The following is a 72,089-nucleotide window of genomic DNA, read 5'->3' on the forward strand; positions in this document are numbered from 1 at the left end:
AGCACATTCTATTAAATTATAAAACACATTAATTAAGCTAGTACTTCAATTCATTGACAACTAGGAAATTTCTGGCCCTGCAACATTGTCGTGTTGAAACGATTGTGTTATTTAGTATATTTGCGTTGAATTAACAAACATTCTGTCATGGATAGGTTTGTTTTAAAGTTTATCACATCAAATACATTTTAATATATATTTTTAAACACAAAACCACAATACTTTCCGTTGCGCGGTTTAATTAGTACAATTACTTTTTGTTATTGATAATTTATGTTTTTAAAAACTTTGACATATAAAAATGTATATTTATTCAAATAATACCACAAAAAATTAATAAAAGTTTTTACTATATTGTTTGAAAACTTGAAAACGATTACGTAAAAATGTGTCACTACGTATGTTTGTTAAAATATTTAACATGTTAAATGATATTTATTCAAAAGTAATACCACAAAAAAGTAGTTTTGATATATTATTTGAAAACTCAAAAGAAAAAAAATATGTAATAAATCAAGAAATAAGCCGTAATTTTAAACCTGAAAGGAATATAATGTGATAAAATTTGAATAGTGTTATATAAAAAAAAATGTTTGCAATATAATTACTTAAAAACCCGAAAGGAAAAATATATGGAAAAAACCAAATAGTAATTCGTATTAGAAAACGCCGGAGAATACTCGACCACATTATCGTAATATGCTGGAAATTCGGCGTATTTGAAGGAAAACGTTGGGATTAAGAGCCGCGATAAAGTTGGTCTAAGTATGTTATTGTTGCTTTTGAACCGATCGATCTTCATCATGTATTTCAAATCAATCAAAACAGGATTATGCATTGAAGAGATTTTTTATTCTGGATATTATTTTGAAAAGTGCATAAAGCCGGCAACACACGTGGGTTACAACCGAAACTTCTACTACTGGTTTTAAGTAAAAAGTCGTAATTTGGAAGTCACAATTCTGGAAATATTTATATGAATAGTTTGGTAAGACTGCTCTCTCTAGATATGAGATCGATCCTGTTAAGTTTAATTCTGAATCGAGACCCGGTTTTTTCCCTTTCCTTTTTGGCCCTGCCTTGCCATCGAGACTACTTTTTCAAGGTAAACCCCTAAGTTGTAGGTCCTTTTTGAAATGGAAGTGATCGATATTTCTACCACTATGTATTTTTGATTGGTGTACCATTTTGCATGTATACATTTTATCGCTGACAGAGATTAGTATAATATTGCATAATTGTGGTAAATCTATCAAAATATGTAGTACTACTATACTTCCCTTTTGTAAAGCCTCTCTACCTTGCTGAATGTGATTTTCTAATAGTGACAGCCTCCTATTTGCAAATAATTCAACCTACGCCTAGTCATCCTATATATCCCGACAATCGGACATCATAAGAGTAGTATATATTTAGATGTACATCACATAAACATGCTCAATCTATACCAAATAAAATCATACTTATCTTGCTAACTATAATACCACTGCTCCAAAAAATGTTTCTCTCATTAGAGATCATTCATATCCCATTTATCCTGTTGTTCGTTTTCTTATCGTTCTTGATTCCTTTCAAATTGCTTTCATCTGCTTCTAAAACCCCAAAAAACAGGCCACCAACTCTTCAAAAGCTTCCGATTATTGGAAACCTTCACCAAATAGACTCAAGCGCTCATCTCTCTTTACGAGTCTTAAGTCAAAAACACGGACCACTTTTCTTGATGCAACTAGGCAGTGTACCCGTGTTGGTAGTCTCCTCGGCCGAAGCAGCTAGAGAAATCATGAAAACACATGATTTGATATTCTCAAATAGGCCAAAACTATACTTTCATGACAAACTTAGTTATGGTTCTAAAGACATTGCTTTTGCTCCCTATTGAGAGCATTGGAGGCAGGTCAAGAGCCTTACGGTGCTCAATTTTCTAAGCCATAAACATGTCCAATCATTCCAAAAGATACGAGAAAAATTACTTCTTCGTATGATTGAAATGGTCGGGAAAAGTTGTGGTTCTGTAATTGATATGAGTGAATTGCTTTTTTTGCTTACTACAAACATACTATGTGAGGTGGCCTTTGGACAGAAAAATGATGATATAAAGTTTAAGAATGTATTCGTAAAATCTCAAATCCTACTTGGCGGTTTCGATATAGGGAACTATATTCCATGGCTATCATGGGTGAATTGGTTGCGTGCCGGAGAAGCAAATGAAATTGTTAAAGATTATGATGAGTTTCTTGATGGTGTTATCGACGAGCATGAAAATAAAAGCACAAAGGCGGATCTTACTAATGGTGAACAGAATGAAGTACGTGATTTAGTTGATATCTTACTTCATGTTCAAAAGGAAAACAAACTCAAATTTAAATTTGGGAGAGATACCATTAAAGCCATCATCTTTGTAAGATTTCTCGTTTCTTTCTTTAGAAAGTCGATCATAGTAAACAATAACTAACCAATTCAATGTGGTAACTATATATACATCATAATGGTTTCAACAAAAACCCATCTTTAGAAATTTAACCCGGAAAGGTTTTTAAATAGTTCTATCGACTATAAAGGATTCGACTTTGAATTGTTACCTTTTGGTGCTGGTCGAAGAGGATGTCCTGGTATTGATTTTGCTACGGTAATCAATGATCTTGCTATAGCAAATATAGTTCTCAAGTATGATTTAGCATTGCCAAATGAAGGTAAACCCGAAGAATTAGACATGAGTGGAACTTCTGGATTGACTGTTCATAAGAAGTCCCATCTACTTGTTGTGCCTTCTTCTCGTTTAGAGTAAAATAACTGCTCGAATTTACATGTCTGATGGTAGTCTTGAATATATGATTTTCATGATATACATTAGAATATTCAATAAACTCTTCTTGTATCTCGACAATGTTGCGGTAGAAGTGTGTTTTCCTTTTATTCCAAGATTGTAGTATGTAATGTAATGTAATACAGTATTTGTTTAGTGCGACATATCACATATTATATAGTTATATGTGATGTTATTTTTTGGGTAATAATCCGTAATGTAAGTAATTATTAGAAGAAAAAAAATTGCATTTGCCCCTTCAAATTTAATTTAATTAATAAATGTATAATAATGGGTTCCCGGTCTATCAAGTGCCGGTACCCCTTGATGGATACATGATGAAAGCTATGGCATAATTTTTTATGATAAAAAAAATTAGAAATTTAAGTCTAAGATTATATCAGGAAGAGATCAAAATTCTCATTAATTTTTCATTTCGTTAATCAAAATAAATAACTCGTATTCAGTGTATAACGTTTTATAATGACTCAAACGGGAATTAGAAGATTATATTAGTACAAAATAATATTGAGTTTTTAGTAATAGATATCAAGTTTTGGGGACTTTAATTTTAACCTATTTGAGCCTTACAAATTAACCATTTGACCAATTTCAAGCTAATGTATCTTACCAATTACAGATTAATTAAACATAACAAGAATATTGACCCATTCATAAAAGGAACGAGGTAGTTGCCACATTTACTAATCGATTGCTTAACGTACGTACACACAAAAGTCACCAAGTTATAACCACATTTATATATCTAGCTACCTGCTGCTCTAATGTCAACCTCTGATCCAATAATACACCTTCTAAATTGCATGTGTATTAGTAGCATATTTCAGAATCATCCCTAAATTATAAAATCACACAGGATATAATAAAACAAGTCAGATCTATTTCCTTGAACAGGAATGTTGGAATACATTAGGCCTCTGCCAATGGACGAAGGTTTCTTCTCTCTTCCTCACTGTCACCTCAGTTTTTCATTCTCTTAAATCACCTCTTTCCCACTCACTACCAACCCCACATCTTCCTCAACTTTTATTTTATATTTATGTTATTATAAAATAAACTAACTTTTATTAAATAAAAACAATACATTAATAAATTAAAACAGATTACATCTAGAAAATAAAAAAACAACACGATACACAAATAAATAAAAAAAGACAACTTATTATTAAAAAAAAAAAAACCTTCAACGTTGACGCTGTTGTGCAGGCAAATTCCAAATGTGTTTGACTAGACAGGTTACGGGGCATAGTAATGATTAAATAGGCGGGTTGCCGCATCAGCGTGGTTTCTGGCTATATGATCTTGGTGCTCTTGATATCCGTCTGGAACTCTCGGCTTATGTTCCTCTTTATCTTCAACAAAATTAACAAATGTGTTCAACATTTGTGGATCTATAAAATATCTTTGAATGTAGGTTGTTGAATCTTCGTCGGAACTTGACATTTTTGTTGTATGATATGGTCTATTGATTTATATTTATATGTGTTTGTGTGTTTTGTTTTTGAATGAAATGGAGTTTTTTATATAAAGAAGTAAAATAGAAAAAAAAAAAAAAAAAAAAAAAAAAGATAGCCATTGCATGCTAAAGTCTAAATTTTGTTTTTTTTTTGTTTTCGGACCCACACCCCTGCTCCCCTTCTCGTCCTCCCCCTTCCACCCATCGAATTGGCTCCATCGACGAACACAAGGAAGCGCCGCTGCCATTGGAGTCCTGGTTGACGACTTCCACGAACCGTCCGTCGACGAGCAGTTGACAAAGGCCTTAGTGAAGTACTATATCTAGACAAGCTGTCAAAAAATGCTTCCTTCAAATTCAAGTATAGTAGGGCAAATCTTATTTAAGGAAATTTCCAACATAATAGCATTATTACATAAATTTGTTACTCATTAGTTAGGGAAAGTTAAAAAGGAAGTTTGAAGAAAAAAAATTATAAGTGCAATTTTACTGGAATGACCAAAAGATCGAGTTATCAGAATTAATTAACTTAGAGAAATAATTTTTTCATTTTGCAAGCGTTGTAGAAAATAATAACTAATAACAAAACTTTTTTAATAGTAAACCGAACATCATGTAGAAAATGAGAACACTTCCAAAAAGAAAATGATAAATCCTCCTAACCAATCATCCTAAAAATCCTTCTAATATATCCACTTGTAAATACATTTAATCCACTAATTCACTTTCCAAATTTCACCTCATGATTTTTCACATGTCACAATCATATTAATTAGGAGAATTTGTAGGCTAATAACTTAGGAGAATCGATTATTAACCCTTCCAAAATCCATATAATTTTAAGTTTCCTTTTGTTATTGAAAATTTTTTTATATTAAAAATGTTTGACTATAATCAAAATTTAGTTATTAGCTAGCTAATAAAAGTATGAAGTATGGAAACATGTATAGTTTCCAGCGTCATTTGCTCGTCATTAAAGTCGTCGTGTACGTCATGATAGGCACAAGGTCTTCTAAAGCTCGTCCTTGTCTTTTGCTGTCCAATAAATATAGAAAATTAGAAATGGAAAGATGGGGGTAGGGCAATGTTTTAAAAACCGGTATTTTAGTTATACCGGCGTGAAAAAATTTTCCGGTATTACCGGTATTATCGGTAATACCGGAAATACCGGCCGGTACGATTATTTTTAATTTGTTATATTTTTTTGTGTAAAAATCTTACAAAACTTGTTACACTTTAACAAAAATAGTCAAAATGCAATTATAATTTACTCAAAAATAATACCAAATATGTATTTCATAACAAAATATAGGTTTTAAAGTTCACAAATAACAAAAAATAACATTAAAGTATCATAAAAATATTTTTTTTAAAAAATCAAAATTTATTTTTTGAAAATACCGGAAATACCGGTATGGTAAAACGAAAAATACTGGGATACCGGAAATACTGGCCGGTATTGAATAGTAAAAATATCAGAAAAATACCAGACTTAAAATACTGGCGTGGTCTCCGATACCGGTAATACCGGCCGGTATTTAAAACATTGGGGCAGGGTGGTCAAGGTCAGTATGGGGTCACCAGCTAGCTAGTTTTTTTTGCATGGTTGCAATTATGTGTGTATGGTTTAATATATTTTTATTTGGGGATAAGGAGAGAAAGTATATATGTGTGTATGAGTTGGATTCGGGATCTTAAGTTGTTTGCAGTAAAGTTAAAAATATCTTGACATTTGGATAAAAATCAATGATTAATATTTAAAAATAATCGTTAAATCTTAATTTTTGATTTTAATCCAAAGTTTAAGATTATCAACTTTACTAGTAAAATTAATAACAAATTTAGAGGATCTCAATCCTTTTTCAATTATGGATAAGGTGAAGATGAGGTTATGATAGAGAAATGAGTTTTATCGCGTACATTTTGGAGAGAGAAAACTTACGTAACAGTTAAGATGAGTTGATCACAGCGTCGTCCTGACAAAATAATTAACCAAATATTTTGTACGAAACTGAGAACATATATTTAATTAAAGTTTGCAACAGTGTCGTCTTCTACATCTACAATACACCCACACCACAAACATATATACAAACAATAGTACATTACAATACCAAAAACACCTTTGTAATTTGTGATTGTAATTCCTTAGAAACTTGCCATTCAGCTCACCATATTACGATTTACGTCGTTTTTTGTGATATCATTACAACAAAAATGTCATTTGTTCACACTTATTTCTTTACACTTTTAATGAAGTGTGAATTAATTTGTTCGTTTGTTTGTAGAAAAAGTTCTTATTTAAAAATGTGAATAATTTTCAAAAATCATAATTTTTCCACACTTATAAATGTTTTAACAAAATTTTTACATTTAAAAGTATGAACAAATGTCATACATTTTCACACTTAAAAGTATGGAATTTATATTGTAACATCTAATCTCTTCACGTTCCTCCTCGAGTTAAGAAATTTAGTGTTACAATTTTATATCTACATTTCTCACGTGCAAGTCACGTGTGAGGTTTTTAACGGCCATCAAACGGCGGTAAAAAAATGTAATGTCGCATTTCTTAATTACTTAGATGTTACCTAACGTTTGCACTATATTGTTGTTTCATACCTAATGTTTAGTTATTAATATTTTTTATATTTTTTTTTATTTTGAAAGGTGAATTTCGAAACATTAAAAAAAAAATGTTGTCGCGAATTTTGAATCTCATACACCCCATTTAATGTTACTGGAACTTGGAATTCAATTTACAATTTGCCAAAAATTCAATAAGTTAGTCCACTGAGTTCGATTCGTGACTTTTTCATGCTTTCTGAATTCAAGTTCAAACCTCTCCGACTTTTTGTCTAAAAATTCGTAAATTAGTACTTATCTTCGTAAATAATGGTACCAATTTGAATTTCGCAAGTACAGCCACAAAATTTGTAAAGTAGTAGTGTACCAAATTTGAATTTTGCAAGTACAACCGTAACTACATATACAAAACCAAGCACATGAGACAAAAAAAACTATTAAGAGTGGCATGCACAAAACTCGAAGCGATAAAAAATGGTATTCTAGGAAAATAATTAATCATAGTAAATATTAGACTGAAAATAATCTTAAAACCATATAATGTGATTTCACTTAATTTTTTTTAATCTTAGTTTATAAATTTTCATATGTCACGATCGTATTAATTAAAAAAAAATAGGGTAATATATTTAAAGGATTTCCCTTCACTGTTCATCATTAAAATGTTATTACCGGCATATGGTTCACTCACTGACCTTTTCTAACATCTGACAACATTGGGTAGCTAATTAAAAAAGTTACACAAGACTCTACATAAAAGTAAACAAAGACAACAAAGGGGTTGTTCTTATGTTGCTATAAAATAGAAGCTAGATTTAAACCTGAAATTGTAAATTCTGGATTATATTGAAAATTGCTTAAACCGAAAATTCTACAGCTAGTTTTAGACTTTTAGGTAAAAACTATTCATCCTATATCCTGACAATAGGACATCACAAGAGTAGTATATATTTGTTTGTAAACATGCACAATCTATACCATATAAGACACCTCCACTCTTGCTAACAATAGTACCATTACCACACAAAATGTTTATCTTGTTCATTTTCTTAGTGTTCTTGATTCCTTTCAAATTGCTTTCATCTGATTCTAAAAGCCAAAGAAACCTGCCACCAACCCTACGAAAGCTTCCGATTATTGGAAACCTTCACCAAATAGGCTCAAGCCCCCATCTTACTTTACGAGCCTTGAGCCAAAAACATGGACCACTTTTGTTGATGCACCTAGGTAGTGTACCTCTGTTGGTAGTCTCTTCGGCCGAAGCTGCTAGAGAAATCTTGAAAACCCATGATTCGATATTCTCAAATAGACCAAAACTATACTTCCACGACAAACTTAGTTACGGCTCTAAAGACATTGCATTTGCTCCCTACGGAGAGTATTGGAGGCAGGTGAAGAGCCTTACGGTGCTCAATTTTCTAAGCCATAAAAATGTCCAATCATTCCAAAAGATACGAGAAAATTTACTTCTTCGTATGATTGAAATGATCGGGAAAAGTTGTGGTTCTGTAATTGATATGAGTGAAATGCTTTTTTTGCTTACTACAAACATACTATGTGAGGTGGCCTTTGGACAGAAAAATGATGATATAAAGTTTAAGGATGTATTCGTAAAATCTCAGGTCATACTTGGAGGTTTTGATATAGGGAACTATATTCCATGGCTATCATGGGTGAATTGGTTGCGTGCCGGAGAAGCAAATGAAATTGTTAAAGAATATAATGAGTTTCTTGATGGTGTTATCGACGAGCATGAAAATAAAAGCACAAAGGCGGATGTTACTAACGGTGAACAGAATGAAGTACGTGATTTAGTTGATATCTTACTTCAAGTTCAAAAGGAAAACAAACTCAAATTTAAATTTGGGAGAGATACCATTAAAGCCATCATCTTTGTAAGATTTCTCGTTTCTTTCTTTAGAAAGTCGATCATAGTAAACAATAACTAACCAATTCAATGTGGTAACTATATATACATCATAATGGTTTCAACAAAAACCATCTTTAGAAAAACTTGTAAAGGGAAAAAAACACGAGCTTACTTGAAAATATTACGGTTAATTTCATGCATTTTTTTTCAAGATTTAGAATGTTTTTAATTTATAGGATGTGTTTACTGCTGGAACTGATACAACAAACACGACTATAGAATGGGCACTAAGCGAGCTAGTAAGAAATCCACATGTAATGAAGAAGCTGCAAATCGAAGTAACAAAAATAGCTCGAGGAAGATCAATGATCAGTGAGGATGATTTACAAGAAATGCATTACTTGAAAGCTGTCATGAAAGAGAGCTTGCGATTACACATTCCAGTCCCACTACTAGTGCCTCACGAAGCGAGGGAGGATGTTAAAGTAATGGGTTATGATATTGCAAAAGGCACCCAAGTGATGATTAATGCTTGGGCAATTGCAAGAGATCCTTCCATTTGGGAAGAACCAGAGAAATTTAACCCGGAAAGGTTTTTGAACAGTTCCATCGACTATAAAGGATTTGATTTTGAATTGATACCTTTTGGTGCTGGTCGAAGAGGGTGTCCTGGTACTGAATTTGCTATGGTAATTAATGAGCTTGCTATAGCAAATATAGTTCTTAACTATGATTTAGCAGTTCCAAATGAAGGTAGACCCGAAGAATTAGACATGAGTGGAACTTCTGGATTAACTGTTCATAAGAAGTCCCATCTACTTGTTGTGCCTTCTTCTCGTTTAGAGTAAAGTAACTGCTCAAAGTTGCACCACGGATGGTGTTAAATATATGATTTCATGATATACAAATAATATTGTTAGTATATCCAATAAATTCTTCTTGCATCTTTGCAATGCGGATGTAGAAATGTGTTTTCCTTTTATCTAAGATTGCAATGTAATGTCATGTAATATATCTTTAGTGTGACATGTGTTGGTTTATATCTGATGTTATCTTTTGATGATAAGAAATTAGAACTTTAATTAAGTTCAAGATTACATCAAGAAACAGATCATAATTCTCATTTTCTTTAATTAAACTATATTATTAGTACAATAATATTGAGTTTTTAGCTATAGAATTACACTTTGGGGGTTTTTTGACCCATACAAACCATTTAATCCATTTCAAGCTACAAAAAAAGTATGTTACCAGTTACAGATTAAACATAACAAGAATGACCCATTCATAAAAGTTACAGACTAAAAATAACTACAACTACAATCTGATGTATTACCACATGTATGCGTGTGTATATGTATACAGAATGCTCAATTGATACATACTTGAAATTTAGTAAGGACTAATTACCACATCCTGGCGAATTTGAAGTTCCTAATAAAATCTGTATTTAGGAAAGACGTTGAAGTTCCTAATAAAACGATTCGCATCTCGCTGTTTCACCTGAACCGGATTGGAATACATCAGGTAAATGAGGCAGGGAAACCAGAGCAAAACAGCAAGAGCGAGTTAAAATATCATAATTAAGAATATAAACAGCAACCAAAAATGTGTCGGGTACCAAGAATGCTAGAGCTAACCTTTCATAATGTAAGTAAGATATGTTTTGGAAAAATGGAAATGATAAGAAACATATATATGATGATCGATAACATTTTACTTGTATCTAACACACAAATTGTTAATAACATAGTCACAACTAAGAATTTTGGTCGTGCCATCACCCATAACCAAGACTTTGGTTCCATTCACATTGTCTACTATTTATAAATTCTAGAACAGTCAATTTTCTGTTAGTGCAATGCACGGCCTAGTTTAGATCAATACCGAGTTAAATTATCAGAATATATATATATATATATATATATCTACATCTACATCTATATCTATATCTATATCTATAACTATATATCTAATAAAACATTAGTTATCTTAGTTTTTTAAGACCATCCACCTCAACTCAAAGTTATCTCTAAATATTGCCACATAGGATTTATCCTATGTGTCCATATTTTTTTTCTTGATCAATAAACTATTTATTATTTTTATGTCATATAAAACAATCTTATACATATCTTAATAAATTTGATTTTATTCAGAGCTATATTATATAGATACTACTATGTTTATGTCATATAAAACTATCTTAGATATATATATATATATATTTTACTAATGTTCACCGACTTTTGTTTGTTCATAATATTGTGAACTTTACAATTCGTTATCAGTAAATCACAGAAATGCTATCAAGCTTTAAAAGAGACGAATGTTTTATTATAGCATCTACAAATCTACAAAACACAACGTATGGATTCTTTTCTAAACACCATTAATGACTAATTATTTGAAATGTTCTTTTGTTTGTATTGATTTTAAGCTCGTTAATTTTATTTTTAAATTTTGGATCAGATTTAATTTATCTTGATAGCCTTTCAGAAGGCATAACCAAAAACCCCTTCATAGTTATAACTATGAACAACACATTAACATTATTACGTATTTACGTTAAATCACTACAAATAATGTTGTATTTGTCTCACTTTTAGTTAGTGTGAATAAATTAAAAATTTTGTCACGTTTTTATGTGTGTAAAAATATGTAAAATTAAAAGTGTGTAGAAATTTATCCACAATAAAAAATTGTGTAGAACTAAAAGTTCACACTTTTTAGTGTGGACTGACATAATTATTTTGTAAAACCACATTTGTCTACACTAAATTATTAATGTTAATATTAAAGCATTTTTGAAAAATATAAGCGCACATCGTGCGGGTAAAAAAACTTTATATATATATATATATATATATATATATATATATATATATATATATATATATATATATAGGGTAAAGTTATTTTGAGAACCTTTTTTTTGCGAGAATCTTTGAGAACTTTTCAAATCAAGTTCAACCAATGATTATTTTTTACATGAACAGACTCCAACCTAACACAACCTGACCCAACCTGAACAGACCCCAACCTGACACAACCTAACCCAGACCCAAGCTGACCAAACTGATTATGCTGACCAACCAAACTGACCCAGACCTAAGCTGATCAGAACTCAAGCTGACCAAGCTGATCAGAACCCAAGTTGACCCAGACCCAAGCTGATCGAAACCCAGGCTCATCACTTCAGAAAAGTTTGATTTATTTACTAAAATGCCACCGCGCATTTTTTTCATTTTGACACATGTCGCGTTCTGATTTGTTCATAAGACCTTCTCTCCTTAAGACACCTTCTTTCAGGATCTCTACCCTATATATATATATATATATATATATATATATATATATATATATATATATATATCGAGTTCAATATATATTGAGTTCAAATTAGTAATTTCATGTATAACATTACATTGTCACTCAAAGTCTCAAATGTTGGTTACTTGTGATATTTTGGTTCCATACCAACTTTTGTTATAATTTTGTTATATTAATAGTAATTAATAAATTAGTCGTTCAAAATTTAGCACTTCCGTTAATTTATTGCTTTGAAGCTAATTAACTTTGGTCATCTAAACATTTAGTTATATTTACTTTTTTTTTTTGTCATCACAAGAGTAGTATATGTGAAAATAACTGAACATGCAAACAAGACCAATCCTACTGCAGCAAATAAACGTGTCGTGTGGATAACTAGTCAACTAAAGAGGCGGGCTTCTTTATGTTTCGAACGGGCCTGCCTTCCTTAGTTGGGCTGTTGACAGGGCTACTATCCTGACATGGGCTATTGTCCATATCACGACTCTGGACTTGAATTGTCTCTGGAACCCGCAAAATGCGGCGGTTAGCCAATCAGCTTGTAGACTCATTTCGGTGGTCAGTCAGTTTTTAAAATTGTTACTAGCATGATACCCACGCTATGTGCATGGCGGTGATCGTGGAAGCGACGGTGCGGTGGTGTGAATATTCGTTTGATTTTATTATTATTGGTTTAATTTTATTAATTTCAGATTTATACATGTTTTCAAATATATATATATATATATATATATATATATATATGTTTGTATATATATGGTGAGATTTAATTGATCGTATTTGGAGGCTTTGTATGTAGTTCAGTAATAGTTAGTTCTGTTGAAGAATATAGCTGATTACTTGTGTTTCATGGGGAATTCGTATGTAATTTAGTAATATTAATGGTTAGTTCTGTTTAAGATATAGGATTGATTGAAAAAGACAATAATATCTAGTTCAAATGCTAAACAAATGAAATATAGTAGAATACTTTTTATGGTTGATGGTTTCGTTCATTTTTGTGGCCTGATGCAAGAGTACGAAGACCTATGGACTACAATCCGTCATTAGCTGCAGTTCTTGGTCCCAGCCAACCAAATCTAAACCATAATTTTCATGCTGCTGGACTTACTCCAGGGTAAGATGCTAGACAAGAAGCTATGATGCGATTTATAACTGTTATTAAAGAACATTTACCTAATGCAAATCTGTCTAACATCTTTGTGATGAACACACAGGTAACTATCGTGATCATTCTTTTAATTAATTATTGTATATAATTGCATATTGATAATCTGTTGAACTCTAAAATCATTTTAGGCTGCTAATGATTCATCAAGCGTGTATGATCACCCAACATCATCTCATGCGAGTCACAACAGGTAGTATTATTCATGTCCTATATATGTTGTGTACTCCATTTATAAAGTGTAAAAGTCCCATTATGTTTGACAAGTTAGGTAACTGATTCTTTTTTAATACAACAGTTCATGAAGACCTCACTTGTATCACTACAACAAAAATGTCATTTATTCACACTTACTTTAAACAAGTATGAAGAAATTTTTTAATTTGTTCACACTTAAAAATGTTTAAAAAGTATTCATATTTAAAAGTGTGAAAAAATTTAAAAAATCATAAATTTTTCACACTTATATATGTGAGAAAAAAAGTTCACTCTTCCAAGTGTGTAAAACTATATAAATTGTTCACACTTTGAAGTGTAAGGAATAATTTATAACACCAATTTTTTTCACACAATGAAGGTGTCGAGAAATTAGGTGTTACAATTTGACTTTCACACTTTTAAGTGTGAATATATTTGACATTTGTTCATACTTTTAGGTGTGAATTTTTTTCTTTCCGCATATATAAGTGTGAAAAAATTATAATGTTTCAAAAATTTTCACACTTTTATGTGTGTGTATTTTTTTAAACATTTTTAAGCGTGAATAAATTAAGAAATTTCTTCACACTTCTTTAGAGGAAGTGTGAATAAATGAAATTTTTTTTGTAGTGTATGTTAATTAGGCACGTCATGTCTTACTCTAAATGTAAGATCTTACTGCAATAGTTGGTTCAGACTCTGGCTGATAGTGTGGACTGGTAGTTTGTGGGCAGGGTAGATAGAGGAATTAGGTTACTTTGCTGAGATATAGGAATTAGTCATAAAATATAGGTTTTATTAAGCCAGTTGTTGTGAGTTTATCAGTTTGACATCTTAATTGGCATGGAGAATGCCAAGGCCTTCGAGTAAATCAAGTTAATGCTAGAGCTATCTTATTATGCAAGTAGTAGTAGTATATAATGCCATGTCTTTTGTGCATTTCTTAGCAGCAAGTTTCCAACTTCCTTAATGTGGTCTTTATTTGGTTTCCACTGTGTTTATTTTATTGTCTTAAACTTATCTTTTGTCAATTGTTTGGTGGTTCAGAATCTTGTCCAGAATCTTATTATGCAAGTAGTACAGTAGTAGTAGTACCAGTATATAATGCTAGGTTAGTTCGGACATTAATTGTGTTGATTTGGCCTGGTTTCGGTCTTGGCAAAGCCTCGATGAGTCTTTATAAGTCTGCTGGTCAAAAGTGTTTTAAGGCAACGAGAGTGAATTGAGTTATGTTTTTAAGCAAATTAATTTGTTGATTGTAAGTGTTTTTGTTTTATGTAGATTCTTGCAAGGATCAACACAGAAGTTGATGTAACCGAGAGCGAGATTTGTGGCTGCTGCTCCTTAATGACAAATATATTTTTACAGATTTTTTTGAGATGTCATTTTAAGTTTTCAGAATTCATGGCTTACAAACATATTATATTTTTGGTTGGAGGTTCAATATAGCTTGATTTGATGTTAAATTATGGTGTAATAAACATTTTGCTTTTGTGGAGGGTTTGTATTCTCTGAATGGAGTTCTGGTATATATTGAAAAGTCAAATTTGAAATGTGTAGACGACTTTTAGTGACTGTACATTCTGACATGAAATGAGTTTTGATGAAAGGTGTTTGAAGTACTTTTAGTGACTGAATGGTGTAGACACTATAATATTTGACATTTAGTGACTGAAATTTACTGTAGCAGTAGACTTTTAGCTACCGTTCCTTTAGTGACACATTTCTTTTCAGAGGGAGAAAGCCAAAATAGATTTAGTGACTGTTTTTAATGATTTAGTGACACTTTTTTTCAGTCACTAAATGTCACTTATCTTGTAGTGTGTTATAGGTTGCGTTGAGTGGTGTAGATAATTAGTATAAAAGTAATTTATGTAAAGAGTTAATAAAGATATTTTAAAAGATAAAGTACTGATTGTGTAGTATAATCCTTAAAGGTAGTTTAAACATTTTTTACCGTGTAACTTTCAACTTGAGTATTATTTTTTTTACAAAATAATATAGATAAGATGAGTTATAGTAAGATAGAGATTAAAAAAAAATTTCTTTCTTTTTAGATGTTACATGAAATTAATGAAGATTGACGACTTAAAACACTATTAGTCATATGTTCGTGCCATGCAAATGTGTAGTGGGGAAGGTGACAGTGATAGCGGCAACGGTGACGGTAATGATGTGTTCTTTAGAAGTTAATGTAATTATTTTAGAAGTTAAAGACAAATGTTGTAAGTTAAGTTTATTAAGAGTACGAGGGTTTAAATGCCCGTTCTACGCACGTCGTGTTTTAAATATATTGTTTGCATGTATTCTGATGTCGGTTTTTTAAATAGCTAATGAAAGTTTTTTCATAAAACCATATTATTCATCAATAGATAAAAAAACATAATAATAAGTAAAAAAGAAATAAAAAGTTTCGAGCCAAATGATTCCACACAGATTCGGAATTCCCTAAAATTAAGATAATGAAATATTTTAATTATTCTAATTCCATTAGCATTCAAAACAATTCATTAGGCAAGATCTTTACTCCTAAATGCGTGTTTTATTTTATCCCACATGTGTTACTTTCGAAAAGTTCCCATGGTATCACAAAACGGCTATGTGCGGTTATATCTCCCGGCAGGTGCAAAGCAGCGCTATTCCTGACATGTTAATGGTTGAACTTTTATTAGACTGCAGAATGTTCCAGTAAGTTTGATTTAATGTACGTGAATAATAGATCTAGAAAAACCAGAGAGAAACTTATTGGGTGCCAAGGACAACCAAAGTTATTTACTCGCTCTTCCAGTGTGTGTACAGAACAGAAAAGTTCAATGAATTCTAAATCTAATAGAGCAGAAACATGTTAAACATTTAGTTCTACTTCTAGCTGTTAATGAATTATGAATCGAGTAGTGTTTTTAGTTGCTTATCTTTACTTTACTGCCATTGCATTTGCAAATATTCAATCAATACATTAATCATAAAATCACTAATTTCGTCTTAATAGTAACCAACTACAAGTTATAACATAGCATAAATAAAGATATTAGATGAAAGACTTTTAATTATAAGAATTAATTATTTGAGAATTTAAAAGTATTAGTTGATCCATTACCATCGTAAATGAAGCTTCCACAAGATGTAATCTGCAAGTAATAATGACCAAACTTTTCTCTTCCAGGCGGCTTCTTATCAAAGGTCCACCTCTTCTTTTCCCTTCATGCTGCTCTCTGCAAATACGTTTTACTCTTTTTAGGAAATTGAAATTTATATAGCAAATTGTAAGACTATAATGTAAACTACATATATAGTAGAAGCTTTTAAAATGAAAAGCCTTTAAAATAGAAAAGCTCAGATCTAAATTCCAAATAAATATCTCTGCACTCAAGCATGAAAAGCTTTATATTAGAAGTTTTTAAGATGAAATAATAGATGAGATAAAAAAAAAACATGCATGCTATTATATTATCATAGACACTACGAACACACACATAAATCAATACAAAAATAATCGTTAAAAACATAAAAAAAACAAAGCACTTACTGATTTTCTTCTTGCATTATATGAACTTCTCCAAATACATCATGAAAGTATCCTGAGACCAACCAATAAAAACACAATAGCTAGCTAAAAAAAAGGAGCCGATAATCGTACCAAAGTTTTTAATACATTTACCACAACATACAAGTGCTACAACATACTGTATAAGTATTTATTGCACAAATGTGGTGAAATAATTAAAAATATTGGTACGAATATTAATTCCCCTAAAAAAATATATTATAAATTGAATGACAAAGGACCTAAGTTACTCCATTTGATATTGGGAAGTGACATTCGTACCAAATCTTTTGATTGATGTACCACAATTATGCATTGCTGACTTATACAGTTAATTATACAATTTGTACATAATGGTACATTAATAAAAAATGATGCTACCAATATCACTTCCCTTTGATATTTGATACAGCTCTATAATATAATGACAAGGATGAGAACCATATAACAAAATAATAATGACATGTTTAATAATAAATGAATTCTTGTATCAACTATTTTTCTCGATATACTTTTCATTATAAAAATTATTGTTTCATAATAAATGTCATATTTACCCAACGTAATAAATGAAGTATAAATAAAACTTTAAGTCCTTAGGATTTAGCCCAACTGGACATTTAATATCTCTTATGTCTTTCAGCCAAATTTTGGTCACGGGTTCAAAACCTTTGAAAGGCATACTGGGAAGTCCTTGCCAATGAGGTGGGGCATGGGCGTTTTCTCTAGCATTTAGTTGGTTTCCTCCATAACGGTAGTGAGACTTCCACCGCCAGTCATGCCCTCGGATTGACTGTACTGGTGACTTGGTCGATTTCTACCGGACAATGAAGAGGCATACCGCTGAGTCCAATCACCACTGTTGTTCAAAAAAAAAAACTCTAAAATTCTTAATGATATTTTTATGGTGAATTACAAGGATAATACCTAAAGTATCCACGAAATTACAGTTTTGATACCTCACATGCATGACACGTGATTTGACTTAACGGTCAAGTAGACGACCGTCAGCGATAGGTATGGTTAATGTAAGTATTTGACAACAGTGGGTATGACTCGTGTAATTTTTAAATTGTTGGTATGACTAGTGTAATTTCGAACAAACCTCAAGTATGACTTTTGTAATTTATCCTTAAATAAACTATTCATATACATACATATATTGCAGTAATAATCACAAACCCTCAAGTATAATAATTAGAAACCCAATTAAAATCATAAAGCCCCATCATAAATTATAAGTAAAAATCATAAAAACCCTAATTAATTCTCTAAACAATTAGCATTGATTTCATTCTTACAACTTTTATTTATATATATATATATATATATATATATATATATATATATATATATATATATATATATATATATATAAAAGATTGTAGGTATTTTTAAAAGATATTATAGATATTTAAAATGAAGATTTTATATAAGTGAATATAAGAGCTTAATATTTTAAGGTTATAAACTAGTTAAAAAAGTATAAATATTTTATAATGTTCTATAACTATAAGAAGTTGCCTTATACCTTTGTCCCCGTGCCCGTCCCTCTTTCGTCCCTCACTCACTCGTCCCCCTACGCACGAATCAATTGCAACTTGCTTTTTTTTCCTTTTTTTTTTAAGTTTCAGATTTACACTTTTGGTCTCTTGAAGTTTAAATTCATAAAAATATGTTTAATCTTTTGACAACTTCAACCCTTTTTATTTGTCCTTTTATTTCTAAATCATACTTATAAACACACAATAATTTAAATAAATTCATTTTATTAATAATAAAACACATGATGTGTTGTATTTTATACCCATTTCCCACAATGTGTTTAGTTGATTTAGCATAGTTTTCGAGTCGTTTTAGTTTATATTTGATACGTTTATGGTATTTGTTAGTGTTTCAGGAAAATAACAGGTACTTGAGCTTAATTCTGGAAGAAACGACGTTTTTGAAGTGAAATGAGTGCTTACGAAAGGTCTATAATAAATCATGATGAATATGGGTTGAAAAGCATATTAAACTTGGCCAGATGAAGCGTGACTGCAACATATGATATGGACTAATAAATACAAGCAAAAGTGACGTTGGTCTCGTATGTAGCAGCAAACAACAAATACACTATATTTATTAGTTAAGCATGTCACAATTAATTGTGATGTGCTTGGTCATATATTTAGCTCGTGGTCAAGAGTCAAAGCACAAGTCGATATGTTTATCAATTAAATGTCGAAGTGCATATCTGTGTGTGTGATGGGCGCAGGTGTCTAGAGCCCGAAGAAAAGGAAAAGCCCACTTGGGCCTGTTGGTCTCGTGATTCAGCGGCCCAGCAAAGAAAAGAACAAGTGGGGCAGCCACTTGGGCCAGATCATTCGTGAGCCCAAAAGAAACGAAAGAAGGCCGAGGCCTTTGGTGATTTGTTAGGTCGGCAGAAACATCAACAAAAAGACATTAATATTGATTGGAAGTCATTATTAATTGGAGGTGCTTGGAGAAGGTCGGCTACTAGGGAGATCATTCGTCGGAGAGGAAGTCGGCAGGAGGTGGTGTAGTTTGTGAGGCGGAGATGAAGAGCTTTTAAGCTTATGTTTAATTCGACTTCATCAACGCATCAGCTAGCCACATCTCTCGTTCGACTTTTAAACTTTTTTACTTTTATTATTAGTAGTTGTTTATTATGAGATGATATTACTCTACAATTATTATTATGGATTCTATTTATATAATAATTGTTAGTTTTATTTTTCTTGTCATGAGTAGCTAAATTCTTTATCATCCATCTTAATGTAGTGAAACAATATGTAGGATTGCACAATTTTATAATTCTAAATTGATTTCAATTATCGTTGTGTCGTGATCTTGATGATTTAATTCCTTATTAATTATTATTTTGATATTGGTAGCATATGTGTTCTTCGTTAGTGGTACTAGTTGAATACGTATGTGATTTTTAATTAATTGTTTGTCTATAAACAGTTATCACTAGTTCATGGTATGATAGTGAATGTCATTTAATAAAAGGAGTTATTTTGTCAACGTGTTGTGTAACGGTTGGTGGTACCACGTTATCTTCACATAGGTACAATTGTTAATTTGATAATCAAATAAACTAGTTGGTTAGGGAAGTTGTTTTAAGCATTGGTGGTACCGGCTTTTACAAATGAACTGATTAATTAGGTGATTTAAATTACTTTACAAACGTTGGTGGTATCAGTTTGTATCTTTGTTTTGTCACGATTATCTTTATCAACTTAAATTAAATTTGAACTTCATTTATGTGCAATCTGAATATGTTGTCGAGCAAAATCAAGATGGATGACTTTTAAATCTCTTTTGTCATAAAAAACACCAAATTCTCTTTTCGATTAATCCTGAGGGTTTACTAACTTTTTTCTACTAACTTTTGCAAAGTGACAACTCGGTCACAACCCCTTTTATTTGATTTACTTTATTATCAACAACTGCTTACAAAGTCCTTGTGTTCAACCTCGGATTTACCAAGTTAACTATACTGCATACGAACGGGTCCACTGCCCGCAAGTGTGTAGAAGTCAGTCGCTAGGTGATTCGTGTTACAAATTTTAAGACTCGAAATTACACATCAACACATTACATAAAATAAAACACATTACATAAACTAAAAACACATTACATGATAAAAACGCATCACATAATAAAAACGTGTTACGGTTAATTAACTACTCACGATGATCCTATAGTGACATACTTCCTATGTCATAGTGAGCGTTTAGGTCGAGCCACCATAGGTCATGCTTCGGCATGCTGACATCTTCGATGGTTTTGTCTTCACCGCAATTATCATGGTACGATTTGGTCCAAGTACACTGGTCTCCCAACGTGTGACCAGCATGAAAGACATCCTTGATTGCAGACTTGATCCTCATAATCTCCTCCTTCGGAAAATAGGAGTATTGCCCTTCATGCTTCAACATCTCATGGTTTGGCGCCTGTAATTACTTTAACATGCCCTCGCAACGTCACCTTTTCTCCTTTATACCTTCTATAACCTTAGATATTTACGTTTGAATGAGGGTGTCTTCTTTGATATCATCCATGATTAGTGTCTTCATCTCATCCATAATCATGTGAGGTCGATTAATGTTATTTGATGATGACGATGGCATTTGGATATGAAGAGTGAAATGGAAATTGAAATGAATTTGGGATGTCCATGTTATGCTGGAATCGTGTTTATATAGCAAAATAAATAAGTAGCCGTTTAGGGACTAAATATGTAAATATATTCCAAACTTGAACGTTGGAGGGACTTAAAATGTAAATAAGTTCAAAATTTGAACGTTGGAGAGATTAGTAATGTAAATAAATTTGAAATTTGAACGTTGGAGGGACTAGTACTGTAAATAAATTCAAAATTTGAACGTTGTAGGAGCGTTATTTACTTCATCATAATATAGTATCTTCTTCATCAAACATTTCATCAAATATCACTTTTTGTATCAAACATTTCAGACCCAAAAAACAATCCAAATCAAAATTTTCTATTTTTTGTATCATCCAAATGGCTTCTTCATCAAATATCACTTTTCCAAAACCACCATTGAGTATCAATCAGGTGGAGGACAGTATGGTGGCCGATATCCTAGACCACGTAACATTTCAAGAGGAAATGGTGACAGTTATGCATAAGCTAAATGACAAAAAAGAAATGGTGCTGCCACAAATTTCTATTTTACATGCAAGAGAATGTTCTGAGCTTGAGTTTCAATATATAGATTAATTACAAGAAAAGATCGACAACCTCTAAATGCGATTGAACAACTTGACAGTGCGGCTTTTGCATTGAGGAGCCGGAACAAATCGGCGGAACGACAATATCAAATGGTTGTTTTTATTGTTAATTTCTTTTTATTTCCATGTAGTCTTGATTTCTAAGTACTTTAATTATTTTAATTTCTAGCCGTTGTACTTTGTTTTTAAAAATAAAATGGTATGTGTGTTTTGTTTGTGTTTTATTTTTTTAATGTGAAATAAATTATGTATGTTATTTAGTTTATGTTAAATATTGGAGGGATCAAAAGTGTAAAGTTGGATAAAGTGTATAATTAAATAAAAGGTGGACCCAAGACTAATACTGGGTATAAGATTGGATTCAAAAAGATTAATCCTTAAATGATTTTTTGCTTATGTGACTTGGTGTCATAAGGCAGCTTCTAAACGTACAGAGGCCCATGTATGTTTCTTTTCCTTTTCAGTCAAATATAGAAAAGAACGTGAGAGTTGAGATTAATGTACAATATCGATAGTCAAGTCTTGAATAAAGTCCGTTAGCGGCCCATGTACGTCTTTTCACTTTTTGTCAACCCAGGTAAAAGTCCATTAAATTAAAGCCGAGAAGTCAAAGGATAATTATATTAAGTATATGAAAATGTAATTAATTATTGTTATTTTATTGATAACTAAAACGTAGCAAACTAACAATTTTTTTTATCGAATCATTTATGCTTATATAATACACTAGTACTCAGACCCGTCCAATAGACAGGTAGTCTCAAAATATATTAATCAAAGTTAAAAAATTGAAGTTCAAGTATATTAAATAGATTCCGAATAAAATTAAAATACCTAAAAATTAAAAACATAAAACAATTCAAATAAAGCAAAAAGTTGAAAAAATAATGCGTAATAAACTAATCTTTCGGGGAAGACCTATCATACATATCGAAATCATATTCGTTATCAAAATAATCGATCTTAAACATAGAATCGTCTTCTGATTCATTTGAATAGTTCCATTCACCTTCATCATTGGATTCATCATATCAAGCATTTCATTATCAACATCAGTTTCGTCTAAATAAAACATTTGTACTTTATTAAATCTAAACTCAAGACAAACACAAACAACAATTTTAGACTATAATTACGAAACTAAAAAAGAAAACATATGAAAATTAACTCCATATAAATATTGAATTTAGTTAACTTTTTTTTTTCCAACTTTAGTTAAATAAAAAAATTGTAGTTTGTTATATCTAATCTTAAGACAAACACACAACAATTTTATACTATATTTACAAAAACTAAAGAAAAATATATAATTTGAAAAGTACATACCAATTCATCAACAAAGACCATCTCAAATGTTTTAATTTTCTTTGGGTTGTTCCACTCTGAAAGATTCCATACATGCACAATACGGAGTCGTGATGATGGTTAACATGTGTTGGCTTAAGATCTTAAAGATGAACTAATGTGGTCTTATTTTTGGTTGTTGAAGAAGAAACCATGATGAATCTACAATGGACATCAAACTAAATTAATAAAGATAATAATAACAATAACATAAGAATTCAATGTTAAATAATAATAATAATAAGAGTTTTGTTAATGACAGCCCTTAGGGCTGTCAGTATTAATTAATTTGATGCATTAAAGTTTGTATTTTGTCTTGCGAAAATTCAGGGGGCGGTTATTGATACATAAAATACTACTTTTTATGCATGTAATAAACTGTTAATGACATTTTCCTAATAATAATAATGATTAGTTATAAGCAAATTATATAAATAATTATGAGCAAAGTATATAAAAAGAAAAAACCTTTTATAGTTGATCGTAGTTTCTTTCTTTTGGTTGTCCTCCGTGGTTTTTTTCTTTATTTAGAATATGTGAGGGTTTTTCTATGTTATATATATATATATATATAAATACTAAAACAGTAGGAATCCTAGCTTTTTAAAACCCTCTTTAATTTAAAACTATTTTTAAAATTTGCCACATAGGATATCCTATGTGTCATCTCTATAATTTTCCATAATATTTATATATTTATGCAATAAAAAATATATAAAATATATATTGGTATGTAAAAAATAAAATTATGAAATTAATAAAATTGATTTTGTTTCCTAAAACCAACATTAATTTCATATATTGATTACATAATTGTGTCGACACATCACACCATTGTCATATTTTTTTTTTTAAAAGTTGGTTTTTGATTTCACCTTCAAATTCTTTTCGACTTTTAATATGAAAAGTAATTGAGTTATTAAATTTTATGTGCTTTATACATCATTATATTTCTCAAAAATTTTATATGCTTTAATGTATTATTATATATTAGTTCATGTTCATTTTTATTCTTTTTACGTAAGTTATTTTAAATAGCCGCACATCGTGCGGGTAAAAAACCTAGTATATATATATATATAACAAGAGTAAATTAGGAGTGCCAAGTGTACCTTCAACTTCTTTTTTTAGTTTGATTATAGATTATAGGAAAGTTGATTTTTTTTTATCTCTTTAAATTAAAACTTTAAAATATCCAAAATACCTATAATACTCTCATATTAAAATATTTACAGCGCTCTTATCCTGTTGTTGTCACCATTACCACCACCATCATCATCTCCATCAATTGCGACTCATCTCTCACATCTCACCGCAACCATTATGATCACTAGTACATTTAGAATTGGATTGCTTAGTTTTATATAATTGTTATATATTATGTTGGTATGTGAATATGACAATATTATTTATCAAAAATTAAGATACGGATTATGTAAGTTATTGTTATGCTATGTTGATATAGTACAACTGTACAGCGCACATTAAACAGTCTTGGCATGTGAAAGTGAGTTACGATAAAGCGTGGAATTTTACATAAGTTGCTTACTGCCGTAACAAAAAACTACAAAATGGATAAATACTATGTGTTGCTTTTGAAATAGTTGATGAGAAAATGAACAAAAACTTTTACCGAAAAAAATGAACAAAATTTGGACGTGATAATTGTAGCAGTTTCGAACACATGGACGGTTGGCATCTTCGTTACTATTTAATTATGACACGTTTGTATCAACGTACGTCGAGTCGTCCACGTCATGTCCAAGTTCTAGCACCAAATTACCAAAGGTTATGTGGGTATAGTCAGTTCCACAACCCAATGTAGCACCTATGCAGCCCCCCGGCCGTCTTAATAATAGACAAAATAATTATTTGAGAGTTGAGACCCAGGCGGCTGAGAAGAAAATAAGCCCCTAAAATTAATAGTGGCAAAACTATATAAAGACAAAAGTCAATTTAATTAATTAATACTAATCTATAAACTAGTTTTCGATTTAATTAACAAAGCCTTTAAGGCTTTCATTAAGGTTCATTAATTAGTTATACATTTAACATAAAATTCAAAGGACGACATTTAATATGAAAATGTATAACCTTTTTATGCACGTTAAGTGAATCTCTAAGGGGTTCCTTTATATTGTCCATAATACTATTATTATTATCTATAAACTAGTTTTCAATTTAGTGTTTGTGAGCATTAGGTTTATCTGTTTTAAATTAAGTTAAGATGATATGTCCAATTCAGACTAGCAATTTTACGTTGAAATTTTATCTTGGATATAACTATTGGGTAATAGCCCATTGACCACAGCCGCTACTTTTCAAGAGAGGTATTGGATTCAAGTCTTGTCAAAAGTAAACTTGAGATAATCAAAAGATTATTAAGTGGTTAAGAATCACCTAGACATTAGCCTGACTGGAGGATTAGTGGATACCAAATAATACATATGATCATGGGATTTTCATTCAATTACTTTTTTTTCATTTTAACTTGGATATTTTGGTTCTTAAGATATATACATGCATATGAAGCTTTAGATTGGAGTCACAATGTTTTGCATTTCAAGCGTCTAAGACCATTTTCAATCCATGATACTAAAACTTAATATATTTGTGTTACATCAACATTACATCGAGTCACCGTACTGGACAATTTTACTATTAATTTTCACACTGAAATCTTACTTTGTATATGCCACATTATCATTTATATTATTGTTAAAAAACACATTCTTTTAAACTACAAAACACATTAGTTAAGTACTTTATTAACATTAACAATAAAACTAATACATATTCAAAGTAAAATATATTCTACATTTTAGTAAGGTTTCATTAAAATTTTTAACTAACACAACATTGTATAAACATTTTAAAAGTGTGGGGGTTAAAATGAAAATGGAGATGAGAATATAAGGCTATTAGGTATCTAAGCTTAGGTATCGGATACTCACATATTAATTTTTTAAACCATAAAAATCATAGGGTATAGACATTTATTCATTAAACAATAAATAATAAAATATTAGTATGTAAGGGTTCCACCCTTAAACTTATATGTTGGACAACCTTATATTGTATTTTCTCAATGAAAATTCATATCATGTAATTAAAGTTTGCAATAGTGTCGTCTTCTTCATTGAACTCTACAACTAAATGTTTTTTTTTCTATAAAACTCTTCTTTTTCATCTCTAAGCAGTATACCCACACAACACACACATATAAATATACTCGTATTAAACGATATACGAATACAGGGCGGAACAATATAATAAAAAAAAATACTAATACACCCAAGAAGCTCGATGTGGTGGCCACCACTTTGACCCAGAAAGCCGGAGAATACTCCGACTACGGTATCGTAATATGCCACAAAGTTGGCGTACTTGGAGGAAAACGTCGGGATTAAGGGCCGCGATAAAATTTGTATAATTAGTATTTTAGTATTGCTTTGAACTATTCTCATAATGTATTTCGAATGAATTAAAAAAAGGATTTTGCATTGAAGAGATTTTTATTTTTCTTAATTTTACTTTTTTGTGTAGTACGGAGTATTTAGTTTTTTAATTTTCATTTAAGCTAGACTGATAAAATACAACCATATGGATGTTCTTATGTTGTTGCTATAGAATAGAAGATTTAAACCCGAAATTTTAAATTCCGGTTTATATTGAAAAGTGCTTAAAGCCGGCTTTGGCAACCCACGTAGGTTAAACCAAAACTTCTATCTGGTTTTAGGTGAAAAGTTGTAATTTGGAAGTCACAATTCTGGATATATTTCTATAATTATTTTAGTAAGCTAGATTGCTTTCTCTCTCAGACGGCGTGCTTAGTGTCTCTCTCTAGAGCTTTCTCTTTGTACAGAGAAACTCTAGATATGAGAGAAACTCTAGATATGAGATTTTGTTCTCTGAAATCGAGACCCTGTTTCTTCTTTTTCGTTTTTGGTTTTGCCTTGCCATCGAGACTATTTTTTCAAGGGTAAAGCCCTAGGCTGTAGGTCCTTTACATTGCTGAACATGATTTTTCTAATAGTGGTAGCATCTGTACCTTTGGATAGAAATAGGGCTATCTTCCTCATGCCCAGGCTCGTTCCGGGATTGAGTACGTTGTTGTTTTTGAATATTTTGGTAAGAAAACTTAGTATAATTAATGAAGTTGTCGACAAAAAGAAAAGTCCTATTTGCAAATAATTCAACCTACGCCTAGTCGTCCTATATATTTGGATGTACATCACGTAAACATGCACAATCTATACGAAATAAAATCATACCTATCTTGCTAACTATAATACCATTGCTCCAAAAAAATGTTTCTCTCATTAGAGCTCATTCATATCCCGTTTATCTTGTTGTTCGTTTTCTTATCGTTCTTGATTCCTTTCAAATTGCTTTCATCTTCATCTAAAACCCCAAAAAACAGGCCACCAACTCTTCAAAAGCTTCCGATTATTGGAAACCTTCACCAAATAGACTCAAGCGCTCATCTCTCTTTACGAGTCTTAAGTCAAAAACACGGACCACTTTTCTTGATGCACCTAGGCAGTGTACCCGTGTTGGTAGTCTCCTCGGCCGAAGCAGCTAGAGAAATCATGAAAACACATGATTTGATATTCTCAAATAGGCCAAAACTATACTTTCATGACAAACTTAGTTATGGTTCTAAAGACATTGCTTTTGCTCCCTATGGAGAGCATTGGAGGCAGGTCAAGAGCCTTACGGTGCTCAATTTTCTAAGCCATAAACATGTTCAATCATTCCAAAAGATACGAGAAAAATTACTTCTTCGTATGATTGAAATGGTCGGGAAAAGTTGTGGTTCTGTAATTGATATGAGTGAATTGCTTTTTTTGCTTACTACAAACATACTATGTGAGGTGGCCTTTGGACAGAAAAATGATGATATAAAGTTTAAGAATGTATTCGTAAAATCTCAGATCCTACTTGGCGGTTTTGATATAGGGAACTATATTCCATGGCTATCATGGGTGAATTGGTTGCGTGTCGGAGAAGCAAATGAAATTGTTAAAGAGTATGATGAGTTTCTTGATGGTGTCATCGACGAGCATAAAAATAAAAGCACAAAGGCGGATGTTACTAATGGTGAACAGAATGAAGTACGTGATTTAGTTGATATCTTACTTGATGTTCAAAAGGAAAACAAACTCAAATTTAAATTTGGGAGAGATACCATTAAAGCCATCATCTTTGTAAGATTTCTCGTTTCTTTCTTTAGAAAGTCGATCATAGTAAACAATAACTAACAAACAATTAATGTGGTACGAGTACTATATATACATCATAATGGTTTCAACAAAAAAACATCTTTATAAAAACTAAAGTATAAAGGGAAAAATATTATGGTTTCATGCATTTTTTTTCATTCAAGATTTAGAATGTATTTTGTAGGATGTGTTTACTGCTGGAACTGATACAACAAACACAACTATGGAATGGGCACTAAGCGAGCTAGTAAGAAACCCACGTGTAATGAAGAAGTTGCAAACCGAGGCAACAAAAATAGCTCGAGGAAGATCAATGATAAGCGAGGATGATTTACAAGAAATGCATTACTTGAAAGCTGTCATGAAAGAGAGCTTGCGATTACACATTCCAGTCCCACTACTAGTTCCTCACGAAGCGAGAGAGGATGTTCAAGTAATGGGTTATGATATTGCAAAAGGCACCCAAGTGATGATTAATGCTTGGGCAATTGCAAGAGATCCTTCCATCTGGGAAGAACCAGAGAAATTTAACCCGGAAAGGTTTTTGAACAGTTCCATCGACTATAAAGGATTTGATTTTGAATTGATACCTTTTGGTGCTGGTCGAAGAGGGTGTCCTGGTACTGAATTTGCTATGGTAATCAATGAGCTTGCTATAGCCAATATAGTTCTTAATTATGATTTAGCATTGCCAAATGAAGGTAAACCCGAAGAATTAGACATGAGCGGAACTTCTGGATTAACTGTTCGTAAGAAGTCTCATCTACTTGTTGTGCCTTCTTCTCGTTTAGAGTAAAGTAACTGCTCAAATTTGCACCCTGGATAGGGTTGACTAATATACATATAATATTGTAACAATATTCAATAAACTCTTCTTGTATCCCGACAATGTTTCGGTAGAAGTGTGTTTTTCTTCTATTCCAAGTTTATCATATGTAATGTAAAGTAATTCAGTATTTGTTTAGTGTGGCATATGTTGGCTTGTATATGATGTTATCTTTTGGGTAATGATCCGTAATATAAGTAATTATATATAATAAAAAAACGTCCATCTGCCCCTTCAAATTTAATTTAATAAATAAATGTATCAGAGTGCCGGGTACCCCTGGACCATGATAGAAAGCTATGCACGCCATATTTTTTATGGTGAAAGAAATTACAAATTTAAGTCTAGCTAGGATTATATCAAGAAGAGATCAAAATTCTCATTAATTTTTCATTGTATTCAGTGTATAACGTTTTATAGTGACTCAAACGCGAATTAGAAGATTATAGTATAGTAGTGCAAAATAATACTCGTATTGAGTTTTTAGTAATAGAAATCAAGTTTGGGGGCTTTTTACCTGTTTGGGCCATACAAATTAACCATCTAACAAATTTCAAGCTACTAAATCACTACCAATTACAGATTAAAACATAACAAGAATATTGACCCATTCATAAAAGGAACGTAGTTGCCTCATTTACTAATCGTTACAAAAGTCACCAAGTTTTTTTTTCACCAAGTTATAACCACATTTGTATATATCTATAGGTATACATTACTGTCACATGGAAACAACATATAGTTGACCATTCTAGCTACCTGCTCTAATGTCAACCTCTGATCCAATAATACACCTTCTTTTGTATTAATTAGTAGCATATTTCAGAATCATCCCTAAATTATAAAATCACAGAGGATATAATAAATTAAACAAGTCACATCTATCTATTTCCTTGAACCGGAATATTGGAATACATTAGTGAAGTACTACATCTAGACAAACTGTCAAAAATTGCTTCCTTCAAATTCAAGTAGGGCAAATCTTATTTTAGGGAAATTTCCAAAATTATAACATTATTATATAAAGAGTAAATTACACTTTTCGTCCCTGAAGTTGGCACGTTTTGTCTTTTTCATCCTTAAAGTGAAAAAACTACAATTTTAACCTTAAAGTTGCAGATTTTTGCAATTGATGTCCTTCGCCAAACGGTGTTAAGTTTCAGCCATTAATGTCCTCACGTGCAAAACACGTGAGAGACTGAAAGTGCAAAAAGTGACATATTCAGAGACGAAAAATGAAATTTACTTTTCTGTTGTCATCATCTTCATCTTCTCCGGCTAACTTTCGTCGAAAAACTCAACAACTCGTCGGAAAACTTAAAATGTCGATATCTCACTCGTTTCTTCGAATTAGACCACGAAACCACCACCAAACTTCTTAAAACTAATTTCCGCACGAATCTTAACCAAAAACTTTCAAATTCAACATATACCTTGGATGTTGGAGGTTTTGAGTTTTTCACCAAAAAAATTGTATCTTTTGTGACCTGGAAGAACAGGTCTAATCCGAGCAGCAGATGTACAGTTTGGGGAGCAACATCCTTTTAAATCACTGATACAGCTCGAACAACACATGAAAATGAGATCAGGCGTATCGTATTTTTATGATCATATTGATGATATACCCATACGGAGCTCTAGCTCCGTACCCAAAGCAGAAGCAGAATACGAAGCCACCTTCGTACAGGTAAACCCAAAACAGAAGTTAACCTTTGTTCAACAAAATTACCCTGGAGCTCTAAAGGTAACAATCACCTAGCTCCAAGGGGGAATATACTAAAGATCGGATATAATTAAACGTGTATCAAAGCTCCGATATACTCGGACATAATTAGGTAACAAGTTTACCACAAATCTCCTCAAGAAGGAAACAAGATATTCACAAAGGAGGAAGAGATTTACCCTAATTCTCTTACCATCCTCTCCAAGAAATCGACCCTCTATATAAATAGAGGAGGAAGCCTCACGGCAGGGGATAATTCATCGACAATAGACGAAACCCTCATACAAGTTTTTTCAACCTCTGAATAAACTCTAAACAAAACCCTTAAACCCTAAGTCGAATGAATCGACTTAGACACAACAAAATCATTCGGCGTAAAGCGGTCTCCGACCCTCTGACCGTAAGGGAATCGCCGATCAACACCCATAACCCAACTTACACCTCCGGTTGAGCCATAGTGCGATTATTTGATCAAACACATATAAAATACACGGAGTAAGGTATAGGTTTACGAATTTACGACGACCTCTGAAGGCCAAAATTTATACATTGTTGGTGTAGAAAGACATCATCATCATTATCAAACCATGACCGGTGTATATCCATGTGACCATCTCCTGGCCTTTCCTCTGCCTTGGATGTATACCTAATTCGCAAAATAAACCTTTGTTGACTACTAGATTTTGTATATAATTTTATATGAAGCAATTAAATGGTTGACACTGTTCTACCGTTCGAAAAAAAAGTATGGTTGACACTATGTTTCATATAAGCTAAATACTATACACTAACTGCTCAACAAATATAAGAATTATTGACTGAAACAAACATAAAATAGATCATAAATTCACAACTCATCTTCAAACATCTTTAACATGTAGTATTTAGTATGGAGATAAATATAATACCACCCCTGTTTGTGTTGCTGTCAACAAAAAGTTACAGAACCACCTACAAGACAAACACTTCAACCGAGAGATGCACCAAACTAAACCTCGAGCTAAAAAACCTGACCTGACCATACTTAAGCTAAAGTTGAGTCGCTAATGCACAATGAAAATGAATCCTCTCAAATTGTTTTGGTCAAAATTCGTGCAAAAATTATTTTTGAGAAGTTTGGTGGTGGTTTCGTGGTCTAATTCGAATAAAAGAAGTGAGATATCGACATTTTAAGTTTCCCGGCGAATTTTCAGATGAAAGTTAGCCGAGGAAGATGAAGATTATGACAACAGAAAAGTAAATTTCTTTTTTCGTCCATGAACATGTCACTTTTTGCACTTTCAGTCCCTCACGTGTTTTGCACGTGAGGACATTAACGGTTGAAACTTAACACCGTTTGGCGAAGGACGTCAATTGCAAAAATCTGCCAACTTTAAGGTCAAAATAGTAATTTTTCACTTTAGGGATAAAAAATGCAAAATGTGCTAACTTCAAGGACGAAAAGTGTAATTTACTCTTATATAAATTTGTTAGTTAGGGAAAGTGAAAAAGAAAGTTTAAAGAAAGAAATTTATAAGTGAAATTTTACTGAAATGACTCAAAGAGTTATCAGAATTACAAAACTTAAGAGAAATAGTTTCAACATTTTGCAATAGTTGTAGAAAATAATAACTATTAACAAACCTTTTCTAATAGGAAACCGAATATCATGTAGAAAATGAGAACACTTCCAAAATCCAAATAATTTTAAGTTTCCTTGTGTTATTGAAATTTTGTTATATTAAAAACTAGTATTAATATCCGTACGATGTATGATAGCTATATAGATTATATCATAAAGAAATTTGAATATGCCTCTTACATGATTCGTGAGTACGAAATTAATTGTAGTTAAAATAAATCGATGATCGAATTTAAATTATAATAAACATATGATAAATATAATATATGTTTAGTTGTAGTTTTGGGTTTACCTAAAATCTTTAGAATCACGTCAAAATCGGAACTTATAAGCATAGTGGATGACGACAAATAGCATAGTGATTTCGGATCGTAAACTCATATTTTTTAAATCTTCATGTTAATAATTTATTATAAGTAATCTAAGTAATAGGAGTCGAAGAATTGAGAAAAATAAAAGAGACAATTAAAAAGGTTATAATGACTTTTATATTAATAAGCCAAGAGTTAGAGCTTAATTCTAAATCTAATAAGGAAATTGAATCTATATATAATTAAAAAAAGTTAATTTAATAAAATAAATAAATTAAAAGGACATGTATCGATAAAGGATTATGCTACGTATCGTATCAAAAACATCTCAATCTTGTTTTACTATGCTTAATTAAAGATTTTATGTTATCTAACATGTATAGTATCCAGCGTCACTTGCTTGTCATTAAAGTCGTCGTGTACGTCATCATAGGCACAAGCTCGTCCTTGTCTTTTACCGTCCAATAAATATAGAAACGGAAGATGAAAGGGGGCAAGGTTAGAATAGGGTCAGAATTAAAATCAAAGATCGTTTAATAAGAATTATTTTTTTACCGTGAAAACTTATTAAGTAAGTAAATAATGACAGTTTAATAAGATTTTAGAGACCAAACCAATGCAAATATAATATAGATCGACTTACGACTGTTGATTTTATTTTATAGGTAACTACATTTTATTCGCGTTATGTATTGGAGTTAAAACTTTGCTTTTAACTACTAGAGTATTCTTTTTTTTCTTTTTTTTTTGGAATACATAATAATCTGAATTATTTCCTTTATGTTTTATAGTTATGTTATAAAGAGATCTTTTGATAGATTATTAAATTTAATAATTTAGAGTTTCAAAAGTTTTATTAACTTTACAAATTAAAAAGATGTTATAAATAGTTAAGAGATAATTATGTAGTTTATAAAAATTGCTTTATTTTATTGTCTCGTATGTGAAATGTTAATTTGAAAACTAAATTCTTTGTAAAATCTAAAAAACTGGCTAATATATTAATTTAACATAATGTGTTTTGATTAACAATATGTTTTTATTGTGTAATCTAAAAACATATTGTGTTAAGTTTTTATATCATAATGTGTTTTTGTATCTAATGAAAGTCTGAAAATTGTTCAAACATACTGTAATATGAACTTAACATAATGTATTTTCTAAAAACACATTAAAAACATATTAAGTTAAATTCAGATCACAATATATTTTGTTCAATTTTATAGTTTCATGAAAATTTTAATTTTCAAATAATCACGATCTTATACCATATACATAAAACTTGTGAAACATTGAAGCTTAAATATGCTTTATTTTATTTTATTTTTAAAAGGCAAAGATAGGTTTTATTTGAGTGTATCACATGCATATATTATTTTTATTTATAAAATGTTAAAATCTAAAAATGTACATGCTTAGTATGTCGTAGATAATAAGACCTATTTAATTCACTAGCTTAAAATAGTATATTATTGAAACTTCTAAAAGTAGTAAGTATATGTTAGAGATAAACACTTGCTAGGTCTCGAATGTGACATGATAGGCAGATTTGATATTTATTTTTATAATAGATTTTAGGGAAGAATCCATAAAAATGTAATATTTTTATTTAAAATTTTTAATAAGCGGAACCTATTTACCCTGTCTCCAAGGAATAAAGATTTGATCAAATGATGAAATGTTTATATTTCACCGGAATGAGATTTTTCATCTTTGAGCAACCAAACACACTAAGAAATGGAATTCAATTCCAATTCCATCAAATTCTGTGAACCAAATATGACCTTAGAGTTTTGTTAAAGAAAGTCCTAAGGGATGCACTAAGATGCATTAAATAGTAGAACACTTATTATAAATTTCAAATTTTTAATATGAAAAGTATAATTTTCTTACCCATGTCAAGTGTTAAAAGCTGGATTTACCATTATCTATATATTTATTGTAGTAATATAAACATTAGTACTTCATTTTATCTTCCTACTCATCAACCAACCCGTCACTGACACTTCTATTAGCACCAGACGAAAGCCTGTGGAATGCAGCGGGAACAATGATAGCGATGGTGGTAGTAACAGTGTGATATTGACGGCGATAGGTGATGGTAGCGGTGTGACTATTAATATAAAGATAATCTATATTCTTTTATAAAGAAATAACCCCATTTCTATTTTACGTAATTCTACCTTTGAATTACTAGAATTACCTTTGACTTTTTATGTGTAACCCTTAATGAATTAATTAACACTCTAAACCTTTATTTTAATAATTAACACTTTGACCCCTTATCTTCTAAAATTTTCCACTATCACAATTAAATCAACCTACACCACTTGACACCGTCAACACCACGAATAGTACAATCACCGACACCATTAGACCGCCTTCCCCACTACTGTCGCCGCATTGCATGGTTAATATGCTCGTTGATATAAAAACGATAGTGTAGTTTTTTAAATGTTGAGTGATAAATTTAATAAATTATTTAATTAAGAGTATTTTATGTAAATATAATTAAGTTAATTATAAAAGAAAGCTTTTGAAAGATTAAATATATTATAGTTTTTTAAAGGTTTAAAAGGTTTATAAGAAAAAAAAAATTATTTGCTTTATTAAGTAATATAGTTGATATTGAATATCACATATTCACACATGGCAATGTGATAATGATCTTTTATAGTTTCCAAAATTTTACAATATCTGATAATTTTATGTGTTTGTTTTTTATAACCACCACCCATAAGAACAGTGTAAGAAATTGAGATTCTACTTAGAGCCGGCAATTTTTGATACGGACCTGTTAGCACGACACGACACGACCTGACTTGGTTTTTTCGTGTTTTGTGTTTGGTCTTAACGTGTTTCGTGTCTTAACAGGTCCGAACCTGTTAAAACACGATAAGACACGATAAGATAAGTAGTATATATACGGACATGTTAAGACACGTTAAAGACCCGTTAACGACACGTTAATGACATGTTAAGGACACGATATGACACGATAAGACACGTTAAAACACAATAAGATACGTTATCAGGTCCCTTAACAGGTCTCTTATCGTGTCACTTTTAACAAATCCCTTAACAGGTCCCTTATCGTGTAACCTATTAAAAATCGTGTAGTGTTCGTGTTTGAAAAAACTGACACGATTAACTATCGTGTTGTGTTCGTGTCTTATCGTGTCATGTTAGACACGATATGCCAGCTCTAATTCTACTTTCTATTATTATAAACTCTCTTTTACTTTGAGGGACGTCTATTATTGAAGTCACACTAATTAATTATGTTATATTCATACACACTAGTACACTACTATGTCGTTGCTTAATTACTTTGACGCAGACAGACGGCTCATTCACTACCTCAAATACAAAAACAAAAGGGGATGCCACTGGCCCATTTTTTTTACAGATAAATATATGAAAGCCGCCCCACTCTCACAGTCTCACTTACAGCGATATTTATCAAGCTCCTAGAAAAATAAATAAACTAACAACAGTAATTATATGCTTCACGAACTCCTAGAATTTTTTTCTTTCTATTTTTGGACACACGGTTAATAAGGTCATAACTATCTATCTACATATTTCCCTACAAAGTAAATCACCTCTCTCTTTTTTTTTTGGTTTTTTAAGTTAACAATCTATCAATAAATTTATAAATAGAAAACTTATAACAATTTTCCCAAGTAATTATACAATGTTTTTTTCTATTTCTATACCATAGGAACCTGACCGTCCTTATGTCTTGGAAAATCTTCTCTGTGATAATCGAGCCATTTGGAAACATCTTTTTATTCCGGGCCTTCCATAAATACTAACACGTGGTGAAAACGTTGCCTTTAATCGGTTCCCTCGCTTCATTTCCCATCCTTCCATGCTCATTAATTTCAAACAGATCTTTTACCGAAAATAGGAAGATAGGTATAGTCTTACACCACACACTAACTCTTTGCCCTATTTCCAAAGGATACTGCACATTCATAAATCATATGCTCCGTAGATTCCTCCTCCTGGTTACATAACCCACAAGAGAACGAAGTCGAAGCTACAATTCCTCTTCTTGAGGGCCAAGATAGTAGGAATACGATCCATAGCCATCTCTCTTTTTTTAACTTTAAGCTTTGGAATATCATTCATTTGTTTAATAACTTAAATATTTTCACCTATAACGTTAATAATAATATTAATAGCTTTTATGTTACCCTCGTTAAATCAATTACATTTATATTAATAACACATCACTACCCGAATGCTGTCACAGGCCACCGGCGCCATTCGTCGTCCCCACCGGCACTACTTACCACTGTCACTGCATTGCGCGGGTAACCTTTTAGAGTTTAGTACATCTTTATAAAAGTATAATCCTTTTGTGAAAGTTTAAAATTTTAATATGCTAAATATTCAATATATCCTTGTAATTTGTAACTTATTACTTTTTAAACAGCAAACTAATCTACTCATATTCATAAATTACACGTATGTATCGAATGGAACTTAAGACTCTCAAAAACCCCACAATAATCCACCCCTACAAATATAAGAAGTGAGATTTGAACCCTTAGTGGATATCTCAAGGTCAATTTATGTCAAGTATTCGAAACAAAATTTTTAAAAAAGACAACTAAACATGTAGAAATAACAATAAAAAATGTAAGAGAATAATAAAATGTATAAAAACATAAACAATATTTATATTAATGTTTAAATGTTACATGAACATAAGACATAACGATGATGAAAGTTATTATATATTATAAACGTTATTTATATAAAAGACAAACAAAAATAATCAAAACCAAATGTTTAAAAGAAAAACATTAACTGTGTGAAAGTTGTTTGATTCAAACTCGAAATTTTAGTGTCAAGAAAATGAAAACGAAATCTTTGATGTAAGTCAAAAGTTAAACGATAGAAATTGTAGGGGTTAAAATGAAAATTAAAAAAATTATGTGTTATAAGAACTTGTATAGATCTTTGTATAAAATCATCAACAACAATTATATTAATGTTTTAAATGTTACATGAATGTAAGATATAAAAGGTATTGAAAATTATTATATATTAAAAACATTTTATATATATATAAAAAACAGATGAAAATAATTAAAATTAAATGTTTAACATAAAAACCATGTCAAAACTGTTTGATTTAGGAGAGAAGTCACCTTTGGATTCTTAAGTGAAGTAGGGGGCAAGGAAGAAAGCACGATAGGAGGCATGTCTTGAGCCTATGTGACAGCGGAGAACTTTAGAGGTAGGCTAGAAAAAAAGGAAAAAAAAGGCTAGGTTACGTAATAAAGAAGGCAGTTAGTGTTCATTGCTGAGTGATCGCTCGCTATCTTGCTGGAAAAGGTGGTTCGGAAGCTTTCTCTCTCCCAGCAAGCAAGATGAGATCACCAATAGTGCACCGAAATGGCGCCGGAGAGCCAGGAAAACATATGAACTTAAAAGTTTAATGTTAATAAAATAAAAACAAAAACTTTGATGTGAGACAAAATTAGTTAAAAGATAGAAACTTAAGTAGTTAAAATGAAGTAAAATGAATATGGATAAAAATCATTATGTGATGTAGTGATGTACAACATTATACATTCCATGCATTAAAAAACTTTTATAATAAATATACTTTTAGTATATATATATATATATATATATATATATATATATATATATATATAGAAAGTCGTTTTAAGAAATTAAAAAATATATATATGTTAAAGTTAGACGAGGAACCATCGGAGACGTCAAGTAAATCCAAACGATGTGGTCACATGGGCTCCCATAGGCTTCTGCATGTGTGGAGGTAAGAGGATCGATTCCATGCACTACATTTGAAGTGATACTAAAGCTGTGTTTGATTCTCAGTTTCTCACCGAATAATTTAAAGTAGGGCTAATACTTTGTTAAAACAATAAAATCCAAATGATTGTCATGGTTGGCCGAAAAAGTTAAAACGTGCTTAATAAGCGGTTGCTTATTGAATAAATGTAAGCAACCAATAATAATTTTTACGAATTTTGACTCTAAAATTTTAATGGTGTATGAGGATTAAGATGTAGACATTTTAATTGAAAAAGAGTAATAATTTATCATCATTTTATACGAAGTAATATATAAATCTTGCTAATAATGCTTTTAATATTTTATGGACACATGCATGTCATGACAGATAGCATAGTAATTATCTTTCTATTAAATTTAATTAATGATCAAAGCAAACGTCATCTTTATATCTTATCTTAATATTTTTACGTACACAGTGTTATGTCGTTGTTCTGACTAAAGTTAATAGAGACGCAAACTAGCGGCTAATTCACTATCTCAAAAACAAAAAAGTAAATAATTAATGAATGCTCCCATCAATCATCAATAGATGGAATTGATATATGGAGAAACCTGAAACCTTGAGGTCTTGAGCTCACATTTTAGTGTGAGCAATATGTTTCCAAGCATGAAGATAGGGTTTTTTCAATTATAATTTTCCTTCAGAATTTCTAGAAGCTTGACAAGTATTCTTGTAAGTTGTAACTTGTAAGTGGCCGGCGGCTTTTTTGTTTCTGTAAAAAAAATGAGGGGTTGTGAGCATTCATTATTTATTTTCTAACGGTGAATTTAGGTTTTGTGTTTGATTTTCACTGAATAATTTAAAGTAAAGCTAATACTTTGTTAAACACTAAAATCTAAATGATTGTCATGGTTGGCCGGAAAAGTTAAAACGTGGTTAATAGGTGGTTGTTTATTAAATAAAAGTAAGCAACCAATAATGAATTTTACGAATTTTGACTTCTTATATCTTAACGGTGTATGGGGATTAAAATGTAGACATTTTAATTAATGTGAAATGAGTAATAATTTATTATTCTATAATGAGGGGTTGTGATCATGCGTATAGCCGCCGATTACATTTAATTTTCCCAGAAAGTACAAGTGCATGTGAAATTCGTAAATCATGTTAAAATACGTAAAACCGTACACTTTAATATCCATAAAGCTCAATCTTCGTAATTGTCTTTAGACCGGTGGGAGTGAATGTGGGGTGAGGCGCGGTGAACCCCGGCCCCTCGTGGGAACACCGCCGCCGGTGGGTCGGGGTGGGGAAGAGGGGAGCCCGTTTGGGGTGAGAACACCGAAGAGAGAGAAAGTCGTGAGGGGCCCGCTTGTAGTCAAACAACAAACCAGCCTGTGCCACGTGGACTAGCCAACGGCTAGTTGTTGTTACCGTTTCTTTTTTTTTTTTTTTTTTTTTTTTTTTTTTTTAATCTCACCCATCTTTCTTTTCTCTATATATATCTAACACCATTTTTAAACAACATTACACAACACAAACTTCAAATCCAAAAACCTCCACTTTTATAAAAAAAAAACACTTCTTCTTTATAAAAAATAAACACCCATTAACAATGGATCCAAAGAAAACCAAAACAAATCCTTTCAACAAATCAAAATATCACCTAAATGATCCACAAATGCATGCCAATTTTCATCCAAATCAATTCATGCCTCCACCAAATAATTCTCCTCCAAATCAATTTTATTCTCAATCATCTCAACCTCCTCCAAATCAATATTCTCAACCTCTTCCAAGTCAATCTTATTCTAGTCCATCACCATATCAATTTTCTCAACCTTCAACTCCATCCGCTTATTATCCACAACCGGCGTCTCCACAAATGTTTGGCTACGGTTCAAGCCCACCTTCGCAAACCAACGCCCGTTTCTTAAACATGGCTAGAATGAACGATTTTATTCCGATCGAGGAAGATGTTCATCAAGATGACGAAGAAGTTGAAATTGTAGCGGAAACCCAACAAGACGATGTTTAAAAAGATGATGACGTGCAAGAAGTCCAAAATTGCGGGAAAAAGACGAAGACAAAGCGTGAAAATTGGACGTCGGCACAAGAGGTTGCTTTGGCACAAGTTTGGGTTCAAATTTCCGAATGCAAAAAATATGGAAATGAACAAAAAGCGGATGGTTTTTGGCGTCGTGTACTTGAGCATTACACCACACTTGTCGGCCCGACCACACGGACCATTCATGGGTTAACGCCAAAGTGGAAACAAATGAACGCCACCATGGGTCTCTTCAACGGGCTATCAATCAAGCGGTACTCTTACTTATATAGTATTTGCTTAGTTTTTAATAATTATATAGTTTTTGCTTAATTATTAATAATTATATAGTTTTGTTCGTAGTTGTTAATAATTATATAGTTTTGTTCGTAGTTGCTAATAATTATATAGTTTTGTTCGTAGTTGCTAATAATTATATAGTTTTGTTCGTAGTTGCTAATAATTATATAGTTTTGTTCGTAGTTGCTAATAATTATATAGTTTTGTTCGTAGTTGCTAATAATTATATAGTTTTGTAATATGGTATTCTTTTTTTGTAGAAACAAGCCAAGGGAAGCGGGTGCAACGACTTGGATATTATGAGAGTCGCTATGGCGGATTTCAAAACCCGCACCAAGAAGGAATTTCCCCACCACACCGCATGGGATGTTGTGAAGATACACGACAAATGGGCCGAGCAAGAATGTTTCCAAATATACCAAGACATGGGACCTTCACGTAGCGACTCTTCAAAAAGGAAATCTGGAGAATATGAGACGGCCAGCACCGGGCACTTCATTCCCGACATGAATGAAGACCCAAACCCTCCATTGGAAGCGGCAGCAAAAAAGGAAAAAAAGAAGGCATCCGGATCCGCCTCTTCAACTGTGGCGGATGACATTAGCGAGTACGCCAAAAGGAAGACGAGATACTTGGATGAAAAACACCAGACGGATGAGAGGCGCGCAAGACAGCGGGACATCTTGTTTTTCACCAACTCGCATGCTCATATAACCGATCCCGTGATGTTGGAAATCGTTCTTAGCGAGAAACGCGAAATTGCCGCAAGACATGGATGGCAATGCCCTTTTTAGTTTCGTTCGTGTAATGTTTTCATTTGAATAATTGTTGGACTTTTTTTTTTAGTTTCGTCGTAATTTTTTTTTACAAGTATTATTATGTATTTTTTTAACTATTAATGAATGTTTTTTTATGTTTTAAATTTATAGAGTAAAAATAAATGGAAATAAAAATGATGATTTGAAAATTGAGGTTGGGGTGAGTGGCGTCATAGTTTTGAGGTGATTTGGGGTGAATTGGGGAAGTTTGAGGTAGAGGGTTTTTATTGGAAGATGGTGATATAGAAATTTGGGGAATTTTGGGGTGGGGAAACACTCCCACCCCCCTTACTAACTAATTTAACAGAACCCAACTAAAACATTGGAAATCAATTAATAAACAGCTCAGCATTAATTATCTTACCTCATGTTGGAATTTTAATTTGTTTCTCGACTTTCATGCAAAAACTCGTAAACTTTTGTGCCAATCTTCGCATTGTACATATTTTACTAAGTTCATATTTTACATATTTTACTAAGTTGAAACATATATATATTTTTTAAAGCAGCTCAGGTATGTTAGATGTACTTGTGGGTCAGAAATCAATTGGTTAGCAGCTGTAAGTTTAATGTTCATATTAGCATGGCTGCTATTCGGACTTTCAAAAATTATTGCACTCACTTTCAGACATAAAAACAAGTAAATGTCAGAATTTCTTTAAAAGTTCGATCGCAGATCCTCAAACTTAATAACTTCACAAATGGACTATAAAATCTTTGTAAATTCATATAACTTTGGTCAAACATATAATATATTATAAATTAATTTAACGGAATGATTTAACCTTTATTGGTTTTTATTATGACTAGGCTGACAGACGAGACTCTTTACTACTTGGCTTATATCTTTTATAACAAGATAATAGACATACATCAGATGAATAATTTGTAGCTTCTTTTTTACATGTTCGTGAAAAGTATACTTATACTTATTCACTACAAGTGTTGACATTAGCTATTACTTTTATGTACAATTTATAGATGACTGATCGATGTCGTTCTTCCAAATAACTTGCACATTTTTCCATGCACATGGTGCATGAGGATTGTTCGTGTACATCTACATCACTTGGTACCTAGTTGACTATGTGTACATGGGACAGTCCATTGGGACGTGTGACTGTGTGAGATCCCGGTTCTAGTCCCGACCATTTATTTATAAACATTTACTTGACTTATTTATTTATTTGTGCGTTCCAGTCACACTTTCGTAAATAACATATATATATATATATAATATATATGGGAAAGGTTGTCCGGCACCTAAGCTTAGATGTGGAACCTCTCACATACTAATATTTTATTATTTCTTGTTTAATGAATAAATGCATGGCCCCCCATGATTTTTATGGATCAAAAAAAAAAATATGTGAGTGTTCCACACCTAAGCTTAGATACCCGACAGCCTTATATTCCCATCCCCATATATATGGGGGAAATGAGTATGAGGTTGTCCCCCATCTAAGCTTAGATGGGGAACCCCTCACATTTGTTTTTATAATAATAAGAATCATGGGGGGTCATGTATTTATTTAAAATTCAAATAAATATTAAAATATTTGTATGTGAGGTATTCGTCATCTAAACTTAAATGAGAAACAACCTCATACTCACTTTTCCCATATATATATATATATATATACATGTAAAACTTAAATCAATTAGAAACCGGTCAATGGTTTTATGGAATTTTTTTATTAAGTCTATGTTTATGAGAAATAAAAAATAAAAAATAAAATAAAAATATTGTGTTAGTTTCTAAAGAAATGTCTTATTAATTTATGTATATATATACTTTTTTGTTTTTCATTACTACCTTATACTTTTTAACTTTTAATATAAAAATAAATCTTATATAAATGATTAAATTAAATACAATTAATACTTTTTAGTTTTTTATGATTATTAATAAATAAATTATTAAAAACATATCTTCACAACACATCTATAACTTATCTTCAATTAATCATGGTAATCCAATCTTAATAACAATTTATCTCCGCATCCTAAAAGATACAAACTATATTAATAGTAGATCAAGAATATATCAAAAAATTGTTTTTTAGTAAATATCAAATTACTAGTTTATTTTTATTGTATTTTTATATTTGAATTTATAAGGTGTTTACATTTATTTAATAGTTTATTTTATTTAAAATTATTATTAAATTTTTCGTGTATTTTGATCGACACAGGATTAAATCTAGTAAATATATCCTATATTGTTGATTTCTTGAAGATGATCATGAACGTTGCAAGGCATGGGTGATCAAATTGAAGAGGTAAACAAGTAAACAGCAATACATCTTCTGTTGACCCAATAACCTAAGCCCACCAAATAATTAAAAAAGGCCAGAAAACGTTTCAACTTTCAGGCTTTGATATTACCAAGTTTCAGGCTTATGATTGGGCTTATAATTGTTTTGAATAAATTAGTAAACACACTCTTTCAGCATGCATCTGACTTATAAGGCCCCATACGGATCTCTCTCAAGAATTCCAAAAGGTGAATAATCCTTTTGAACTATGAAGGTGACTTGCAATACAAATATTAAACTGAAACCGAAAAATATAAAACTGATTACCAAAATAAACTGAAACGAGTTTGATACACAAACTAATTTGATTTTGGATCTTTTTTTGTTACTGTTTGAATTATCGATTAGCTAATTTATCATTTGGAAAAGATTTATCTTATGAAACTGAGTATGAACATTTGATATATTAAAGAGTTTGCTTTTTAAAAAAACTAGAAAAATAAACTATATATAAATAATTTAAACGGTTTTATGGTACTTGATATAGTCAAAGTCCTTGGTCTTGAAGTCCAGTGACATCATCCCCTATCAAAGGTTCATCGTTGGATCGTTATAATAAACCAATAAGTGTTAAGGTTTCAAATATTGGAAGCTGCATTTGATGATACCGAATGATATGCTTAAGCAAAAGAAAAAAGAAATTAGCTTTTTTCCATCTTTCGTTTGCAATTTTCATTTACAAACGTAAAATTACTTATATGGGTGGGGATTCAAGTGTGCGAATGTGTTTGTATCGATATACAATTATACATACATATTGACAACCTGTGAAATCACTTGAACGGATGCATATCCTAATACAATATTAATTTAAACCGCATTAGAAGTTGATTTGTTTTCATTAATTCTTCCGAGAAACCAAATAGTTCGAGAATTTTAAGGTAACATCGAGATCTTTCATGTTCCATCTTTTTGATTGGTACAACCCATTAACTTTGAGATATCTCGAGTCTATCAGGATAGACTACCGTATTAACTGTTGGATTAATCGGGTCATTCACGAGTTATGGTTCATCGGGTTAACCGGGTCAAGACTCCCCGGCTGTGGGATTTGGATATGGGTCGGATTTGGCTCCAAATATGGAGCAGGAGAATTCCATATTAGTCACATTTAGTATAGTTTATTGAGTATGTGGATTTGGTAAACAGTTTAGTTATTAGCCAGCCGAATAATTAGGAAAAGTGGACGTTAAGGTTCAATGAAGTCTAGCAGATTTGTAGGATTAAGTTAGGATATTTTAGAGTTTTTTATTTGTTTCCCACGTAACATATTTGTGGCTATAAATAGCCATTTGCTGTATTTTCTTTTGTACCCTTTTTCTTATTATCGAGTATAGTTAGCATTCAGCCATCTTTTCGTCTATCTCTTTTACATTACTTCATACATACATATTTAAGTGTGTCTTGTGTGTGAGTTTGGGCCTGTGATTTCCAACATATTAATAGCGTCAAATACAATATGGTTTCAGAAAATGAACGGGATCGTGTTAATTGGTGTAGTAACGTACGTACCAAGGCTACCATGAGGATGTAAATTAGCGATGGTTGCAAGTCTCCATTTAGATGACATTTTAAAATTCTTTTTGTATGATGAGTTTTATGTATGTTATATTTGTAAGTACGTGTTTTTCACCTTTCGTCCTTAAGGTGAAAAAATAGGGGAAAAAAAACCTTAAACTTAACATTTTTTTCATTTTTCGTCCATGCAATAACAGTGTTAGTTTTTCCCCGCGATAAATTGTTCAAAGTTAAGTTTTAACAAAAATGTCATCTTATAAGCTGTGTAAATCTATAAAGTTTAAGCTTTGTTCAAATGCTTCTGACCAAAAACTCTTATTGTTTCATGGAAGAATGTTGACAATATGGACTAAAAGTCTTGTAACCGGACTCTGACTAAAAGTCTTGCAACAAGAAACATATATGTTGTCAATATATATATGATGTGGAAACGTAAGTGGTACATTCAAATTGGGTAAAATCCATAGCGTCGGTGAGATGTATCCCTCGAGTTTAAAATTTTAAATTTTCTCCCCCTCAATTAGGATGGCAACATGCCGGGTATAGGCCGGGTTTGAGTAATCCCGGACCCGATTAAAAATCTTTGTCCCAAACCCGGACTCGGACCCGACGGGTAACGGGTATCCACACGGGTAATCGGGAATCCGTTAATTTATTTACATATGATATATAAATATGTATATTATGTATTACTAACCGGGATAATGGTTACAAAAGCTCTGATCTATTTGATTAATTAAATTTATAGTTACAAGTATATGCCAAATTGTTAGTGACAGTGCAAACAAATTATAAGACCGTAGCTAATGTTGGAGCTTTCATTCAGTCAAGCTAATAATTTTTGGAAGCATAAATATTTGTGATTAACTGTTAAGTATACATTTAGCATTTCATACATTTAAATACCTATAGGAAATGAAAGTATCAATATTATTATAATGTATACATACGGATCATGTATACGGGTTCGGGCCGGATTTCAGATATACGGGTCGGGTAGGCGGGTTTTAATCTATAACCGGACCCGCAAAAATATTTAATATCATCCCCATACCCGGCCCGAAACCTATATACCCGAACCCGACCCAAAAATGTCGGATTTCGGATTTCTCCATCAGGTACGAATTTATTTGCCATCCCTACCTTCAATAGTGTTATGCAAAGCAAACCAAGCCAAAACCAATTAATGAACCTATTTGTGAACTACTATACAATTTGAATTTGCTTTATTGGAATAATATTTTTGATGTTGTGTTTGAGTTGTTTATTTTTGTGAGAAGAGTAATGAACACCAGATAAACATAATCCACTAACAAAACTATAAATCAAGAATTATTAGTGTGACCTAATTAGGATACCATTACTATCATTAGGATTTCATTTTCGTCAAGATATGCACATGACCTTATATATCTCTCCAATGGTTCGATCTATGGCTTTTCAAACTATATATTACTATCATTAGGCCGGTTTGATGTATATACAAGATCTCAATGTAGATCCAACTCTAGTGTGTTAACTAGTACGTAGCTCCAATCCAAACTATATATTGAGATATCGAATCTGGATTTGAAAATGACTTTGGCTTGTTTACATATCAAGTGGAGTCCTAATGGAAAAAGTTTTATTGGCCAAATTTTGGATCTAAAAAAAGCATTAGCGCGGAAAGCATTGACAAATTTGTTCAGCGATTACTTGTAACTTATTTATGTTAACAAGATGATCAGTAATATAATGAGCATTTTGATCTCTTCTTAGTATAATCTTAACATTCTTATTAATTATTTTTATCATCAAAAAGTAATTTTATATATAACAAACAATATTCTACGTTACATTCTTGGAATAAAGGGAAAATACACTTCTACAATAACATTGTGGGATACAAAAAAACTTTATTGAATATTATTGTACGTAATACCTAAAGTCATATAGTCAACTTCATCCGAGGTGCAAATCCAAGCAGTTACTTAACTCTAAACGAGAAGAAGGCACAACGAGTAGATTAGACTTCTTTTTAACAGTAAATCCGAGAGTTTCGGTCATGTCTAATTCTTCGGGTCTCCCATCATTTGGCATCGCTAAATCGAACTTTAGCAGCATGTTTGCTATAACAAGCTCATCAATTACCATAGCAAATTCAGCACCAGGACACCCTCTTCTACCAGCACCAAAAGGTATCAATTCAAAATCAAATCCTTTATAGTCAATAGAACTGTTCAAAAACCTTTCCGGGTAAAATTTATCTGGTTCTTCCCAATTGGAAGGATCTCTTGCTATTGCCCAAGCATTAATCATCACTTGGGTGCCTTTTGCAATATCATAACCCATTACTTTAACATCCTCTCTTGCTTCGCGAGGAACTAGTAGCGGGATTGGAACGTGTAATCGCAAGCTTTCTTTCATGACAACTTTCAAGTAAGGCATTTCATGTAGATCATCCTCGGTGATCATGGATCTCCCTTGAGCTATTTGTGTTACCTCGGTTTGAAGCTTCTTCATTACACGTGGGTGTCTTATTATCTCGCTTAGTGCCCATTCTATACTTGAGCTTGTTGCTTCAATTCCAGCAGTAAACACATCCTATAAATTAAATTAAAAACATTCAAAGTCTTGAAAGAATAAGAATGCATGAAATTAACCATAAAACATATTTACTTGCTATATACTTTTTCTCTAGATTTTTCTTGTTGTAAACATTTTGATATATGTACTATTTATGAGACGCGCGAGGAATCTTACAAAGATGACGGCTTTAATGGTATCTCTACCAAATTTAAATTTGAGTGTGTTATCTCTTTGAACATCAAGTAAGATATCAACTATATCTCTTCCTTCATTTTGTCTACCCTTAGTATCATTAACATCCATTTTAATGCTTTTATTGATATGTTCATCAATAACACCATCAAAAAACTCGTCATATTCTTTAACTACTTTATTTGCCTGACCCTCATGCAACCAATTCACCCATGATAGGCATGGAATATAGCTCCCTACATCAAAACCGCCAAGTAGGATTTGCATTCTTGCCATTAAGTCCATAAACTTTAAATCACCTTTCTTTCCAAAGGCTACCTCACATAGTATGTTTATAGTGAGCAAAAAAAGTAGCTCAGTCAAATTAATTACGGAACCACAACTTTTACCCATCATTTCAAGCATATGAATAGTTTGCTTTTCTCTTATTTTTCGAAATGATTGAACTTGTTTACGACTTAGAAGATGGAGCACGGTAATGCTCTTGACCTGCCTCCAGTGCTCGCCGTACGGAGCAAATCCTATGTCTTTAGAGCCATAACTAAGTTTGTCGTGGAAGTATAGTTTCGGTCGATTTGCGAATATCAAATCATGTGTTTTCAAGATTTCTTTAGCTGCTTCAGCTGAGGATGCTACTAACAAAGGTATACTACCTAAGTGCATCAACAAAAGTGGTCCATGTTTATGGCTTAAGGCTCGTAAAGTGTGATGGGGGCTTGAGCCTAGTTGGTGAAGGTTTCCGATTATTGGAAGCTTTCGTAGTGTTGGTGGTGGGTTCCTTGGGGTTTTATTAGAAGTAAGTGAAAGCAATTTGAAAGTAATCAAGAACAGTAAGAATACGAACAAGAAGTTAAGGGGGATATGAATGATCTCAAATAATGAGGGAAACATTTTTTGTTGCAATGATGATATATATGAGCTAGCAAGATAGGTGTATTTATATAGGGTAGGGAAGTTTTATCTACACTGTAAAATTAAGTGTATCGATCATGGGTGAATCTTTATATTTAACATGAAGAAAAAAAAAAGTCTCTAGATGCATGGTAGTTTGAAACTTTGGATCACATAGCGAGACTATTTTAACATATGTCAACATATCTCGCATTACAACGATTTTAGTTTTTGTAATAAAACGTACGGATGATATCTCATTAGTAACATGATTATATTGAAGCTCAGTGTTATATATTGTGTTTTAGATGAGTGTTTCATTAGTATAATTTTCATTAACTATTATATAATACAAATAAAAATATTTGAGGTCAAAGTTTGTAAAATTTGACTTTAAAAATTTAAAAGAGAACAATTTTAGTGAGACAAAGGGAACAGTAATTATTGACATGACGATCCTATAGGTATATAATAACGTAAAATAATGTATGTCCGAAAAATATTTAAGCCTACGGGGTCACACGTTCAACACGAATGTAACTATAATTGATTAATATATTAAATGTAATTTATTAATTAATTTGATCACAGAAAACTAACGGTCGTCCGTTACATGTTAAAAGTTTAGTGAGACGGGAGTAGTAATTATTGACGTGGCCATCCTGGAGGGCATGTAAGTGCATCAAGCTGGGTCTCCACGTTTTTGGGACCCCTAAATCTGATATAGCTAGGAATACTCCACTTATAGCTAGTTTTAGAATCACTTTTCTTTTGCCCCACCATGCCACTAGATCCATTATGTCTGGCGAGTCGGAGCATAGAGTCCAACCAATGTAAGAAATTATTAATTAATAACTTTCAAAGTGAAAATTGTCGAATGTAAATTTGTCATGTAACTTCATCGGTAACGATCCTTAAACTTCATCATTTCAACTAATTAAACTAGTAAAACAACTTCTGTAACACCCCGAGCTAGGGCTCGAAATATTACGGAAATCATATAGCACAAGGAGGGATTATCGTAGGCAACTAAATGACATTAATGAATTCGGTGAATCCACAACAAGTCAAATATTCAAACAATGCATAAGGAGCAAATGACCATCAAAGTTTACAAAAGAGAATTCTAGAGATGGCTATCGATCCTAAGCATTAATCCAAAAGTGGGCGTATGAATCCTTGATCCATAAAGTCCATGCCCGAAACCAAAAGCTACACCAGATCATGCATCACATCCTTGATCCACCTGATTACCTGAAAAGTGTTCTACAAGTCAACACGAGGTTGGTGAGTTCGTAGTGGTGGCCCAAGATGAACCACCGACCATAACCACATGTCATAAAAACAAGAACAATTATCACATACAAGTAGTCTTACACGTCATCCAACCAATGCATCACTATATAACAAACGTATAAGAACAATCAATGCAATGTCAATGCCATGATGTGAATGATATGCATGCCAAACCAAAATACATATAATATGTAGGGCCATTATGCCATCTATGCAACGATACTCACAGGTCATCACCATGACCATTGTGGCATCTCAAAAACGTCGGCGAATATACGTCTATAACCCGGATGACCAACACCAGTGTATACGTCTATACCTGGATAAACACATTTGTCTCAACAGACAACCAAATCATCTCAAAGCAACCAACACAATGCAAGCCCAACAATCCATCAATCCAACATCCAATAACCAACAATATGATCAAACTATACATACATACACTTGAGAGGGCTTGCTTTCAAAGAGTCCTCGATGTTTGTATACAGGGTGTACCAGCGGCTAACCCTCCACATCTCAAACCTTTTGAACGCGAAGTCGACTTCCATGTATGTACATCTAATCTAAATATAACCTTTCTCAATACCAACATACACAAAACATTTCAATGATTCATCCATCAATCATCATTCAATCAACAAACAATTAATTCAAACAAATAAACACACAATGTACACTTTTCAGCCCGAATCTCAATAGAGTAGGGAGATACGAACTCACCTTGATTGGCAAAAGAGGCTAATATCGAATTAAGATGAGATTATAGGTGATTATAGTGCTCCACGCGTCCACAACCTAGTAATGTTTACAAGACATGCATTATTCACCAAAGACGATTCTCTAACTAGGTTTTAGCTTTAGTTTATGGCTTTGAAAGACTTTCGGGACCCAACATGGTCGTTAGGGAGGTCATGTAATAGTTTGTAACCAAAATGAAGTCGCCCCAAGGTCGCCTCATTCTCAAACATAAGTTATATGTTTATTTAGTTTATGTTAATGTCTTGAATTAGGTTCCAAAGAGGACACCCAACTTTAAACGACTCGTTTGTCATGTGTAGGGCACCAATAAGGTCATAAGAGTACATTCCGGAAAGGTCGGGACGATCCTAGGATGTTAGAACTAAAGCTAGGAAAAAGTTAAGTGATTTAAGCCCCCAACTGCGCCGCAACTTATCGCTGCGCCGCAGCTGAAAAACAGACTCGTGAAGCTGCGCAGCAGCTTAACTAGCTGCGCAGCAGCTGAAAAACAGAATTGTGAAGCTGCGCAGCAGCTTAACTAGCTGCGCAGCAGCTCACCCAGTTCAGCTCAGCAACCCATTTCGACCTAAACACACCAAAACTAACCCATAACTCATTTTTGACACCCAAAATCGATTTGTGAAGCATCAAAACTCAATATGAAGCATAATTAAGCATGTTTACACATGAATAACCCAAACCCACTTTAAAATCTTTCTTCAAAACACCAAACTCAAGTTCAAATTCGGTTAACCCATTACTAACCCTAGACAAACCCTAATTCGACTTTTGACCCGATTTGTGACCCGAAAATGTTTTGGCACAACTATAGGTACATTTACTAACATGAAGTGAAGGTCATAGAGTAGAATTTACTTACCAAAAGCTTCACAAATCCTCAAACCCGAATTTTGATTCAAATGAGGTCATTTCTTACACTTTGGAACCCAAGTTTTTGATATGAAGTTAAAATGGTGATAAGATTTATTATTCTTGCATTAACTAAGCTTGAATTTCCATGAACTATGAATTAAATTAGAGAGAGAGAGTGAAAGGAGAGTGTGTTCTTGGGAGTAAAGAAAAGAGAGATAAGAAGAATAAGGGAAGGAAAGGATAAGGTGGGTGGGGGTTGGGTTGACTAAGGTGGGTCATGGGTCAAGACTTTGATCCATGGGTTGACCCGTCAACATAACTAATTAGTTCAAAACCCACGACATTACATCTAGCACACCGTCAACCGGCTCATTGAGTATACAATTAGTCATTTAACCACAAGATGGATTTAAAGATATCATTAACTACTATAATTCATAACATGATACTTAAAGTCAACGGGTCAAAATTCATGGATGTTACATTATTCCCCGATAAAAGGATTTCGTCCCGAAATCTAATAAAACACTAATTATTAAACAAATCCGGGTACTTGGACTTCATATGATCCTCACGCTCCCAAGTGAACTCGGCTCCGCGTCTAGCATTCCATCTAACCTTAACAATGGTATAACGCTTGTTCTTGAGCTTTTTGGTTTGACGGTCCAAGATCTCTACCGGCTCCTCCACAAAATTTAAATTCTTATCCACCCGAATTTCATTCATAGGCACATGTTGTGTCGGGTCCGCCAAGCATTTGCGTAGGTTGCAAATGTGGAAGACATCATGTACTCCCCCAAGTTCTTGTGGCAATTCCAACCGATAAGCAACCTTCCCAACCCGTTCAATAATCTTAAAAGGACCGATATACCTTGGCCCGAGTTTGCCTCTCTTCACAAAACGGATAACACCCTTCCATGGCGACACCTTCAACAATACATAATCCCCCGCTTCAAACTCTAGCGGTCGCCGCCTCACATCGGCATACTTCTTTTGTCTTTCACGGGCCAATTGCAATCTCTCCTTGATTTGGTAGATCACCTTTGTTGTTTCCACCACAATCTCCGGTCCAATGAGTTGGCTTTCACCGATCTCCGCCCAAGCTAGGGGAGATCGGCAAACCCTACCATATAAAGCTCTAAAAGGCGCCATTTGGATGGTGGCATGATAACTATTGTTGTATGAAAATTCCACCAAAGGCAAGTGATCTTCCCAACTCCCACTAAAATCAATGGCACATGCCCTTAACATATCTTCAAGCGTTTGTATTGTTCTTTCGGTTTGCCCATCCGTTTGAGGATGAAACGCCGTGCTCATATTTAGTCGCGTACCCATTGCACGATGAAAGGCCCTCCATAAATTCGAGTTATACCGGGAATCTCTATCGGAGATGATAGAAACCGGAACTCCATGTTTAGACACCACTTCCTTGATGTACAAACGAGCTAAGGTGTCAACACCATCGGTTTCACGAATGGCCACGAAATGAGCCGACTTCGTTAACCGATCAACTATCACCCAAATTGTATCGCGACCACTTCTTGTCTTCGGTAACTTCGTTATGAAGTCCATTGCAATGTGTTCCCATTTCCATTCGGGGGCCTCGGGTTGCACTAATAATCCGGGTGGCTTCTTATGATCGGCTTTCACTTGTAAGCAAGTAAGGCACTCACTCACATACCTAGCCACATCTCGCTTCATACCCGGCCACCAATAGAAATCTCTTAAATCAAAATACATCTTATCCGACCCGGGGTGGACCGAATAAGGTGATCGATGAGCTTCATGCATGAGAAGAGTTCTTAGATTGCCGAAAATGGGAACCCAGAGCCTTCCAACTAAATAGAGCCCATTATCACTCTTCCTATCGAATTGTTGCTCCATACCATCCAAATTCTCATTACCAAAGTTTTCTGGTCGAGTGGCTTGTACTTGAGCCGCAATGATTTGATCGCGAATGTTTGGTCCTACCGTGAGGCTCATAACCCTAGCACGTCTTGGTTTAACTCGTTCCTTCCGGCTCAAGGCATCGGCTACCACATTGGCCTTACCCGGATGATAACGGATGTCACAATCATAGTCACTAAGGAGTTCAAGCCAACGTCTTTGTCTCATGTTCAATTCACTTTGATTAAAAATGTGTTGTAGACTTTTGTGATCGGTATAAATCACGCACTTGGTGCCATAGAGATAATGCCTCCAACACTTCAAAGCAAATACTACCGCTCCCAATTCTAAGTCGTGTGTCGGATAGTTCTTCTCGTGCACCTTCAATTGGCGGGAGGCGTATGCAATAACTTTGCCCCTTTGCATAAGGACACAACCCAATCCTTGCCCCGAAGCATCACAATATACTACAAAATCTTCAACTCCATCGGGAAGGGTTAGAATGGGTGCTTCACACAACATGTTCTTAAGAGTTTGAAAGGCTTGTTCTTGTCTATTGCCCCATTCGAATTTCCGTTCTTTTTGAGTCAAGAGTGTAAGAGGTTGTGCAATGCGGGAGAAATTTTCGATAAATCTTCTATAGTAACCCGCCAATCCAAGGAATTGACGGATTTCGGAAGGTGTTTCGGGTCTCCTCCAATTCTTAACCGCTTCGATCTTACTTGGGTCAACGTGAATACCGTCTTTGCTTACCATGTGACCAAGGAAGTGAACCTTCTCCAACCAAAACTCACACTTGGAGAATTTAGCATACAATTTCTCCTTTCTTAACAACTCGAGTACTTCTCGCAAGTGTTCGGCATGTTCTTCCTTCGTTTTAGAATAAACAAGTATGTCGTCAATAAAGACAATGACGGACTTGTCCAAGAAAGGGCGACACCCGGTTCATCAAATCCATGAATACTGCTGGTGCATTGGTCAACCCGAAAGGCATAACGGTGAATTCAAAGTGCCCATACCGAGTTCGGAAAGCCGTTTTATGAATGTCATCATCATGAACCGGAGTTGATGATAACCGAGCGGAGATCGATTTTGGAAAAGTGCTTGGCACCTTGAAGTCGGTCAAAGAGGTCATCGATTCGAGGGAGAGGATATCGATTCTTCACCGTAAGCTTATTCAACTCCCGATAGTCTATACACATTCTAAACGACCCGTCTTTCTTCTTGACAAAGAGAATGGGAGCACCCCAAGGAGATTGACTAGGACGGATGAAACCTTTCTCTTGAAGTTCCTTAAGTTGAGCTTCGAGTTCTTGCATTTCAGTGAGGGCAAGTCTATAAGGAGCTTTTGCCACGGGTGCGGCTCCCGGAATAAGATTGATACGAAAGTCAAGTTCACGAGATGGGGTAATCCCGGTAATTCTTCCGGAAAAACATCAGAGAATTCACAAACAATAGGAACAGTCTTCAATTCTACCTTTGAGATGGTAGCACTAAAGACTTTAGAATTTAGAGAATCGGAAGTTTCACCTTGAACTCTAAGAATTTTACCGCTAGACAACGGTATTTTAACAACTCTCTCCCCACAATCAATAGTTGCATTTACCGCCGTTAACCAATCCATTCCCACAATAACGTCAAAGCTACCGATTTCAAAAGGCATAAGGTCGATGTAGAATTCGATGTCGTTTAGAGTCAAAATACAATCACGAAGTATTTGACTAAGTTTTGCTAAGGTGCCATTTACCGTTTCTATATCGAGTACATAGTTTAGGGCACACGGATGCACATCAATCAAAGGAATAAAGCGAGAGGACACAAAACTATAATCGGCTCCAGAATCAAATAAAACGTTGCATAATGACCATTAAGAAGAAAGGTACCTGCAACAACATTGGGATCATTACGGGCCTCATTTGCATTGACCGCAAAGGCTCGGCCACGGGGTTGCACTTGGTGACCTTGTTGTCCCCGGTTTTGGTTAGGCCCGGCAATTTGTAGTTGATTGGGGTGAACGGCCACTTGAACTTGTTGTCCCACCCATTGAGGACAATTGTTACGGTAATGATTTGGGCTACCGCACACATAACATTCGCCTCTTCTTTGATTGCCTTGAGGAGGAAGAGCTTGAATAGGAGCTACATTGAGCGGACCCGTACCCCCCCTTGGTGCCCTACATTCTTTCGCCATATGCCCCAAACGGTTACAATTAAAGCATGCCCCACATTGAACATTGGCGGGGTGGTGTCTATTGCATCTTCCACAATGTGGGTGGGGCCCCACATAAGGCTTCTTCACCGGCTCCACCGCCGCCATCACCCTACCCCGATTAGCATTCTTGGAGTCAAACCTCCCCATCTTCCTTGGACCACTTGTTTCCCCAACCTCCTTTTTTTGATGATGACGATGATTTACTCAAAACTCCACTTCTTAACAAGTCTTCGGTAACACTACCGGCACGGTTAATAGCCTCGACCATGGAAGTAGGCATGACCGGATTGATGAGAGAACGACTTGTGGAGTCAAACCCAAAACAAACTTCTCAATGGCCCGAGACTCGGTGCTCACTAGGTGAGGAACAAGGGTAGACAACTCTTGGAATCGTCTAACATAGCCCTTGTAGTCGGCCCCGTCCATTTTGAGATGGACAAACTCGATGGTCAAGTTTTGGAGCTCATAAGGTGGGCAAAATTTCTCTTTCACTTTGTTCTTGAAGTCGGCCCATTCCAAATTGTGGGCCCGACCCAAGGCCTTCTCTTGGTTCCACCAACTTAAAGCATCCTCCTTGAACATACCGGAGGCATAATAAATTCGGTCATCATAAGTACAATGACTCCTTTCAATCACCGCTTCAATCCTCTCAAACCATTTTATACATTCCACGGGCCCACCCAACCCATCAAACTCCGGTGCCCCACAATTCTTGAAATCTTTGAATTGACAACCTTGGCGGTACACTCCGTGTTGGTTATACCTAGCCCTATAGTTATCCGCTCTTTCGAGTTCTTCTTCTTCTTCTCTTCTACTACAACATGAGGTTGAGCACCCTCATCATTCACATTTTCCGGGTTTCCAACATTTGATGCTCATTAGGTTGTACCCCATTGTTCCCATCAAGAGTTGCTTGGACTTGGGCAACAATAGTCGGCATGATATTGGAGACCGTTTGAGCAATCACATCCGCCAAGTTAGGCCTGGGAGCCTCACCACGACCCCTACCTCGGCCCCTACCTCGTCCTCCACCACGACCTCTACCACCCCGGCCCCTACCTCTACCTCCTTGCACTTCCGGTTGAGCTTCCGGTTGAGGTTCTTCCGAGTTAGCCCTATAGTTAGTTCCAGCTCTTCTTGGTCTTACCATTTCTATAAAACAAGCAAGGCGTTGACCCGAAAGTTAGTCTCAATACTCACATGTTAGTCACACAAGTTGTCAATGCCCTCAAGTCGACATAACATACACATTTCATACCATTAAGCTAAGGCAAAAGCGATAGATTTCTAGGGAGAATTATTACTTACCATACTGAGCTCACTACAATCATTTATCATACAATCCTATAATCTAGCACGGATGGTTCAAAGTATAATCCGAATCCAATATGCTTTCTAGTTACTGATCGAGTTTGTGTACAGGGTGTACCGGCGGCTAACCCTCCACTCAATCAACTTCCCAAAAAGCATATCGATTCCTTATTATGCTTTAAACCAAGCGTGCGCAACCCGTGATGTCATTAAATTGCTATAACATCGGTGACCATAAAATAGTTGATCACGCTCTTTTAGGGTTGCCACAATGTTACATCAAGTTAACGCCATAACTTCACCTCGCCCTAAATCAACAACTATTATCAAACAACAATCCATCTCAATCACAATCAAACTCAAACCAAAACCATATCGTACTCAATTCATCACATAATTGGTCTCAACTACGAACTCCCAATGTACACTTTCTAGGGTTCACAAAAATCAAGTTGCACACAAAATTCCTAGCCATGCATGCTATATGAAGAGTTTTAACTTAAGCCGTAGTCTAGGTCAAACCACCTAATTCTCTACGACCTGGCATGGGCCACCATTCTGTAACACCCGAGCTAGGGCTCGAAATATTACGGAAATCATATAGCACAAGGAGGGATTATCGTAGGCAACTAAATGACATTAATGAATTCGGTGAATCCACAACAAGTCAAATATTCAAACAATGCACAAGGAGCAAATGACCATCAAAGTTTACAAAAGAGAATTCTAGAGATGGCTATCGATCCTAAGCATTAATCCAAAAGTGGGCGTATGAATCCTTGATCCATAAAGTCCATGCCCGAAACCAAAGCTACACCAGATCATGCATCACATCCTTGAACCACCTGATTACCTGAAAAGTGTTCTACAAGTCAACACGAGGTTGGTGAGTTCGTAGTGGTGGCCCAAGATGAACCACCGACCATAACCACATGTCATAAAAACAAGAACAATTATCACATACAAGTAGTCTTACACGTCATCCAACCAATGCATCACTATATAACAAACGTATAAGAACAATCAATGCAATGTCAATGCCATGATGTGAATGATATGCATGCCAAACCAAAATACATATAATATGTAGGGCCATTATGCCATCTATGCAACGATACTCACAGGTCATCACCATGACCATTGTGGCATCTCAAAAACGTCGGCGAATATACGTCTATAACCCGGATGACCAACACCAGTGTATACGTCTATACCTGGATAAACACATTTGTCTCAACAGACAACCAAATCATCTCAAGCAACCAACACAATGCAAGCCCAACAATCCATCAATCCAACATCCAATAACCAACAATATGATCAAACTATACATACATACACTTGAGAGGGCTTGCTTTCAAAGAGTCCTCGATGTTTGTATACAGGGTGTACCAGCGGCTAACCCTCCACATCTCAAACCTTTTGAACGCGAAGTCGACTTCCATGTATGTACATCTAATCTAAATATAACCTTTCTCAATACCAACATACACAAAACATTTCAATGATTCATCCATCAATCATCATTCAATCAACAAACAATTAATTCAAACAAATAAACACACAATGTACACTTTTCAGCCCGAATCTCAATAGAGTAGGGAGATACGAACTCACCTTGATTGGCAAAAGAGGCTAATATCGAATTAAGATGAGATTATAGGTGATTATAGTGCTCCACGCGTCCACAACCTAGTAATGTTTACAAGACATGCATTATTCACCAAAGACGATTCTCTAACTAGGTTTAGCTTTAGTTTATGGCTTTGAAAGACTTTCGGGACCCAACATGGTCGTTAGGGAGGTCATGTAATAGTTTGTAACCAAAATGAAGTCGCCCCAAGGTCGCCTCATTCTCAAACATAAGTTATATGTTTATTTAGTTTATGTTAATGTCTTGAATTAGGTTCCAAAGAGGACACCCAACTTTAAACGACTCGTTTGTCATGTGTAGGGCACCAATAAGGTCATAAGAGTACATTCCGGAAAGGTCGGGACGATCCTAGGATGTTAGAACTAAAGCTAGGAAAAAGTTAAGTGATTTAAGCCCCCAACTGCGCCGCAACTTATCGCTGCGCCGCAGCTGAAAAACAGACTCGTGAAGCTGCGCAGCAGCTTAACTAGCTGCGCAGCAGCTGAAAAACAGAATTGTGAAGCTGCGCAGCAGCTTAACTAGCTGCGCAGCAGCTCACCCAGTTCAGCCTCAGCAACCCATTTCGACCTAAACACACCAAAACTAACCCATAACTCATTTTTGACACCCAAAATCGATTTGTGAAGCATCAAAACTCAATATGAAGCATAATTAAGCATGTTTACACATGAATAACCCAAACCCACTTTAAAATCTTTCTTCAAATACCAAACTCAAGTTCAAATTCGGTTAACCCATTACTAACCCTAGACAAACCCTAATTCGACTTTTGACCCGATTTGTGACCCGAAATGTTTTGGCACAACTATAGGTACATTTACTAACATGAAGTGAAGGTCATAGAGTAGAATTTACTTACCAAAAGCTTCACAAATCCTCAAACCCGAATTTTGATTCAAATGAGGTCATTTCTTACACTTTGGAACCCAAGTTTTTGATATGAAGTTAAAATGGTGATAAGATTTATTATTCTTGCATTAACTAAGCTTGAATTTCCATGAACTATGAATTAAATTAGAGAGAGAGAGTGAAAGGAGAGTGTGTTCTTGGGAGTAAAGAAAAGAGAGATAAGAAGAATAAGGGAAGGAAAGGATAAGGTGGGTGGGGGTTGGGTTGACTAAGGTGGGTCATGGGTCAAGACTTTGATCCATGGGTTGACCCGTCAACATAACTAATTAGTTCAAAACCCACGACATTACATCTAGCACACCGTCAACCGGCTCATTGAGTATACAATTAGTCATTTAACCACAAGATGGATTTAAAGATATCATTAACTACTATAATTCATAACATGATACTTAAAGTCAACGGGTCAAAATTCATGGATGTTACAACTTCAAACGCTCAACTTTATGTTAAAGCACACCAAAAAAAAAAAAAAAATCATAGAAAATTTTTGTAAGCCATGCTCTAAATGTTATAGGAAGCAGAGGTGTGTATTGAAGAAATTAAAACCATCTTGAAGTTTAAAAATGACCGGACAAAAAGTAAATATATTATGTTTAAATCTGTTTCATGATTATATATTTCTTTTAAATCTGTTACATGATTATATATTTATATTGAAGCTCAGTGTTATTAGTTTAGCCAACTTTTGCTTGATGTTGAATTACCGAGGACCAACGAGTCGTAATTAATTGGTAAGTCATTCTGAAACTAAAGTAATCAATGATATGGTCATGGGACCATGTATGGATTTTTTTTTTTTTTTTTAAATATTCAAAAAGTTTTTAAAGTAAATTATACAGATGATAATTAAGGTATACCTAAGATTACTCTTTTGATACAAATTTTTGAATTTCCACTCGGACCATATATAAACTTGTACTTTTCAACGCTGATCATACTCAAAGTTCTACTTTTCCACTCGGACCATACCTATCACTAACGGTCGTCTATTTGGCCGTTAAGCCAAGCCACGTGTCGTGCGCATGAGATATCAAACACGTAATTTCGTGTATACTTCAAGTATCATCCATCTAATTTACCGTAAAAATGATTATTAAGAATTTTAGAGTTTTATTTATATTAATTTTATTTTCATTTACTAAGTTGGGTAGATATATTTATTATAAAAAAATATTATTTTTTTGTTTTTCAATGAATATTATTATTATTATTTTGATACAATCATGCATATTAATTTTCCTATTATTAATTTGTTATTATTATTATTATTATTATTATTATTATTGATGAAACAAGGATGAAAATAATGAGTACGTTTTCATTTTTTGTTTTATGTTTTTTATTTTTACAACTTATTTGTATCATTTTTTGTTTTTATTTTTTTCATTTTTACAATTTATTTATATCTTTTAATGAAAATTTATTCAAAAAATAATACAAAAATATAATAAATATATATATAATTTTTCATACGAAATATCATATCTACCCAACTTAATAAATGAATATAAATAGAACTTTAAAATTTTTAATAATTAGTTTTAGAATGAATTACACGGATGATACCTAAAATATACATGAAATTACGTATTTGATACCTCACGTGCACGACACGTGGCTTGACTTAACGGTCAAATAGACGGACGTTAGTGATAGGTATGGTCCGAGTAAAAAAGTGAAACTTTGGGTATGATCAATGTGGAAAAATGCAAGTTTAGGTATGGTTCGAGTGGAAATTCAAAAGTTTGTATCAAAAGAGTAATCTGGGGTATACTTTAGGAATCATCCATGTAATTTACTCAAGATTTTATTAATCAATGGATGGCGAGAAGCTAGAATTACATCATAGAGAAAGTCAAGATTACATCAAGAAATTAAATGTTAAAACGAGACCAGTTTGGCCAGTCAACAAAAACTTTTGGAGATCAATTTGTTAACCATAAAAAGCTCGTGGTTTTGATTTCTTTGGTAGCAAATCAGGTTGATGTATTTTTGTTCAAAAAAATACAATCATTCAGGCATTTCCAAATCACCCGATAGTATATATGTACAACGAGGTTCACCAGCTTACGTTTTACAGGTGAAATTGGAAGTATTTGTGTAGCTTGAAAAGTTCCCTAATGCTAGACCATGTATGGATTATATTCACCATTTTGAATTCCTAATGACATGTTACTAATACTCATGTCACGGTCATGCTCCAATATCTTGAAATTTAGCTTTAATGTTTTAGAATATTTGGATACGAAGAAATACTTATTAATGACCAATTTTCATATAAACTTTTGTGTATCAACAAATTTCCATCTTACTTCCATAAACATTGTCATATTCACCATATTAAGCGTGCTGGCTATAATTAACCCAATTAGTGTACGTTTCGGTCGTATTAGGAAGAACCTTGAATTGAAACACAATCAAACAAGGCAGTAAATTAACATCGAAACATAGTATCACATGTCACATTATTGCCTTTAGACATCTATTTTTATTTATTTATTTATTTATTTTATTTCATCATTATAATTACATGCTACAATAAAACAAACAAGTCTACTTTAGTCTAATCAACTAAGTAACTAACTAATGTTCTTCCCTCAAAGAGGCTTGTCCATTTGAACCTAGTCATAATAATATTAACTTAAGTTTGTCCCAAAAATACTTAAGTTTGACTCGCCAAAATTTAAGAATCCTTAGATTTGCGAATTTTTTTTTATTTCTTTTGCGAAGTTGAAAACATTTACGAACTTTAAAATATTTGGGAAGATTTAAGATTGTACTATCTACGAAGATAAGATTACGAGATTTGGTACACTACTACTCTACAAATTTTGTGGCTGTAGTATTTGCGAAATTCAAATTGGTGCTATTTACGAAGATAAGTTTACTAATTTACGAACTTTTACACAAAAAGTCAGCGAGCTTTGAATTCAAAAAGCATGAAAAGTCACGAATTGAACTCAGTGGACTAACTTATTAAAATTTTAGCAGATTGTAAATTCAATTCCAAGTTCCAGTGACATTAAATGGGGTATGAGATTCAAAATTCGTGACTATGTATATATATATATACTTTTTTAAATGACATTTACGAATTTTGGAAAAGCATTGTACATTTGCGAATGTACTAATCCACGGATATTGTATAAGAAAGTCGACGGCCTAGGTAGACCATTTTTTTTTTAATCAAATATGGCGGCTGTCAAACAAAGTTCAGGAATTGAATTTCAACATCTATTAGATCGATGTAATGACTAATGAATATTGAGGTGCTTTAGACTGACTGAATAAGGCGTTGCCTCTCCTTTGGGGCGCCCAAAAAGCAACCGAAACGTCACCTTCACGCCCCCATAACGCCGTGAACAATGTCTCATAGGGCTTTTTATGTCAAAAACCAGCAGAGGCGTGAGAAATCCGGCGGGTGAAGGGGGCGTGCTTGGTGTGGGACCACTTCTGGTGTTCTTGTTAGCGCCTTGTACCGAGTAGTCTTAGAGTTGTATGCTTGTAGCACTCCTATTTTGTCTTTATTAAAAGCACAAGATTAGTCCTTCATCTTTCTTTTATTTTCTTGCAGCAACCAAATTAGGTTAGTCTCACAAACAAGATATTATTTTAACACTCTTGTAGTCTTGCATGAAGAGAAATGATTAATCTTATAAATACATTAGCCTAAAATTGTTTTTAATTCATATAATAGTGACATATGAAAATTTTAAGGGTAAGATTAGAGAAAAAAAATTAAGTTGAATCTACTTGTTAAATTCATATAGTTTTAAGAGGATTTTTAGTTTAAGATTTGAAAAGATTAATCGTTTTCTTAGAATGCCTACATGATACCATTCTTTATTGCTTCGACTTTTGTGCATGCCACTCTTAATAGATATTTTTGTTTCATAGGCTTGGTTTTGAACATGTGGTTATGTTTATAATCCAATGATGTTGTTTGACATACTCAAATGGGTTCATATGTGCTATGTTTTGTTTGGATATGTTTTAAGATGTGGTAGGTCGGATGTTATGTTATTCTACATAATTTTTAATGTAACCAGGTGATACTCGGTCGACATATATGTTTTATTTTTTATTTATCCTTACTTTTTTTTTTCCCGTTTAACAGAAGGTTCTTTTAAAAACAGTTTTTAGATAAAGAAAAACTGTTGAAACTTAACCTCCTCTGTAACCCACATATAAAGGATTAGGTAATGTAACTCATAATAATTTGAGACAATTGAATTTTCCGTAAACCAAAATATTATTAGAAATTTGTAACTTTAATCAAGTTTCTTTTTTGGTTTTTAAATAAATAAAAAAAGGTAAATAAACTAAACACACCTAAATAACCATCTGTATCTTCCTTTTTATTTATATTTTTGGATTTTGATTTTGAAAGGAAATACATAAGCGCGGGAAGTGGGTTTTTGAGTGGGAAAATAAATAAATAAACAAATAAAAATGGCTCGAAATGATGATGAGAAAGAGAAGATGGAGATAGAAAAAACAAGATTGATAAAGTTGGCACTTGAATTAGGATTTGATCAACAATCTGCCATCACTTGTTTAGATCATCTTATTCATCTCTATGGTATGGTAACTCAATACTAACTCCCTCCTTTATTAACCCTAGAAATAATTCCTTTTTTTTGGTGGGTTTTTTTTGGGATGGTTTATTCGACTTTCAAATATTATAGTAATTTGCTGAATAAATACGAGTATATATTTTTCTTTGTTTTTTAGGCGACGATGGGAGGGACTTTATTACCGTGGAGCACTGTGGTGACGATTTTCTTGCATCACTTGCCGAAACTATGCAAGATAGTGAGGAATGGGACGATTTACAAGCTTTGGAGACCCAGGCTTGTGAAACGTTGGGCGACATGTTTAACAAGGACTCGATGATAGATGATAAAACCGTGGACCATGGACCTTTTGTTCATGTATTAAATGACTCACCTCAAGCTCAGAAACATCAAAACTTGATGCATTTGGATTCCACTAGTGAAGATGAAGACCTGGACTTTAGTATCTTGAGCAACAAGGGTTCAAAATCTGCATACTCTGCATCCAGTAGTAAAATGCACTCATGTGTCGATGGTAGCACTTCAAAAAACAAGGTTAGGTCTCTAAGCCAATTTTAGGATCTCGATTATTTAAACTGCTTAAGTCATATTATAGAATGTATCTCTTATGTCTACGGCCTTACGGGGGTGTTTAAATTTACGTGTGGTATATATGGATGAACCGATTCTGTGTTGCAGTGTTGATGGTCTGATTTTTAGTGGTCAAGTACTTAGCTTTGGATAGTCACTGCATTAAGTTTAGTTATATAAGGGTGGACAAAAAACCCAATAGATCCATTCACTTAGCCTAATCTATATACTTCTCATACTCCCATTTCATGACAACACTGAAACATCGTAGTGTGATTAGTATTTCAAGTAAAAGAAGCATGTCCATCTTTTCAGTACACCCGATGATTTGGTTCTGATTATTCATGACATAATCACTTTCAAAATGTACATCCAAACACCCCCCTTTGTTGAAAGCATGTTAGTTATAAATATAATTCGAGAATTGTGCATATTCTAATCTAAATAATAACAATTAAAAAATATTCTCCAACCAAAGATGTGAGTTTTTCAAGGGATTGATCAAGAGAATTTTACTATAAATGGATATCTTTGAAATAAAGTTGTTTTAAAAAGAGAGTCATACGATATTGATTTACCATGAACATTGATTTGTTTGGTATTAATTGTAGGATGGCAAAAGCAAAACTACACAAACTTCAGTTTTATCATTTTTTGGTAAGCAGAATAGCCCCACCATGGAAGATGATGGAAAGGGAACTCTTAGCTATGAAGAGTTGAAGAAACTAGATGACCTTGAATTGGCAAATGTTGTGATATTCGGTAACAAGGTATTTCGACCCTTACAGCATCAGGCTTGTAAGGCATTTATGGCGAAACGTGATTGCTTTGTTCTTATGCCCACAGGGGGAGGTAAAAGTCTCTGTTATCAGGTTAGCTTATTTACTTAGCTATTTCTTTGTGTGATAGTTTAAGTTTCATTTTGAACGTGGCAAAAAACAAAAACTTTGTATATTATATACTTTTCTTGCAGCTACCAGCAGCAATTCAGCCAGGCGTTACAATTGTTATCTCCCCTCTACTGTCTCTCATTCAGGACCAGATAATCACTCTGAATCTCAAGTTTGGAGTAGCATCAACTTTTTTAAACTCTCAACAAACTACTTCCCAGGCAAATGCTGTACTGCAAGAGTTAAGGCAAGACCTTTGTTTGTAAACTTCAGCATAGGCTCTATCACTAAAATTGCTCATGTTATGTGACAGAAAGTTTCTTGTTGGCTAATACTTTTTAAGTTTCTGGGTTGTTAATGGGATTGGTGGCCCATTGTTAAGGTCTTTGACCTTGGGAGGATCCACTTGGGTTCGAGTTCCACTCTTCACATTGGGGTTTTTTCTGCAAGTCCTAGGTTGCATCCTAGGCATTCGTGTAGTTTAGGAGTAGGAGTAGGAGTAGCATAGATTGCCGTTCAAAAAAAAAAACTTATTCTTGTAGGTTAATTGTAAAAAAGGTAACCAGATTTGGCCCAACATTTATTTCAGATAATCAACATTTTCTCACCATAAAAACCTTTAAACTTGAAAAAGTTCGATTTAAGGTAACCAGTATATGAAGTCAAAAATGCTTACTGGAAAGAAGACATGTCGGTACTTTTGAAAACACCGACTGTTCTTTTAGACTGCACTGATGAACCACCTGCTCTCTGGGTTAAAAGTTACCTGTATATTAAGTTAGTTTGTATTAGCGGGTTAGTAATGCAATCAACCTTACTCTAGTATTACTGCCCATGTTATCTGGTCAAGTGATTATAGAGTGTGATTAGTAAAATAATTATTTTTAATTTGTAGGAGAGAAAAACCATCATGCAAGCTCTTGTATGTGACCCCAGAAAGGATTGCTGGGAACGTATCATTTCAAGAAACCTTACATTCTTTGCACCAGAAGGTTTGTTTCTAGATTTGTTGAAAATAGGACGTCAACAGCTCACACCAAAATTCTATAAACCGAATTTTAGTTGCCGTTGATAGACTTTGTTAATCATTGTACAGGGACAACTATCTGGATTTGTTGTTGATGAAGCACATTGTGTGAGGTATGGCCTTGCTTTTGTTATATATATGTTTATAAATCATAGATGTATTTATGCATATATGTTCATTTCTGTATTGCATTGATAATTTTACTTGGAATATTTTTTCTTTTGTTTATTCAGCCAATGGGGACATGATTTCCGTCCAGATTATAGAGTATTGGGTTCTCTTAAGTTTAATTTTCCAAATGTTCCTGTGATGGCGTTGACTGCTACTGCAACAGAGTCAGTTCGTAAGGTATTGCTTATTCAGTTATGGGCAGATTGGATGGTTTAGGTAAAGGGTCAAAGTGGTTCTGGGTCAACAGGGGTTCTGGCTAAAACTGGCCATCTCTTAAGACTGCCTGATACTTCATACTGGCATGTTCGTGTTGACCCGTAAACACTGTTTTGTTTATTTAAAGTTTGTTGAATTAACGCATTAGCTATAAGCCTATAATTACAAAATATTATTGTTATAGGCTTATAGCAATAATTTAAATCGTTGAATAAAGTGATTAAGGGGTTATATGCAATAACAATATACTTTGGGAAACTTTCAACCCGTTTGACTTGTCACATATTTTGAGTTGACCCATTTGAGATAAATCCAAGCTTAATTGACACTTTCATAGGGATATGTGTTTGAAAGTGCCACCTCTAGCTTTACATTGTTACGGGCAAAGTTCATATGATAATGACTATAGTATTTTGTAGGACATTCTGAAATCTCTAAAAATCCCACGTGCTCTTGTTCTAGAGACAAGTTTTGATAGGCCAAATTTGAAGTATGAAGTGATTGAGAAAAGCAAAGAGCCTTTAAAGCAGCTTGGAAAATTACTGTCTGATCGCTTTAAAGATTTATCTGGGATAGTGTATTGCCTTTCAAAAAACGAATGTGTGGAAGTTTCCAAGTATTTAAATGAGAAATGCAAAGTTAAAACAGTATATTACCATGCTGGTTTATCTGCTCGTCAGAGGATGATTGTTCAGCAGAAATGGCACACAGGAGAGGTGCATGTGGTGTGTGCCACCATTGCTTTCGGCATGGGAATAGACAAGCCTGATGTTGTAAGTGTGTGTGTGTGTGTGTGTGTGTGTTTCTGATTTTACTCAAAAGTTTACCTACGAATCAAGATTGACTTCTGTCCCAGCTTTGAAAGAAGCTGATAGAATGTTATATAGTTTTTTAAAGGATATAGTTCTATAACTTTAACTTTTTGGACATATGACCTAAATTATGTAAACTCCTATAACAGTTGCTTCAACAAATTAGTGTGCTATACCAAGTGTACAGGTAATTAGGTTATATGAGTGTTTTTTGTTACCAGTAGAGTTGACAAAATGGATGGGTCGTTTGCTTTGGGTATCAAGTTCGGGTCAAAAAGTGTATCTTACATTTTTTTTTTTTTATAACAATTTTCATCCTCAAGAAAACCACATAGTAAGATTTTATGCATACCAACCCAGTAGATGTGGGTATTAAGTGAGTATTTTACTGGCATTATAACCCTTACAGGGTGGGATGATGGGGATCCAATGTGGTTCCGGAGACTATGCCCTTCTTTACCTTTTTTTTTCTTCTTAGAAGGTTTTATGCATCAGAGATACACACTGTGCAACTTACTTGTTGAACCATCTGACCGTTTTCTTTTAAGCTACAGTTTTTAAAATGTACTTACTTTATTATAATAATCATTTAATATGCTATAAAACATGACTTGTATTGAACTCCCTAATTAGCTAATAAACCAAAATTCCCACGTATAGTGTATATCGTCTAGAACTTTAGTATTATTTTTGAAGTATAATCATCTTCTTTTCCAAGAACTCTGTATTGTGTGTATAATTAGTTTTATATGTTCCTTTTCTGGGTTTTAAAAGTTAATTGACAGCTAAAATTTGTAAGTTTTTTCAATCATCATTTTCAGCGGTTTGTAATTCACAATACACTTTCAAAGTCTATTGAAAGCTATTATCAAGAATCTGGAAGGGCTGGAAGAGATAATCTCCCTTCACAATGCCTTGCTTTATATCAGAAAAAAGAATTTAGCAGGATTGTCTGCATGTTACGAAGTGGAAAAAGCAGAAAAGAAAGTTTTAAGATTGCAATGGATCAAGCGGGTAAAATGAAAGAGTATTGTGAACAGAAGGTAAGCATAGTTATATTTTGCCATCATGTATATCTGGGTTCCTTTGATAAATCATGGTTTTATTTCAATACACATAAATGTGATGCATATGTGAAATTTGCAGGCAAAATGTCGTAGACAGTTGTTACTGGAGCACTTTGGGGAATCTTTCAACCCTAGAGTGTGCAAAAATGGATCTAACCCTTGTGATATCTGTCTCAAGTCGCCTTCGTGATCAAACTTCACCAGCTACTCTGACCAATGGAGAGTCCATATATGCAGGGATAATCTTTTTTAGTAGTCAACCTTAAATACTATCTATGAATTGGTACATCATTCCAAAATAGAGGTAATCCTTGATAGGGTCATGGGAACATTTATGGATTTACCTTTTTAAACTAAGCAATTAGTGTTTGGGTTATACTGAGAAGAAACTAGAATTACAAGGCAGTAAACAGCGACGTGTCACGTTGCCTTTAGACTGCTATTATTAGTCTATCCTTATTCTTTAATTATTCATGTTCTTGTTTCAGCTGGATTGTTGTGTAGTTTTGCTGCTGTACTAGTGTTCTTATAGTCAGCTTGGTGTCATTTTACTCAAAAATCAAGTTTCTTGTTCCGCTGTGCTAGTTTGCTGTTGTGGGTTGTGAGTTAAATCAGTGGGTGAGTCTAAAACCGTTGAAAATTCAAATCAGTTGGTATCAAAGACAAGTTCAAAAAGTTTTCAAGACTTCTTTTCCTAGCTGCGTTTGTTTTTGTGGTGGTTTGTTCAGATTTGTTTGTTCCAAGTTTTCTTTGTAGAATTGTGGCTTATAAAAGAATTATGACTTTAGAAGAAGCTCATAATTTTAAAAAGGATAGATATATTGATGCTCTCCATAAACAACTTGGAAGGGTTGTTAAGCTGTTAGAAGAATGTGGTGTGAGGTTCTATAAAGTCTTAACATTCTCATGTTTATCATAAAAAACTAACATCATATATAAACCAACACATATCACAGACTCACAGCAAACACATATTACATTACAATCTTGGAATAAAAGGAAAATACACTTCTACCACAGCATTGCAGGGATACAAGAAGAGTTTATTGAATATTATTATAACAATATTATATGTATATTACGAAATCATGAAATCGTACTAGTCGATGCTCTCAAAGGTGCAAATCTGAGCAGTTACTTCACTCTAAACGAGAAGAAGGCACAACTAGTAGATGAGTTTTCTTTTTGACAGTCATTCCAAAACTTCCAGTCACGTCTAATTCCTCGGGTCTACCTTCATTTGGCAGTGCTAAATCATACTTGAGAACAATATTTGCTATAACAAACTCGTTAATAACCATAGCAAATTCAGCACCAGGACACCCTCTTCTACCAGCACCAAAAGGTAACAATTCAAAATCAAATCCTTTATAGTCAATGGAACTGTTCAAAAACCTTTCTGGGTAAAATTTCTCCGGTTCTTCCCATATGGAAGGATCTCTTGCTATTGCCCAAACATTAATCATCACTTGGGTGCCTTTTGCAATATCATAACCCATTACTTTAACATCCTCTCTTGATTCACGAGGAACTAGTAGCGGAATTGGAATGTGTAATCGCAAGGTCTCTTTGAGGACCGCTTTCAAGTAATGCATTTCTTGTATATCATCCTCCGTGATCATTGATCTCCCTTGAGCAATTTTTGTTACCTCGGCTTGCAGCTTCTTCATTACTCGTGGGTGTCTTATTAGCTCGCTTAGTGCCCATTCTACACTTGTGCTTGTTGCATCAGTTCCAGCAGTAAAAACATCCTACACAAAAAAAAAAATCTAAATCTTAGAAAGAATGCACGAAACCATTAAATACATACATAAACTACATGTTTTCATATTAGCTCGTTTTTTAAGTTAGTGACAGCCCTATGAGTTGTCATTAACGTGCATAAAATAGTTATACTTTTTTCATAATATTCAGGAAGTGGGCTTTTGATACGGAAGGTTCAATTCTTATATGCATTTTCCTTTTTTGTTTCTTTTTTGCACATATGATTGAGGAGAAGGGTTTTAGTTAGCATTTTCTTTTTTTCCTATATAGTTTTTCTCGTTGCTTGCTAGTTATTGTTTACCATGATGACCTTCTAAAGAGCAAAACGATAAATCTTACAAAGATGATGGCTTTAATGGTATCTCTACCAAATTTAAATTTGAGTGCGTTATCTTTTTGAACATCGAGTAAGATATCAACTATATCTCCTCCTTCATTCTGTCCACCGGTACTATCATCCGCCTTTACGTCGCTTTTATTTATATGCTCGTCAATAACAGCATCAACAAACTCGTCATATTCTTTAACTACTTTGTTTACCTGTCCCGCACGTAACCAATTCACCCATGATAAGATCGGAATATAGTTCCCTACATCAAAACCGGCAAGTAGGATCTGAGATCTTGCAAACAAGTCCATAAACTTTAGATCACCTTTCTTTCCAAAGGCCACCTCACATAGTATGTTTATAGTGAGCAAAAAAAGTATCTCACTCAAGTTAATTACGGAACCACAACTTTTACCCATCATTTCAATCATATGAAGCGTTTGCTTTTCTCTTATTTTTCGAAATGATTGAACTCTTTTACGGCTTAGAAGATGGAGCACGGTTATGCTCTTGACCTGCCTCCAATGCTCACCGTACGGAGCAAATCCTATG

At 33.4% G+C, this 72,089-nt stretch overlaps 7 protein-coding genes and 1 long non-coding RNA gene across 8 annotated transcripts in view; 5 read left to right on the forward strand and 3 right to left on the reverse strand.

Annotated features, from left to right (window-relative positions):
* Nucleotides 1-1,987: 1,987 nt before the first annotated feature.
* LOC122591763 (cytochrome P450 Tp4149-like) lies at nt 1,988-2,785 on the forward strand. The gene is made up of 2 exons (XM_043764006.1): nt 1,988-2,398; nt 2,513-2,785. Exons 1-2 carry the CDS (start codon nt 1,988-1,990, stop codon nt 2,783-2,785), a joined length of 684 nt encoding a protein of 227 aa, XP_043619941.1.
* Nucleotides 2,786-7,894: 5,109 nt separating this feature from the next.
* Nucleotides 7,895-9,741, forward strand: LOC122594235 (cytochrome P450 Tp4149-like). Its single transcript, XM_043766706.1, has 2 exons — nt 7,895-8,761; nt 8,973-9,741. The coding sequence occupies exons 1-2, from the start codon at nt 7,895-7,897 to the stop codon at nt 9,582-9,584; spliced, it is 1,479 nt and encodes a 492-aa protein (XP_043622641.1). The 3' UTR covers nt 9,585-9,741.
* Nucleotides 9,742-13,229: 3,488 nt separating this feature from the next.
* Nucleotides 13,230-13,557, forward strand: LOC122590908. The gene is made up of 3 exons (XR_006322628.1): nt 13,230-13,286; nt 13,369-13,430; nt 13,536-13,557. It is a non-coding gene; the product is annotated as an uncharacterized LOC122590908 (long non-coding RNA).
* Nucleotides 13,558-27,326: 13,769 nt separating this feature from the next.
* Nucleotides 27,327-29,298, forward strand: LOC122593052 (cytochrome P450 Tp4149-like). The gene is made up of 2 exons (XM_043765394.1): nt 27,327-28,297; nt 28,497-29,298. The coding sequence occupies exons 1-2, from the start codon at nt 27,398-27,400 to the stop codon at nt 29,106-29,108; spliced, it is 1,512 nt and encodes a 503-aa protein (XP_043621329.1). The 5' UTR covers nt 27,327-27,397; the 3' UTR covers nt 29,109-29,298.
* Nucleotides 29,299-47,520: 18,222 nt separating this feature from the next.
* On the reverse strand, nt 47,521-49,230 carry LOC122591764 (cytochrome P450 Tp4149-like). Its single transcript, XM_043764007.1, has 2 exons — nt 48,322-49,230; nt 47,521-48,162 (listed from the first exon to the last, which is right to left on the reverse strand). Exons 1-2 carry the CDS (start codon nt 49,228-49,230, stop codon nt 47,521-47,523), a joined length of 1,551 nt encoding a protein of 516 aa, XP_043619942.1.
* A 5,989-nt stretch (nt 49,231-55,219) lies between these two features.
* On the reverse strand, nt 55,220-56,385 carry LOC122591765. Its single transcript, XM_043764009.1, has 2 exons — nt 55,911-56,385; nt 55,220-55,779 (listed from the first exon to the last, which is right to left on the reverse strand). The coding sequence occupies exons 1-2, from the start codon at nt 56,383-56,385 to the stop codon at nt 55,220-55,222; spliced, it is 1,035 nt and encodes a 344-aa protein (XP_043619944.1).
* An 8,182-nt stretch (nt 56,386-64,567) lies between these two features.
* Nucleotides 64,568-69,919, forward strand: LOC122591766 (ATP-dependent DNA helicase Q-like 1). The gene is made up of 10 exons (XM_043764010.1): nt 64,568-64,697; nt 64,850-65,226; nt 65,874-66,134; nt 66,236-66,399; nt 67,048-67,144; nt 67,249-67,292; nt 67,413-67,527; nt 67,986-68,339; nt 69,200-69,421; nt 69,525-69,919. Exons 1-10 carry the CDS (start codon nt 64,568-64,570, stop codon nt 69,633-69,635), a joined length of 1,875 nt encoding a protein of 624 aa, XP_043619945.1. The 3' UTR covers nt 69,636-69,919.
* Nucleotides 69,920-70,377: 458 nt separating this feature from the next.
* Nucleotides 70,378-72,089, reverse strand: part of LOC122591118 (cytochrome P450 Tp4149-like) — a 2,071-nt gene continuing 359 nt past the window's right edge. Inside the window, exons 1-2 of the mRNA XM_043763334.1 lie at nt 71,549-72,089; nt 70,378-71,196 (exon numbers count right to left, since the gene is read on the reverse strand). The exon at nt 71,549-72,089 is cut by the window's right edge and continues 359 nt beyond it. Of these exons, the coding sequence (XP_043619269.1) occupies nt 70,585-71,196; nt 71,549-72,089 (1,153 nt within the window). The 3' untranslated portion in view covers nt 70,378-70,584. The remainder of the gene's footprint in view (nt 71,197-71,548) is intronic.

This window comes from Erigeron canadensis, chromosome 3, assembly GCF_010389155.1.
Source record: "Erigeron canadensis isolate Cc75 chromosome 3, C_canadensis_v1, whole genome shotgun sequence".
Classification (NCBI taxonomy): Eukaryota; Viridiplantae; Streptophyta; class Magnoliopsida; order Asterales; family Asteraceae; genus Erigeron; species Erigeron canadensis.

Bases quoted from the DNA above. Each gene is read 5' to 3' on its own strand.
- LOC122591765 (XM_043764009.1), bottom strand. From the start codon at position 56,385: ATGGGGAGGTTTGACTCCAAGAATGCTAATCGGGGTAGGGTGATGGCG. The intron at 55,780-55,910 runs GTACCTTTCTTC...TACTCGATATAG, and splicing joins TGATCCCAATGTTGTTGCAG to AAACGGTAAATGGCACCTTA.
- LOC122591763 (XM_043764006.1), top strand. From the start codon at position 1,988: ATGGTCGGGAAAAGTTGTGGTTCTGTAATTGATATGAGTGAATTGCTT. The intron at 2,399-2,512 runs GTAAGATTTCTC...ACCCATCTTTAG, and splicing joins CCATTAAAGCCATCATCTTT to AAATTTAACCCGGAAAGGTT.
- LOC122593052 (XM_043765394.1), top strand. From the start codon at position 27,398: ATGTTTCTCTCATTAGAGCTCATTCATATCCCGTTTATCTTGTTGTTC. The intron at 28,298-28,496 runs GTAAGATTTCTC...TGTATTTTGTAG, and splicing joins CCATTAAAGCCATCATCTTT to GATGTGTTTACTGCTGGAAC.
- LOC122594235 (XM_043766706.1), top strand. From the start codon at position 7,895: ATGTTTATCTTGTTCATTTTCTTAGTGTTCTTGATTCCTTTCAAATTG. The intron at 8,762-8,972 runs GTAAGATTTCTC...TTTAATTTATAG, and splicing joins CCATTAAAGCCATCATCTTT to GATGTGTTTACTGCTGGAAC.
- LOC122591764 (XM_043764007.1), bottom strand. From the start codon at position 49,230: ATGTTTCCCTCATTATTTGAGATCATTCATATCCCCCTTAACTTCTTG. The intron at 48,163-48,321 runs GTAAGATTCCTC...TTTAATTTATAG, and splicing joins CCATTAAAGCCGTCATCTTT to GATGTGTTTACTGCTGGAAT.
- LOC122591766 (XM_043764010.1), top strand. From the start codon at position 64,568: ATGGCTCGAAATGATGATGAGAAAGAGAAGATGGAGATAGAAAAAACA. The intron at 65,227-65,873 runs GTTAGGTCTCTA...TATTAATTGTAG, and splicing joins GTAGCACTTCAAAAAACAAG to GATGGCAAAAGCAAAACTAC. The intron at 67,528-67,985 runs GTATTGCTTATT...AGTATTTTGTAG, and splicing joins CAACAGAGTCAGTTCGTAAG to GACATTCTGAAATCTCTAAA.